Below are 60,948 nucleotides of genomic sequence, written 5' to 3'. Positions count from 1 at the left end.
ATTACAGTGCCACAGTATTCATTTTCAAATAAGTTTACATCATTTAAATGATATTGTAGTGATTTTATTTTAAGGGAAACTTGTAACATTACATACATTTTGAGAACACAAAACAGTGATTTAATGGCACAATATTGAAGAACACAAGTGATCATTGATGCTAAAACCAGCGATATTCTCAGTGAACTCAAGTGTTACCATTAACTGTTCTCATAATCGCAACACCAGCAGCACTATAAAGAGATTAAGAACAATCTACAGAAATGCCATACGTTGTTGTGATTCTAACAATTGTCTCAGAACACAATATCCTGTTCAGAACCACTGGTTTCCAATTTAGAAAGTAGCATTGTATATAAGTTATTACTGCTAAAGCAATTAACAGCAAACTAAACCAAAGCATAACAGAACATGTTAAAATGGTACCTTACATGAGATCTGGCAGTATTGATGTCAGTAATCAGAATTCCCTACAGTTGTTTCTCTTTACCACTATGTCATTCAAGAACCCTACACTAGTTATTCCAGGATAAAGTGGTGCATAGAAAAGCTAGTTCCTTCCAGTGTAATCAGTAAAAAACAACAACGCGTCAAAGTTGTGACACCCATACAAACAGTACTGTGGAAACATTCGTATAATGTACACACAAACTCACAACCCATGCGGTGCTGATAAATCAAGTAAACAACAACGCTTGTTCTCAAAGGATCCTACTTTAGGTCCTCCAGTCAGGAAAAGGTTTAACATTTTATTAACTATTGATCCAACTAATTGTCCTGAGGAGAGAAATCAAAGAGAACTAATTAATTGCCATGGTCGCCTAGACATATCCTAATGTAAAAGGAGACTTTGTCCTGAAATCTAGCAAAGCTGTCCACAATGTTCATTGTGGACAGCTGTCATTTATTTAATTGTTTTATTTAACCTTTATTTAACTAGGCAAGTCAGTTAAGGACAAATTCTTATTTACAATGACGGCCTAGCCCGGCCAAACCCTAACCCGGACGACGCTGGGCCAATTGTGCGCCGCCCTATGGGACTCCCAATCACAGCCAGTTGTGATACAGCCTGGAATCGAATCAGGGTCTGTAGTGATGCCTTAGACCGCTGCGCCACTCGGGAGCCCCCTCTCGCATGTGAGGGAGTGCTTTGCCAAGAGAGACCATTATAAGCTGTCATCTGTTAGGTGCCAGGTGTTGTATTCATCTCTGGTTTCCTGCTGGATTATCTAAAGTGATTGAAGAGAGAGACAATTACCAATTGTTTTAGTGAAAAATGAACACTAATCTGTTTCCATATCATTGTGAATACATACAGTAGCACAGGTGAGGGATCAGTGGATACCGCCGCTGCTTTACTCACTGTGATCGGTCAGGCACTATGGCACTACTTTTGGACTCTCCGTTCTGCTTGTCGTCTTTCTGGGAGAGTTGTGAGGTCACTGTGGAAGCCACAGCCTTGGAGCTGCGCTTGCGTTTCTGCACGTTCTGCTCCGGTTGGAAGATGATGACGTAGACCTTCGGGATGTACAACATGCCCAGGGACACCGTGGCACTCAGGCTCATGGACACCGTCAGGGTGGTGGTCTGGATGAACATCTAGAGCAGAGGGAAAGCAGGGTGAAGGTTAATAATAAATGCCTCAGTATACACCTAGACATTTTACAATAGGGTTTGGATTGCCTGGCTGAGGACTATATGAATTGTCTGTGTTGCGTTCACAATTCAAAATATTAGTTTTCCTGATTTTCCTTTCTATCCTATGCCTATCCTTCCATCTATTAATCTGATAATACCCCGAGAATGACAATATAGTATTTTGATAATATTCTGAGAACACAGTAAAACTGTACATTCAATAATTCACAATAATAATGTATGGAGGTTGTCTTACATAATATTTTCCATGGCAATCCCCATGACATACCTTTATAATACCTAATTATTGTATGAAGAATCAACAGGAGGTGAAATAGGAGGTACACAGTATGCAGATGTTGTTTCTTCATCTGAATGTTCAAGGAGACAGCTGTGTTTTTAGCCTGGGATGAATGATTTATATCCCAGTATAAGCACTGAGGAGTGGTGCTCTATTTATGGGCCTTCAGCATGTCTATTCACGTGTTGTTCCTCTGTTGTCAGGCTGGCAACAACAAGAACAGACTTGTGGTCTGAGTCCGATGCACTGACAATTCAAAAGCAGTACATCTCATGAATAAATGAAGAAATACATGGAATAAAAAAATAAATAAACAAAGACCTAAAGTGCATTTGGAAAGTATTCAGACCCCTTGACTTTTCCCCCATTTTGTTACGTTACAACCTTATTCAACAATTAATTGAATTGTGTTTTTTCTCTCATCAATCTACACACAATACCCCATAATGACAAAGCAAAAAGAAGCTTTTAGACGTTTTGGTAAATCTATAAAAATATCACACGTACATAAGTATTAAAACCCTTTACTCAGTACTTTGTTAAAGCACCTTTAGAGGCGATTACAGCCTCAAGTCTTCTTGGGTATGACGCTACAATCTTGGCACACCTGTATTTGGGGAGCGTCGTTACACAGGTTTTTTCAGGTCTTTCCAGAGATGTTCGATCGGGTTCAAGTCCAAGCTCTGGCTGGGCCGTTCAAAGACATTCAAAGACTTGTCCTGATGCCACTCTTGCGTCGTCTTGGCTGTGAGCTTAAGGTTGTTGTTCTGTTGGAAGGTGAACCTTCACCCCAGTCTGAGGTCCTGAGAGCTCTGGATAAGGTTTTCATCAAGGTTCTCTCTGCATTTTGCTCCGTTCATCTTTCCCTCAAACCTGACTAGTCTCCCAGTCCCTGCCGGTGAAAAAAATCCTCACAGCATGATGCTGCTAACATCATGCTAGACCGTAGGGATGGTGTCGTTTCCTCCAGACTTGAGGCTTGGCATTCAGGCCAAAGAGTTTAATCTTGGTTTCATCAGACCAGAGAATCTTGTTTCTCATGGTCTGAGAGTCTTTAGGTGCCTTTTGGCAAACTCTAAGTGGGCTGTCATGTGCCTTTTACTGAGGAGTGGCTTACATCTGGCCACTCTAACATAAAGGCCTAATTGGTGGAGTGCTGCAGAGATGGTTGTCCTTCTGTAAGGTTCTCCCATCTCCACAGAAGAACTCTGGAGTTCTGTCAGAGTGACCATTGGGTTCTTGGTTATTTCCCTGACCAAGGCCCTTCTCCCCCGATTGCTCATTTAAGAATGATGGAGGCCACTGTGTTCTTGGGGACCTTCAATCCTGCAGAAATATTTTGGTACCCTTCCCAGACACAATCCTGTCTAGGAGCTCTACGGACAATTCCTTCGACCTCATGGCTTGGTTTTTGCTCTGACGTGCACTGTCAACTGTGGGACCTTATATAGACAGGGGTGTTCCTTTACAAATCATATCCAATCAATTGGATTTACCACAGGTGGACTCCAATCAAGTTGTAGAAACATCTCAAGGATTGAGCTCAGGATGTACCTGAGCTCAATTTAGAGTCTCATAGGAAAGGGTCTGAATACTTATGTAAACAAGCTATTTCTGTTTTTGTATAAATTTGCTAAAAAAAATGAAAAAATGTTTTGTTTCGTCATTATGGGGTATTGTGTGTAGATTGATGAGGAATATTTTGATTGCATACGTTTTAGAAAAAGGCTGCAACATAACAAAATGTGAAACAAGTCAAGGGTCTGAATACTTTTCAAATGCACTGTAGCTATATAGCACAATATCCCTTATCTTCTCTGTCCTCGTCTTTGTCGTGTTTCTTATTGGCTCTCAATGTCCTGTCCAGCACTGATGTGGCAACGCATGGATGACCAGGGAGCACTGTTCATTACAGCCATTCATATGAAAGATAGACTCAGCGATATGGTGTAGATAACAAAGTGTGTCAATTTCCACAACAATTAAGAGAGTTAACGCGAGAGGCTCAACTTCTCCACTCTTTTGGTGCCCTGGCTACCACGCTGTAACAGCGTGAAGCGAACCTGTGCACAGGTGCAGATATTGTGTGTGAGACTGTGTGAGAGCAAAATCTTGCAACTCGCTCATCTCTATATCTGCGGTGCTGCAACTTCATTTTGAAGAGTTTACCATTAAAGACATTACTGACTCCAGGCTAGTGCTAAGTACAGTATATGTATGCCTCAGCCACTTCTGATCTTCTTTTTCCTTTAATTGGTCTTTTGACCAATCACATAAGGTCTTTACACAACAGATCTTTTTTAGAGCAGTTCTGATTGGTCAAAAGACCAATTAGTGAAAAAAGATCAGAATTGGGCTGTCTGTCTAAACGCAGCCAAAGTGGCATTGAAGTATGACAGACAACAGTTCTAATGAGACTTAGGCAATCCAGAACAGAAAGGGATCTTTTCTTGTCAGGTGCATCATCAAGCAAGTCAACCATCTGCACGAAAACAACACACATTTCTGCATCGCAGTGCTTGAGGCGTTCAATCATTACAGCCCCGGGTTCACTACAGCCCCGGGTTCAATCTCAGGCTGTGTCACAGCCTGAGCCATGACTGGGAGACCCATGAAGTGGTGCACAATTGGCAAGGTGTTGTCCGGGTTAGGGGAGGGTTTGGCCGGCCGGATTTCCTTGCCTCATCGCACTCTAGCAACTCCTTGTGGTGGGCCCGGGCGCCTGCAAGCTGACTTCGGTCACCAGTTGGACAGTGTTTCCTCCGACATATTAGTGTGGCTGGCTTCTGGGTTAAGCGAGCGGTGTGTCAAGAAGCAGTGTGGCTTGGCAGGGTTGTGTTGTCAAGAGCCATGAGGACCATGGCTCTTGACCTTCGCCTCTCCCAAGTCCGTAGGGGAGTTGCAGCGATGGGACAAGACTGTAACTACCAATTGGATATCACGAAATTGGGGAGAAAAAGGGGGTAAAGTAAAAAAAAACATATATATATATATATATATATATAATAATTCACACATTGAGGGAAAATGTAAGAAAAATAGCCAACCCCCCTAAGTTTGCCAACACCTTCCATTCACACTTCCCTATTGGTCAACTTGCAATTCTTTACACTTTTCTGAGTACCTCTCAAAGTCTAATGCATCAATACCCTTGCATCCTATCTAATAACACTCCTTCCCTGTTATTGTACTGTTTTAATACTGTCTGGTCAAAAATGTCAACTAATGCGATCTGACAACTAAATGTTATTGATGCTATATTTAGATGTTCTAAGCTGTAAGTGTGTAATTGAATAGCATGTAGTGGATATTTTTTTGTCTCTCAGAGACCCATTTTGCCACTGAGCTTGTCTGACCTCTTTTCTGACCTCTTTGATTCATTTAATTTCGATTTGCAGAGGTGAAAAGACTAAAGACTTAATTTAGGCTGACTGATTTAACAACACACTCTACTAGTCTGAACATACACTACATTGCCAAAAGTGTGTGGACACCTGCTTGTTGATCATCTCCTTCCAGAATCATGTGTCACGCCCTGACCAGGTGAACTCTGCTATTTTGGTCAGGGTGTGGCATTTCTATGCTTTATTTTCTATGTTTTGGTTATAGCCTTTGTGTTTTATTTCTATGTTGGGCTCGGGGGTGATTTCCCAATCAGACAGCTGTCGCTTGTGAAGTCTGATTGGGAATCACATTTAAGTTCCTTTTCCCCCACGATGTTTGTGGGTTGTTGTCTCGTTATTTGAGCACGTAACGTATTGGCAGTTTTTCCTTGATTTTGTGTACATGTTTAATTCTAGTGTGTTAAATAAACATGTATTCGCTCCCAGCTGCGTTTTGGTCCGCTTCCTCGTCTCCCGACGACAAACGTTACAGAACAACCCACCGAACCAGGACCAAGCAGCGGGAGGAAAAGGAGCGCGAGAGATGGGCTCGCGAGGGAAAGGAGTTCTGGACCTGGGAGGAGATCATGTCGGGGAAAGGACCCTGGCGGACGGACTCCCAGGTCGAGGAGGAAAAGCCAGCCGGTAGACGGAGTCGCAGGCGGCGGTCGAGGAGGCCCGGAAAACAGCCCCAAGAAAATTTTTGGGGGGGGCTAATGGGGTGGTCCGGAAGGGCAGAGGAAGAGCCCAGACCACTGCTCTCGTGGGGGATGACGGCGGAGGAAGAGAAGGAGATGAGGCGTTTGATTGAGGACCTGCAGAGGGAAGATCTGGAGGAGGAGCCATGGTATGCTGAGTTGCGCGCTGTGTCGCCAGTGCGCCCGCACAGCCCGGTGCGTCCGGTGGACATGCCCAGCACATGCCGTGCTAGGATGGGCATCCAGCCAGGACGAGTGGCTAAACCGGCTCCACGCTTCAGGTCACCAGTGCGTGTTCACAGTCCTGTCTGGCCCGTTCCTGTTCCCCGCACCAAGCCCACGGTGCGTGTCCCCAGTCCTGTCCGGCCCGTCCCTGCTCCCCGCACCAAGCCATGGTATGCAGAGTTGCGCGCTGTGTCGCCAGTGCGCCCGCACAGCCCAGTGCGTCCGGTGGACATGCCCAGCACATGCCGTGCTAGGATGGGCATCCAGCCAGGACGAGTGGCTAAACCGGCTCCACGCTTCAGGTCACCAGTACGTGTTCACAGTCCTGTCTGGCCCGTCCCTGCTCCCCGCACCAGGTTAGTGGTGCGTGTCCCCAGTCCTGTCTGGCCCGTCCCTGCTCCCCGCACCAGGTTAGTGGTGCGTGTCCCCAGTCCTGTCCGGCCCGTCCCTGCTCCCCGCACCAGGTTAGTGGTGCGTGTCCCCAGTCCTGTCTGGCCCGTCCCTGCTCCCCGCACCAAGTCAGTGGTGCGTGTCCCCAGTCCGGTCCGGCCCGTCCCTGCTCCCCGCACCAAGTCAGTGGTGCGTGTCCCCAGTCCTGTCCGGCCCGTCCCTGCTCCCCGCACCAGGTTAGTGGTGCGTGTCCCCAGTCCTGTCCGGCCCGTCCCTGCTCCCCGCACCAGGTTAGTGCTGCGTGTCCCCAGTCCGGCCCGGCCCGTCCCTGCTCCCCGCACCAGGTTAGTGGTGCGTGTCCCCAGTCCTGTCCGGCCCGTCCCTGCTCCCCGCACCAGGTTAGTGGTGCGTGTCCCCAGTCCTGTCCGGCCCATCCCTGTTCCCCGCACCAAGCCCACGGTGCGTGTCCACAGTCCTGTCCGGCCCGTCCCTGTTCCCCGCACCAAGCCCACGGTGCGTGTCCACAGTCCTGTCCGGCCCGTCCCTGTTCCCCGCACCAAGCCCACGGTGCGTGTCCACAGTCCTGTCCGGCCCGTTCCTGTTCCCCGCACCAAGCCCACGGTGCGTGTCCACAGTCCGGCACGGCCCGTGTCTGGTCCACCGGTGCCCAATCATGTTCCGGTCGACGGCTCCGCTCCGGAGCCTGAGCATGCCGCTCCACAGTGGTCCAGTCCGGGCCAGAGGGGTAGGGCTAGGGTGGAGGCAGGGGGAGAAACACGCCCGGGGCCAGAGCCTCCACCGAGGGTGAGGCGCCCACCCGGGTCCCCCCCCTAATAGACTTTAGTTTGGTGCGCCGGGAGTACGCACCGTTGGAGGGGGGGTACTGTCACGCCCTGACCAGGTGAACTCTGCTATTTTGGTCAGGGTGTGGCATTTCTATGCTTTATTTTCTATGTTTTGGTTATAGCCTTTGTGTTTTATTTCTATGTTGGGCTCGGGGGTGATTTCCCAATCAGACAGCTGTCGCTTGTGAAGTCTGATTGGGAATCACATTTAAGTTCCTTTTCCCCCACGATGTTTGTGGGTTGTTGTCTCGTTATTTGAGCACGTAACGTATTGGCAGTTTTTCCTTGATTTTGTGTACATGTTTAATTCTAGTGTGTTAAATAAACATGTATTCGCTCCCAGCTGCGTTTTGGTCCGCTTCCTCGTCTCCCGACGACAAACGTTACATCATGGGCATGAATATGGAGTTGGTCCCCCTTTGCTGCTATAACAGCCTCCACTAATCTGGGAAGGCTTTCCACTAGATGTTGGAACATTGCTGCGGGGACTTGCTTCCATTCATCCACAAGAATATTAGTGAGGTCGGGCACTAATGTTGGACGATTAGGCCTGGCTTGCAGTTGGTCTTCCAATTCATCCCAAAGGTGTACGATGGGGTTGAGGTCAGGGCTCTGTGCAGGCCAGTCAAGTTCTGCCACATTGATCTCAACAAACCACTTCTGTATGGACCTCGCTTTGTGCACGGGGGCATTGTCATGCTGAAACAGGAAACGGCCTTCCCCAAACTGTTGGTACAAAGTTGGAAGCACAGAAACATCTAGAATGTCATTGTATGCTGTAGTGTTAAGATTTCCCTTCACTGGAATTAAGGGGCCTAGCCAGACCATGAAAAACAGCCCCAGACCGTTATTCCCCCTCCACCAAACTTTACAGTTGGCACTATGCATTCGGACAGGTAGCGTTCTCCTGGCATCCGCCAAACCAAGATTTGGACTGCCAGATGGTGAAGCATGATTCAACACTCCAGAGAACGTGTTTTCACTGCTCCAGAGTCTAAAGGTGTAGAGCTTTACACCACTCCATGCGACGCTTGGCATTGCACATGGTGATCTTAGGCTTGTGTGTGGCTGCTCGGCCATGGAAACCCTTTTCATGAAGCTCCCGACGAACAATTATTGTGCTGACGTTGCTTCCAGAGGCAGTTTGGAAATCGGTAGTGAGTGTTGCAACTGAGGACAGACGATTTTTACTCGCTACGCACTTCAGCACTCGGCGGTTCCCTTCTGTGAGCTTGTGTGGCCTACCACTTCGCATCTGAGCTGTTGTTGCTCCTAGACGTTTCCACTTCACAATAACAGCACTTACAGTTGACCGGGGCAGCTCTAGCAGGGCAGAAATGTTACGAACTGACTTGTTGGAAAGATGACATCCTATGATGGTGCCACGTTGAAAGTCACTGAGCTCTTCAGTAAGGCCATTCTACTGCCAATGTTTGTCTATGGAGATTGCATGGCTGTGTGCTCAATTTTATAGACCTGTCAGAAAAGGGTGTGGATGAAATAGCCGAATCCACTCATTTAAAGGGGCGTCCACATACTTTTGTATATATAGTGTACTTCCTTCTTTTACATTCTGACCATTGTTCCGCTGTCAGACAATGAAGAGGATGCTGAACATACTGTGAGTGCCGCATGGAAAAAAATCTGATATTAAAGGTAACAAACTAGCATTTGATAACAGTCTAGAACCTATTCTAGAAAACATACTGTAGTTCTAGGGTTGCTTTTATAAGTATATACAAAATTGACTTTCTCTGCCAATGGATAAATACCAGCAAATATAGAAATATGATTGATTTTCAAACCTTCTCAGTAGACTGTGCTGTACCAAAGAAGATGGGCACAAAGGCCAGCCAGATGATACAGGTGGTGTACATGGTGAAGCCAATGGGCTTGGCCTCGTTGAAGGTCTCTGGCACCCCTCTGCTCTTGATGGCATACACAGTGCAGGTCACCATCAGCACGATACTGTAGCTCAAGCAGAGGACCAGGGCCAGGTCGGACATGTCACATTTCAGGACCCCACGTGCAAACTCTGGGTTGGGCGGCCGCTGCTCCTCATAGTCTATGATGGTGTGTGGGGGCACCACTCCGAACCAGATGAAAATGCCAAGTAACTGTGGAGATACAGAGAATGATCCAAAGAATGATGTGGCCCATGATTCAGCAGATCAATCTAATTCTCCTGTATACCATTCCAGATACCATTTCTTGTCTTTAACAAGCACTGTTGTATTACTGCCTTGTTTTCATCAAATGCAATAGGAGAGAGGCAGCAACTCACTCACCTGCACACCAATGAGTATAAAGGTGATGATCAGCTGAGAAGCAGGGCTGATGAACGGAGGTGGCGTGACTGCTTTCTTGCCCTGCTCAAAGATACGGTAAATGCGGTTGGTCTTGGTGAGCATAGCTGAGTAGGTAATACACATGCCCAGGCCCAGCAGCAGCCTGCGGAATGCACACACTGGGGCGCTGGGCTCTGCAATCATGAGGAAGGTGATCAGGTAGATGAGGAAGATGCCTGTCAGGAGAACGTAGCTGAGCTCCCGGCCGGAGGCTCGGACGATGGGGGTGTCGTTAAAGCGGATGAAGGTGATGATGCATCCGGAGGTGGCCAGGATGCCCAGGACAGCCAGGAACACAGGGATGATGGCCCAGGGGGAGCTCCACTCCAGTTTGATGATGGGTGTGGACCGGCAGCCCGTTCGGTTTGGCATGGGACGCATATCGAAGGGACACATGTCACAGTTTAGCTCATCCAGCTGATATTGATATCCGTCACACAGTTCGCAGTGCCAGCAACAGGGTACACCCTTCACCATCTTCTTTCTCTCTCCTAACTCACAGGGGAAACTGCACACAGAGTCAGGGACTGCACGGTCCCCACCCGACCACTGCATCTCCTCAGCCTTTAACAGAGACAGAGACAATGTTAAAGAACATCAAGTGAACTCCTGAAGTAGTCACATCATGTCATTACTGGGGAAAAGAGAATGAATGACTAAATGGAGCTAAATAAAAGTGCATGAATAACTGGAATGAGTTTGCTTAAATTGAAAGGTAGTTAACTCAAAACACAAACAGTACATTCCTCAATGCAATAGCAACACTGATAAAGTGCATCATTGAAAAATAAAATAGACCAAAACAAATGTTTACATTGAGTCGCAGATGGTTTGTCCACTGGCCAATACACCGGTAGCCAGGGTTGGTGGTGTTGGAAAGTTGGAACTGGAAGATGTCATAGCGACCAGGAGCATCTCCATTCTCATTGAACATGACCCCAGTCCCTGCACTGCCTGTTGGATAGAGGAGCAAGGATTTTTAACAGGGCTACACGCTAGTGGGCCGTGCGATGCTTTTACCTTTGAACAAAGAAAAATGAAACCTACGGTGAACCTAAATGTCTTGTGCAACCTGGGCAAAGCTGAGCATAAGATTCTTCCTGCTGAGGGTTCCTTTCCATACATGCTATTTTTTTCTGTACTCTCTGTTCCCTTCAAGCATTCAATCAGAGGGCTTCCATACAAGCAAAGGTCATCCACAAACAGGGAAAAGGAAATAGCTTTGCTTTTCACAGAAAGCTCCTTGGACTCCAAGAAAAATATTTTTCATGAAAGATGGAGATGAAAAGAGGAGTGTTTCTTGTGTATGAAGAAAGAAGAGAGGCTGCCCTGGGGAAGAATAGTGCATTGAAGAGGTTAACGCAGAGTGCAGTGACGTCTTCAGACTGACTTCCATCCACACGTTTTTGGAGTGACTGACCTCTCAGACTAACCTCTCCGATGGTATGTGATGGGAACCAGTGGAAAAGGCTTCATGAAACCAGGATATTTCCTCTGTTTGGGCTTTAATTAAAAATATATATAATTTCAATTATCAAGAGTATTATCTGATTTGACAGCCACAACAAAAAGAAAAGTCAGGATAGAAGATTCATTTTCAAACTCAATCCAAACAAAGTTTATTGAACGTTCTCAGACCTGATTAACTGCTGCTCCAACGGAATTGCTCAAGACCATTTTTAACAACCCCTGGTCTGTACATTTCCAACTCACCATTAAAGTTGACTGAGCGAATGTAATGGAGCAGCTGACTCCCTTCCACTGGGTCCATCTTCTCACAGATGCCCATGGAGCCCGGACAGAGATCCAGGTGCATGCTGTGTAAGGCATGGGCCATGGCATACACCGCGTCTATCACAAACTGTACTTTCCCTTCCTGCTCGTACTGAGATTCCTGTGCGATTCTCTCTTCCCCTGAAGAAGGGAGGAAGGGTGACATACAATGGATAAACCTGTGTAGCCTGTAAGTAAATCTGCTTATTTGAGATAAACCTTTGAAATATGTCAGAAATAATCTCTTCTCCTACCTGTACATTTTCTTCTACCAAGATCGTACTTGATACCTGGTCGAGTGAGTTTACATTTGAAGTCGTCCTCCCAGTATTCTGCAAACCAGATGTTCCTTCTGTTGTTTTTCAGAGATCTCGAGGTGAAGTAGTTGTCAAACCCTGGGCAAAGGACCAACAGAGCATCACTATCACCTTATGTTTAAGACTTTCCCAGACTTTCCCATCCCCCACTAAAGTTAAATTCATATTGAATAACAAAATACAATGTATCTCTGCAATATCTTTTTCATGTGTTTGCCTTACCATCGATGGAGGCCCTCTTGGGGAGGATGGTGACAGCCCCCTCAGCCACATCCTCCTGGTCCAGGATGGGGGAGCTCTTGGCCCCCCAGCTGTCAGAGCCCACAAACAGGAAGTGACCCGTCAGGTTGGCCCTCTTTGCTGCCTCCAAGACACGTCTGTGATAAGTGGTGATAATGGATTAGCACACTGGACCTTCATTAGCTCTAGAGTCTATAGGAACTTGACAATGTGGAGCTTAGAGAACAAGTAGCATGGTGGTTATGTGACAACAGTCCTAGGGAAAGGAACTAGTTTGCCACTAACCTGATGTCGTCCTCATTGGCAAAGATGATGACCCCACGAGCATTAGAGGTCTCCATTAGTCTCTTGATGATCTTATCAAACCCACCTGGTTTCGGCTCTCGAGGGATTTTGATGGATTGGCCGATGCATAGACCTCCTGAATGAAGGGAGAAGAAAGACAAGACCCAAACCAAGGCTGCTCCTCCATTGGACGTCATGTCCTCCCCATATAGTACCATCAGTTCTAACACTATGTTGGCCATGGTTAAGCTACACCAGAACATTTTAATTCACCCCTAAATTCGGAACAAACCTGCCTCTCGAGAAATCTGGAGGAAGGCATCGACGCCGCTCTCACCGTAGTTTCCTTCTGAGGCCAGTGTAGATACATAGTTCCACCCCATAGCCTTGACGATGTCCACCATGGCCTGGGCCTGGTAGGAGTCAGGAGGGACCACGCGGGAGAAGAACTCATAACGACTTTTGTCACTCAGCTCTGGAGCCGTGGACGCATAACTAATCTGGGGGATCTGAAAGATACAGACGTTACATGATGTTAACGGCTGCATGGTTTTAAGAAGAGACCGGAGACAGTCATTAGATTCAAAAGGAGGGTTAATGGATGTTGGACAGCTACTGAACCAGACACCATGTGTTATTATCAAATCAATCTTCGTCGGGACAAATCAGACACAGTTGGTAACCCACTAGGACATGGCGACATTCATCCACTGTAATATTTCTAGAGCTTTACTACTGGTCTATGTCGGCAATAAAAAACCAACGTCATGGTGAAATACAGATGGTAAATTTCACTGCTGTAAAAGCATTTGTTTGAAAAAAATTAATGGATGAGAGGATTAATTTACTGGTGTGCTACTTCCTTAATGACACAGTTTATGTGAGTGGGCTTGACTCTGATCCCACTAATGCCCGCCCATGGCTTGATGAGAGGTTCTTTAGAGGGAGTAGAGAAAGGTAGACACACAAAGGGTTGTGAAGGGAGAAGAAGAGAAGAGGGAGAGAACCATTTCACAGATTATCTGGAAGGATTATATGGGTTTTAGTCAAATTACATTGAACACAGAGGGACAGAGACAGAGATCAAGAGACAAGGTCTCAGCTGTATCTCAGCTGTAAGCCATACAATATATTTAATTCTGATGGTCACGTGCAACTTAAATTTGCTGCTTTACTTTAACTCTTTCTCTCTAGTGGGAACATTCATCTATTACTGTGATATGTATGGCTCCTACTAGTTTATAATCTTCTGTCTGGGAGGGTGAAATTCTATTGACCAAACATTGATGTGATCAATGATAACATCATCTTCAAATATTTACATTCCAACACTAATTCCTAAAGCAACATGAAGCCTCCTTTAATCCAAAATACAAGGATGCCATAATTTATCTTCAAAATCAATTAATTATGGCTGTCAGACAGTCCATCAAAAAAATAAATACATCTGTAGACTGTTATGCTATGTTGCAACCCTAACTGATTCTTTGGCCCTCCCATGTACATTTCAGTGCCATGCGTGTTGAGTTCAATGACATATCCAGGGATCTCTGACCTCAACCCCATAGACAAACCTAACCTTTTTCTGACAGGAACATTTAGAGCATAATTATCTAGATTTCCATTCAAATGTAGTTGTAATCCTTATCATTGGCATAAAACACTCATAACTGAACTGACTTAGATTAGCTGACATGTTATGTCAAGGTGCACATTCTTCTGTGTAACCCATTTTCATTCAGAATATACTGAAATTCCTGACGGCAAAGCATCAGTAGGCTAAGTATTGTTTAGTAGATGCGCTAGCACTCTCCATTTATAGAATCCTGCTCTATAATTGCACTGTCCCTGGACCCTGCCTTGTCTTACCTCCAGCCCTTTCCCATAGCTCTTACAATTCAATCTCAATGTTTGTGTAGTCACAATTCAAATGTTTGTGCTGAAATTAAATAAAATACCACAAAGAACATGTAGTTCAGATGTCATGTTAGAATATTATGTAATGTGATTAAAGAGAACAATCATTCAAATATCTGATATGGGCAGAAAGCTTAAATTCTTTTAATCTAACTGCACTGTCCAATTTACAGTAGCTATTACAGTGAAATAATACCATGCTATTGTTTGAGGAGAGTGCACAATTATGAACTTGAAAATGTATATAATAAACCAATTAGGCACAGTTGGGCAGATTTGAGGCAACATTTTGAACAGATATACAATGGTTCATTGGATCAGTTTAAATGTTGCACATACACTGCTGCCATCTAGTGGCCAAATTCTAAATTGCGCCTGGGCCTTTCTCTTGCATTTCAAAGATGATGGTGCAAAAAAAGCATGTTCATTTCTTTGTATTATCTTTTACCAGATTGAATGTGTTATATTCTCCTACATTAATTTGCACAAACATTTCCACACACTTCAAAGTGTTTCCTTTCAAATGGTATCAAGAATATGCATATCTTTGCTTCAGGTCCTGAGCTACAAGCAGTTAGATTTGGGTATGTAATTTTAGACGAAACTTGAAAAAAAGGGTCAGATCTTAACTGAGTAACTGTGCATACTCTAAAAAAGTGCATACTGGGAAATGGCAAAATAAAGGAATCACTGGAGTAAATGAGGGATAGAAAGTATATTGAAACCACAGGTGTTTCCACACAAGTGTGGTTTCTGAGTTAATTCAGCAATGAATTCCATCATGTTTAGGGTAATGTAAAATAATAGAGTTAGCTATAACTCTGAGTTGGATGGGGACAGACTATATAGAGCACCTAGATGGACAGTATAGCAAGCAACTGGACGGCCCCACCAGGAGGAACCGTTGAATGGATGTTGAACTGGATGCAGTTCCGCATCCAGTTCAACATCCGCTCGTGGACTGCCCCTGGCCGGGGCTGTCCAAGTGCACTATACATTCCGTCTTGGAGCCCACGAGTGGATGTTGCGCGGGATGCAAGGACATCTCAGTCAGAGAGAGCCACTGCTCAACTGGACGTGGAAGTGTAACCAGATCTGGACGGATTCTGCAGTGATTTGCATTTTGCCTGTACATTTCATAATATATGTTTTTTTTATAGGCTTATATGTTGTTTTGGACTATTGTTTAAGACATTCTTTCAGATCAAATTCGATTGTTATTGTTTCAAACATTTGTTTTGGTTGTAGCAGTTGGGCTAGCTAGCATGCTAGCTAACAATCATACTGGTTTGGTTAGCTAGCTAGCTAGTACACACTATCTATCTAGCTAGCACAATACAGCACTAGCTAGTTGGGTTTGTCTAGCTAGCACAATACAACACTTGCTAGATAAGTTAGGTTTGGTTAACTAGCTAGTACACACTAGCTTGCTGGCTAGTACACTAGCTAGCACAATACAACACTTGATATCTAGCTAGTACAACACTCACTAGTACACATATGTGCTTGAGCCAGACCCTACTGAACCCAACTCTCACTTGGCACTACTTGGTGGGCACGGTGTGTAGTTGATCGTCACTACACATTGTGACCCACATGCCGTGCACCCCTGTCTGCGGTCCGCAGATAGACCCTACTCATCTAGCCTAGTTATTTGTATTCCAGTCTGTCCATGTAGCCAGTTGGCTCTTTGCTATGTTAAAATATGTTATTTGTTCTAATGTCTCCAATTCATAAATGTTCAATGTCAAAACATAATTTGATAAACCACCGACAAGGCAAGGCAGTTTACCATTCAGTTCAGCATGTATTTTTCCAATATTAGGGTACGAGATAACTTTACAGTGATCACAACTTTAGTTGGGTGATTCTGCAACTACGGACACTTCTATGTCCTCGGGGTAAATGTTGAGGATTGACACACCTACTCATTCAAGGATTTTTCTTTATTTTTACTATTTTCTACATTGTAGAATAATTGTGAAGACATCAAAACCATGAAATGACACATATGGAATCATGTAGTAACCAAAAAAGTGTTAAATAAGTCAATATATATTTTAGATTGTTCAAAGTAGCCACCCTTTGCCTTGATGACAGCTTTGCACACTCTTGGCATTCTCTCAACCAGCTTGAAGGAGTTCCCACATATGCTGAGGACAAATAACTAATGAATAAACTTTTTTCAAGAGAATGTTACCATGGAAACTTAATGTGACACTGAAGCACATGGCTGCAGCGGACATTTGTTCCAGATGTGATGTCCAGACGTTTGCTTGTGTAGAGAATATTCTTCTTGTCAGACATTTCCAAACAGGCTATAATTTCTTTAATTTGTGGTAGAATTTTGTATATTTTATGTATTTATTGTAAACTATATGCTAGTTGTAATACTAGCCAAAACATGTTAAACAACCCTGTCATTTTTCTGCAAAAACTATACGAAGCATAATTTTGACCACAGTCAATTCCACCACAAACTTAACTGTGGTGGAAATGACAGAACGTGGTGCAAATGATCCATTATGTTATTTACTTTAGGCTTATTTAATCAAGTTTTAAATTAATTAAAAGATGCCACATAAAACACCACAGCACAGACATAGAAACAAAATAAAAAAGGATCCTATACGATACCAGGAACATCTGCAAAAAGACAGGGAGAGATACTGGAAGAAAAAAGAGAAGGGAGAAGTGAAATCTATCTCTGAGCTTACAAAGCGAGAACAAAGAAGCAAGCGAAGAAAATGGAAATGCAACCAACGGAATAGAAGACAGACTTTAAAGATAAAAGTTGCAATGGAGACCTACCTATCAGGCAACACACCACTTCAGTCACCAGATGACTTGCAGCCAGAGGCCAACATACCTGCCCCTAACTTACCTACCCCTTCCTCATTGTCTGCAAGAGGAATGAAAAGTCGAATACTCGCAGGAAGGAAAAAGGTTGGAAGAGGTCGCTCAAAAACATACAGAGATCTTTGCATTACAAATGTCAAACTTGATAATGCTTTACGGAAAGCTGAGAAATACAAAAAAAGGTATTCCCCAAAGACAAAGTCAAAACAGCAAATGAAGGGAACTCTGAATAACTTGAGAAGGATTTAATTGTTTAAAGATTCCATCATTGCAGAGTTAAAGCAAAAGTATCAGAACATGTTCAGGGCCAAGGACAAACAAGTGGCTTCAAAAATGCTCAGAGGCTACGCCCTGAGAAAGTATGGCCTGGTCAAAGCCACAAACAGAGAATGAGGGAAAAGGGAAACAGGCCAACAAGTCTTCAATACTGCATTAAAAAGCAGTGTAACAGAATTATCACAGCCACAGAAGACAAAATCAGTAGATTCTATGAACGTGATGACAACAGAGCAACAACCGGGAAAAAGGACACACTAACGAGGAGCTAGAACAAAAAGAAGAAGCGCTTCTTGAATGGTACAATTCAGAACCTTTATCAGAAGTTTAAGAGGGAATATTCAGAGATTAAAATGTCCTACTATGAATTCTTCAAAAGAAGAATTTGGGTTGTCAAGCCAACAGTCCAGGATAGGAACACATGCCTCTGCAAAATCCACGCCAACCTCCAGTTCATGGTGGACAAACGACAGTATCACAAAGTGATCAGCTGCAACAACATTGAGAACCTTATTGAATCTTTCTGCTGTGAGGACCTAAAGAAAGAGTGCATGTACACAGTGTTCCCTTTGCCAAGCAAAAGAGCTTAAACATCTGACTTTGATGCTGGTGAGCAGACATGCTGGTTTAGGTGGAAAAACAAAGCTGAAGAGAGAAGACAAAGAGGGAAACATGGAGAAGTTCATTGTACATTTGACAGTAAAATAAAATGTGTGTGGCACACTACAGACTCTACTGGAGGACTTCTCCAAAGGAATGAAAGAGAACTTGGGGAAACACGTGTACAATATTCGACACCAATAAAGAGGAGATCATTGTGCATATTGACTTTGCAGAGAACCACTTGTGTAAATACACCAGTGAAATCCAGGCAGTTCACGTTGGTGATTCTCACAAGCAGGTGACCCTCCACACCTGTTTTGGATATACTACAAATTATACAGTTTCACTTTGCTCACTGAGCTCTTCTATGCGGCATGACCCCTCAGCTTTCTGGGCCCATCACTCAAAAACACTGGCCTACTTCCTTGAGCTTTGCCCATCGGCTTCTTTTGGAATCTTACTTTGTCTTATATTAATTAAATGTTTAACAATGGTTGTTGTTCAAAATGTTTGCAATAAAATATTGTTTTCATACGATTTGTTTTAACATACTGTAGATGTCATTTCCACCACACCCATATTTTCTGGGTAAATTAGTATAGTATGTATAATTTACATTGATTGGTTTGTTTTAGATAGGTGGTTGATATCATAATCTCACAAAAAGGTTGGGTGGAAATATTTTATTTTTCATGATAAATAAACATTTTCAGCTGTCACAAAGGCAAGTTTATACATTCAGGGGTCGTGTTGAATTATTAATATTAGGAAAACCTTAAAAATCACAATAATATTCAATACAAGTTAATGTACAAATGTATAAGAAATATGTCTAAATAAATTGTATGATATTTATTTTTCAACTAAAATGGATGTTTAATGACGTGATGGAATTGACATTTGTCCATGGCTGTCTGGGAAAAATTACAAAAATATATAAATTCCTGAATAGTATGATCGCAGCCATTATCAAATATTGTTTCTAGACAAATCAAAGACAATTATAATACTGGTAAAATGGTGTTTCAATAAGTTTTAATTTCTGAAATCTTGCAGGGCCAAAGTGCCCGAAGTTGCAGAATCACCCATTTACCATGTTGCCAACTTTTAGGTAGACCCACAACTTTTGTTTAGTCTGGAAAATATTGCAAAACATGTTGATGCTCTCATTATCACTGTGTTGACACATACTGCTTTTTTTTGTTACTATTTTGCATGGGTGAGCCTGGTGGATGCCACACCCCTAACTCAAGCTGATCTGAAAGAGGTGGCTGCAGCTTTGGTCCATGTTGTGTCTAGAACTGTCTCCACACTGACAGGAAAACACACTCACTGCTGTGAAGAAGCTTGCCAGACCCAAATGCTTCAAATGACACAATTACATAAGAGGCTGTCTGTTTGACAAGGTGTTTATCAAAAGGAAACCACCAGAACAATCCCTCACAAGGTCGACTAAAAACTGTGAAAAAGTACGTTTATTGAAACTGTTTTATCATTAACTAATGATTCATTAATTACATGTTGCCTACATGTTGTGTTACCCTTTCCTGATGTAATTTAATAAATCCTGACTGCTGTCTCTAGGTTAGTATTATATGGCACTTGTAGCTGAATGTATTGCTAATACCGCCCTGAAAACATTGCCATTCCCATGCTGTTTCAATCTGTGTATCTCATTAATCATTTACATAAACATCTGTGTGTGCTATGTTGTGTTGTTTTTCCTGTGTTGACAGTTGGTCAAAATGACAAGAATTACAAATATATTTATACATTTTCTTTCATTGATTTTGATCTAGGTGCCAGTTCCAACATCATAAATTGTGTACTCTGCCAGGTCTGAACTACATGTTCTCTGTGGTATTTTATTGAATTTGGCCAGTTCATTAAGTACACCACCTCATTCACAAAAATGGTTCGCTCCTACAGACAGACAGAGTCACGTGGCTGTCACTTGCTATATAAAGCAGGCAGACAGACATCGATGCATTCCATTACTGTTCGATTGAATGGGCAAAACGAGTGACCTAAGAGACTTTGAGCATGATATGATCGTTGGTGCCAGGCGTGCTGGTTCCAGTATCTCAGAAACGGACGGCCTCCTGGGCTTTTCAAGCACGACAGTGTCTAGGGTTTACCAAGAATGTTGCGACAAACAAAAAACATCCAGTCAGCGGCAGTCCTTTGGGCGAAAACAGCTTGCGGGTGAGAGAGGTCGAAGTAGAATGGCAAGAATCGTGCAAGCTAACAGGCGGACCACAAACAGGCAAATAACGTTGCAGTACAACAGTGGTGTGCAGAACGGCATTTCGGAAAGCACAACTTGTCGGTCCTTGTCATGGTTGGGCTATTGCAGCAGAAGACCACACCGGGTTCCACTCCTATGAGCTAAAAACAAGAATAAGTGGCTCCAATGGGCACGTGATCACCAACACTGGACAATTGAGGAGTGGAAAAACATTCTCTGGTCCAACGAATCCTGGTTCCTGTTGCGTCATGCTGATGGTAGACAGGATTTGGCGTAAGCAGCATGAGTCCATGGCCTCATCCTGCCTGGTGTCAACAGTACAGGCTGGTGGCAGTAGTGAAATGGTGTGGGGAATGTTTCCTGGCATGCGTAGGTCCCTTGATACCAGTTGAGCAACATTTGAATGCCACACCTTGTAGAATCCATTCCCCGAAGAATTCAGGCTGTTCTGGAGGCAAAGGCAGGTCCGACCCGCTACTAGATGGGTGTGACCAATAAACTGTCAACTGAGTGTATATATTAAGCTGTAGAGGGATAAGTGTGTTGACTACCGATGCCACCCCAGGTTTAAACGAGAGCATGTAGAGTTCTGCCTAGGAAAAGAAGGAAGGAAGACCCAGAGTTACCTCTGCTGCAGAGGATACGTTCATTAGAGTTGCAGCCCAAATAGATGCTTCACAGAGTTCAAGTAACTCTCTGGTATGCAATCTGGTTTCCGCTCAGGTTATGGATGTGTCACTGCAACCTTAAAGGTCCTCAATGATGTCACCATTGCCCTTGATTCTAGGCAATGTTGTGCTCGTTTTTTATTGACTTGGACAAAGCTTTTGATACGGTAGACCATTCCATTCTTGTGGGCCGGATAAGGAGTATTGGTGTCTCTGAGGGGTCTTTGGCCTGGTTTGCTAACTACCTCTCTCAAAGAGTGCAGTGTTTGAAGTCAGAAGATCTGCTGTCTCAGCCACTGTCTCAGCCACTGCCTGTCACCAAGGGTGTATCCCAAGGCTCGATCCCAGGCCCCACGCACTTCTCAATTTACATCAACAACATAGCTCAGGCAGTAGGAAGCTCTCTCATCCATTTATATGCAGATACAGTCTTATACTCAGCTGGCCCTTCCCTGGATTTTGTGTTAAACGCTCTACAACAAAGCTTTCTTAGTTTCCAACAAGCTTTCTCTACCCTTAACCTTGTTCTGAACACCTCCAAAACAAAGCTCATGTGGTCTGGTAAGAAGAATGCCCCTCTCCCCACAGGTGTGACAACTATATCTGAGGGTTTAGAGCTTGAGGTAGTCACCTCATACAAGTATTTGGGAGTATGGCTAGATGGTACACTGTCCTTCTCTCAACACATATCAAACTGAAGGCTAAAGTTAAATCTAGACTTGGTATCCTCTATCGTAATTGCTCCTCTTTCACCCCAGCTGCCAAACTAACCCTGATTCAGATGACCATTCTGCCCATGCTAGATTACGGAGATGTAATTTATAGATCAGCAGGTAAGGGTGCTCTCGAGCGGCTAGATGTTCTTTACCACGGCCATCAGATTTGCCACCAATGCTACTTATAGGACACATCACTGCACTCAATACTCCTCTGTAAACTGGTCATCTCTGTATACCTGTCGGAAGACCACCTCTTAGGCCTCACTCCCCCCATCTGAGATATCTACTGCAGCCGTCATCCTTCACATACAACACCTGTTCTGCCAGTCATATTCTGTTAAAGGTCCCCAAAGCACACACATCCTTGGGTCGCTTGTCTTTTCAGTTCGCTGCAGCTAGTGACTGGAACGAGCTGCAAAAAACACTCAAACTGGAATGTTTTATCTCAATCTCTTCATTCAAAGACTCAATCGTGGACACTCTTATTGACAGTTGTGGCTGCTTTGAATGATGTATTGTTGTCTCTACCTTCTTGCCCTTTGTGCTGTTGTCTGTGCCCAATAATGTTTGTACCATGTTTTGTGCTGCTACCATGTTGTGCTGCTGCCATGTTGTGTTGCTACATTGTTGTTGACATGTTGTGTTGCTACCATGCTGTGTTGTCATGTGTTGCTGCCATGCTATGTTGTTGTCTTAGGTCTCTCTTTATGTCGTGTTGTGTTGTCTCTCTTGTCGTGAAGTGTGTTTTGTCATATTTTAATTTAATATATTTTTTCTTTTTAATCCCAGCCCACGTACCCACAGGAGTCCTTTTGCCTTTTGGTAGGCCGTCATTGTAAATAAGAATTTGTTCTTAACTGACTTGCCTAGTTAAATCAAGGTTAAATAAAAATTAAAAATAAACAGACATCTCAACATCAACTGTTCAGAGGAGACCAGGACGTCCAGACTAGTCAAGGATCATATCACCTCTACCTTACCTGCCACCCTTTACCCACTTCAATTTGCTTACTGCCCCAATAGATCCACAGACTATGCAATCGCCATCACTCTGCACACTGCCCTATCCCACCTGGACAAGAGGAATACCTACGTAAGAATGCTGTTTATTGACTATAGCTCAGTGTTCAACACCACAGTACCCTCCAAGCTCATCATTAAGAGGCCCTGGGTCTGAACCCCATCTTGTGCAACTGGGTCCTGGAGTTCCTGACGGTCCGCCGACAGGCGGTGAAGGTAGGAAACATCACCTCCACTGATCCTCAACACTGGGGCCCCACAAGAGTGCGTGCTTAGCCCCCTCCTGTACTCCCTGTTCACCCATGACTGCGTGGCCAAGCACGCCTCCATCTCAATCATCAAGTGTGCAGATGACACACCAGTAGTAGGCTTAATTACCAACGATGACAAGACAGCCTACAGGGAGGAGGTGAGGGCTCTTGGAGTGTGGTGCCTGGAAAACAACCTCTCACTCAATGTCAACAAAACAAAGGAGATGATCGTGGACTTCAGGAAACAGCAGAGGGTGCAACCCCCTATCTACATCTATGGGACCGCAGTGGAGAAGGTGAAAAGCTTCAAGTTCGTTGGCATACATCTCACTGACAAACTGAAATGGACCACCTGTACTGGTGAGGTCAGTACAGGTGCATCAAAGCTGGGACCGAGAGACTGAAAAACAGCTTCTATCTCAAGGCCATCAGACTGTTAAACAGCCATCACTAGCACATTAGAGGCTGTTGCCTATAGGCATAGACTAGGAATCACTGGCCACTTTAAGTTATGGAACACTAGTCACTTTAATAATGTTTATATACACTGTATTCTATACTATTCTACAATATCTTAGTCCGTTCCGCTCAGACATCGCTCGTCCATATGTATATAGTCTTAATTCATTCCTACATAGATTTGTGTGTATTGGGTATATATTGTGTAATTTGTTAGATATTACTTGTTATATATTACTGCACTGTCGGAGCTAGAAGCACAAGCATTTCGCTACACCCGCAATAACATCTGCTAACCACGTGTATGTGACCAATAAAATTTGATTTGATGATTCGATCTTAGTCCTGTATTGACACATTGCCTGTTTGATGGTTCGTCAGAGGGCATAGCGGGATTTCTTATAAGCTTCCATGTTAGAGTCCCGCTCCTTGAAAGCGGCAGCTCTACCCTTTAGCTCAGTGCCGATGTTACCTGTGATCCATGGCTTCTGGTTGGGGTATGTACGTAAAGTCACTGTGGGGACGACGTCATCGATGAACTTATTGATGAAGCCAGTGACTGATGTGATGTACTCCTCAATGCCATTGGAAGAATCCCGGAACATATTCTAGTCTGTGCTAGCAAAACAGTCCTGTAGCTTAGCATCTGCTTTATCTGACCCCTTTTTAATTGACCGAGTCACTGGTGCTTCCTGCTTTAATTTTTGCTTGTAAGCAGGAATCAGGAGAATAGAATTATGGTCAGATTTGCCAAATGGAGGGCGAGGGAGAGCTTTGTACACATCTCTGTGTGTGGAGTAAAGGTGGTCTAGAGTTTTTTTCCTTCCGGTTGCACATTTAACATGCTGATAGAAATGAGGTAAAACAGATTAAAGTTTCCCTGCATTAAAGTCCCCGGCCACTAGGAACGCCGCCTCTGGATGAGTGTTTTCCTGTTTGGTTATGGCGGTATACAGCTCATTGAGTGCGGTCTTAGTGACAGCATCGGTCTGTGGTGGTATGTAGACAGCTACGAAAAATACAGATAGTGTGGTCTACAGCTTATCATGAGATACTCTACCTCAGGTGAGCAAAACCTTGAGACTTCCTTAGATATCGTGCACCAGCTGTTGTTTACAAATATACATAGACCGCACCCCTTGTCTTACCAGAGGCTGCTGTTCTATCCTGCCAATGCAGTGTGTAACCAACCAGCTGTATGTTAATCATGTCATTGTTCAGCCATGACTCGGTGAAACATAAGATATTACAGTTTTTTATGTCCCGTTGGTAGGATATACGTGCTTTTAGCTCATCCAATTTATTATCCAGCGATTGTGTGTTGGCCAGTAGTACGGATGGCAAGGGCAGATTAGCCACTCGTTGGCGGATCCTCACAAGGCACCCCGATCTCTTTCCACAATATCTTTTCCATCTCTTTCTCCTGCGAAAAACGGGGATGAGGGCCTGTTCGAGTGTCTAGAGTAAATCCCTCTCGTTCGACTCATTAAAGATAAATTATTTGTCCAGTTCAAAGTGAGTAATCGCTGTTCTGATTTCCAGAAGCTCTTTTTGGTCATAAGAGACGGTAGCAGCAACATTATGTACACAATAAGTTACAAAAAATGTGAAGAAACTAACAAAATTGCACGGTTGGTTAAGAGCCCATGAAACAGCAGCCATCCTCTCCGGCTCCATCTTACTTGCGCCAATTGTGTACAGATCCTTGCGACATGGGGCCGTACATTATCATGCTGAAACATGAGGTGATGGCGGCACGACAATGGGTCTCAGGACCTCGTCACAGTATATCTGTGCATTCAAATTGCCATCGATAAAATGCAATTGTGATTGTTGTCCGTAGCTTATGCCTGCCCATACCACAACCCAATCGACCACCATGGGGCACTCTGTTCACAATGTTGACATCAGCAAACCTCTCGCCCACACAACGCCATACACGCTGTCTGCCATCTGCCCAGTACAGTTGAAACTGGGATTCATCCGAGAAGAGCCTACTTCTGCAGTGTGCCAGTGGGCATCGAAGGTGAGCATTTGCCCACTGAAGTTGGTTATGATACCGAACTGCAGTCAGGTAAAGACCCTGGTGACAATGACAAGCACGCAGATGAGATTTCCTGAAATGGTTTCTGATAGTTTGTGCAGAAATTCTTTGGTTGTGCAAACCCACAGTTTCTTCAGCTGTCCAGGTGGCTCGTCTCAGATGATCCCGCAAGTGAAGAAGCTGAATGTGGAGGTCCTGGGCTGGCATAGTTACATGTGGTCTGCTGTTGTGAGGCCGGTTGGACGTACTGCCAAATCCTCTAAAACGACGTTGGAGGCGGCTTATGATAGAGAAATGAACATGCAATTATCTGGCAACTGCTATGGTTGACAGTCAGTATGCCAATTGCACACTCCCTCAAAACTTGAGACATCTGTGGCATTGTTGTGTGACAAAATTGCACTTAATAGAGCGGCTTTTATTGTCCCCAGCTCAAGGTGCACTTGTGTAATGATTATGCTTCAGCTTCTTGATATGCCATACCTGTCAGGTGGATGGATTATCTTGGTAAAGGAGAAATGCTCACTAACAGGGATGTAAACAAATGTGGGTACAACGTTTTAAAGAAATAAGCTTTTTGTGTTTGAAAAATGTCTTGGATCTTTTATTTCAGATCATTAAACATGGGACCAACACTTTACATGTTGCGTTTACATTTTTGTTCAGTGTATTTGAAAATATGTGAAAGTGTTTGCTATTGGACTGAATGTAAATATATACTTTTACATAATCTATACAGCTAAAAACAACAATGGCATTGACATTGAGGTTAAGAACGTATACTATATCAATTTACCTAATTTTGCTAACTGTTACTTTGGACAAAAACATCAGTATTGTGTAATGCTTTTTATATAAAAACGAAATCTTAAAATTACAGCGCAATGAGCAAACTCTGAATTTTCAATTAATCTTAATTAATCACAGCAAATCATACGATTAACGTGATTACATGTGAAAATCCATGTGGAACTTCACATGTCCTAAAACCACGTGTCTGACTCATGTGAAAGAAATATGAATATATATTGTGTTTTTTTACTTGTCATTTGTCACTTGTGTCCGAAAGCCACATATTTTTTCCACAATATTTTTTTAGCACATTTGGTTCTTTGGAAGTTATGGGAACATATGTTTTCGGTTTCACATTGGTTGGGGGAATGAAATCCTACGTTTCCTGCAAACTCATTTCTTTTTTATTGTGAAAGAGCATAATTGAGATTCAAACTTATAATCTTCTGGTCTCTATCTGTGGAATTAGTCCACTGCGCCACCAGAATAGAGCTACCATGCCATGTTTTCTTACGCATGCAAAGCTGTTTATTTTAGTTTATTCAAATAAGAGGATAGACAGAGTTTTGTTGATGCTGAGAAAGGAATGTATGTTTTTATATAACATTCTTAGAACGTTCTCTGAACGTTATTAAAGTTTTCTTGTGTTTTTTTATGGATAGTTTTTTTAATGTTCTCTGAACAATTTGAGAACATGACTTTAAAATAGAACAATGAAGAAACCTATAGGAAACGTTATGCTGAAGTACTGAAATTCCCACAGAAGAACATTATTTCTTAACATTCTTGGAACAATGAGAACATGACTTTAAATAGAACCATGAGGAAACGTTATGCTGAAGTACTGAAATTCTGAAGTACTGTTGTTTCTTAATGTTGTTTCTAAATGTTCTCTAAACTACAGGACCAGTCAAAAGTTTGGACACCCCTACTCATTCAAGTGTTTTTCTTTATTTTTACTATTTTCTACATTGAATAGTAGTGAAGACATAAAAACTATGAAATAACACATATGGAATCATGTAGTAACGAAAAAAGTTTTAAACAATTCAAAATATATTTTATGTTTGAGATTCTTCAAAGTAGCCACCCTTTGCCTTGATGACAGCTTTGAGGTGCAGTTAATTGCCGATTTCTGAGGTTGGTAAATCTAATGAACTTATCCTCTGCAGCAGAGGTAACTCTGGGTCTTCCTTTCCTGTGGCAGTCCTCATGAGAGGCAGTTTTATCATAGAGCTTGATGGTTTATGCGACTACACTTGAAGAAACTTTCAAAGTTCTTGACATTTTCCAGATTGACTGACATTCATGCCTTAAAGCAGGGGTGGGCAATTCCAGTCCTCGAGGGCCTGAATGGTGTCACAGTTTTGCTCCAGCTAACACACCTGACTCCAATAATCACCTAATGATGATCTTCAGTTTAGAATGCAATTTGATTAATCAGCTGTGTTTGCTCGGGATGGAGAAAAAGTGTGACACCGATCAGGCCCTCGAGAACTGGAGTTGCCCACCCCTGCCTTAAAGTAATGATGGACTGTCATTTCTCTTTGCTTATTTGAGCTGTTCTTGCCATAATTCGGACTTGGTCTTTTACCCTGACATGTCTATATTCTGTATAGTACCCCTACCTTGTCACAGCACAACTGATTGGTTCAAATGCATGAAGGAAAGAAATTCCACAAATAAACTTTTAACAAGGCACTCCTGTTAATTGAAATTCATTACAGGCGACTACCTCATGAAGCTGACTGACAGAATGCTAAGAGTGTGCAAAGCTGTCTTCAAGGCAAAGGGTGGCTATTTTGAAGAAACTAAAATCTAAAATATATTTTAATTTGTTTAACACTTTTTTGGTTACTACATGACTCCTTATGTGTTATTTCATAGTTTTGGTGTCTTAACTATTATTCTACAATGTAGAAAATATAAAAATAAAGAAAAACCCTTGAATGAGTAGGCATGTGCAAACGTTTGATTGGTACTGTAGGTCTATAACCTCTCACATAGTTTTAATATTAACTCATGCAAAAATCAGTGGCGGTGCATGGGTAAAATCACTGTGGAATGATGATGACACACACACTGTCATTTCACTCTGAAAACTCTCAAAGGGAAACGCTGTCATAATACCTTTCATGACAGGTCTCTGGAAGAATCACAATACTATAGTAACAATGGTGAACTTTTAACTTTTAAGGCACAGCTGTTAATTGAAATGCATTCCAGGTAACTACCTCATGAAGCTGGTTGAGAGAATGCCAAGAGTGTGCAAAGCTTTCATCAAGGCAAAGGGTGGCTACTTTGAAAAATCTGAAATATATTTTGATTATCTGTTTAACACTTTTTTGGTTACTACGTAGTTTTGATGTCTTCACTACTATTTTAGAGTAGAAAATAGTAAAAAATTAAGAAAAACCCTTGAATGAGTAGGTGTGTCCAAACTTTTGACTGGTACTGTATATTAACTCTGATGAAGAAAATGTAAGTGTGTGAGGATGAGATTATCTTGGCAAAGGAGAAATTCTCACTAACAGGGATAAACAAATTTGGGCACAACAGTTCAGCATGGGATTATAATATAGGGAGGGCTAAAAATGCACAGCACAGGAAGGAGTCTCACCGCAAAGAGTCTCAGCACGTTGGCCACCATGATGGACACAGAGCTGCCTGATGCCCCGATTACTCCCACCACCCTCTCTGGTTTGCGAATAATGGGTGGCTCATTGTTGGAGCAGCGTACGTCTGAGTTATCCTTCTGGATGAGGGCCTGGACGAAGGTGAGTGACTGCTCCAGAGCGTAGGTGTCTCTGGAGCAGGTGTCCAGGACCATGGCCCCCAGGGTGATGTTAGGCAGGAGGTCAGGGTCACTGTTGATCTGATCCAGCGCATACAGCATGGCCTCCATACGGTGGATCCCCTTCTCCCTCTTGATCTCCCCACAGGGCACACCGGCCGGCCCACGGGAGTGCACTGGAAACAGGCCACCCAGGGTGATGTCTCCCTTGATCTTGATGGAGTGTGGTTGTGTGCCCTGCTGAGCCCATGACTCTGGACTTAGACCCAGAAACAGCATCCACAGTAACCTGAGCAATGTTGTTACATGGCATCCAAACAGTGGACCAAACCGACAGCAGAACTGTGATGTGTGGCACTGTGATATCATGATTCTGGCCACCAAAGGTTCCTGCATCCAGTGTTAAAGTACCAGGCTTCTCCCTCTACATTTGATACCTGTGAACAGTAATGAGGACATGTTGGTCTTTGGTTTAAGTTCAGTTATAGCTTTTGTTACATCAATTTTAGACTAATTCTGAGTGAACAAAATAACTTTTAATCATGCAAATTGATCTGCAAGCGCTCTTACCATGACATCAGAAATTGCTATACAGTATGTCTTGGCATCAAAGGCATATTACCAAACATTATCATTCAAGCAGACAATATAGGACATGACACTTCAGTTCTTCACCACAATCTCAAAATGGGTATAAAAATATGTGTCTGTGTCCGAGAAGATCTACTGCTTCTAGACTTAAACATAGTCACACTCAACCCCCACAGCAAAGAGTTTTCTAAGTAAAAGGTATCTGCATGGAAAAGGTTGGACAAGTAAAACACAGCCAAGGGAGTAGCAAAGAGCATAGTGATAACATCTCATAAATATTGCACAAAAGCTAACATGGACAGATATTTGTTTTATGAATGTTTTTCATGTTCTGTAAAACTATTTAGGTTTAATGAAACATAAGGGAAACATAGGGGTGAGAAATATAATTAAGGGGCATGTTCAAGGTACAAATATGTGTTACGCAAAGAACAAGTCTTATCCTGATTAATTTCATCCTGATATGAAGCTAAGAATATAAATATATACTGAAATATTTATAGCTCAGTTTGACTGCCTAGCCAGCTTACTTTCCTTCCAATTTCACTGTGTCATCCAATTAAGTTATAACGGTATTGAAAATTGGTATATGATGTAAAAGATTTGGTTTAAGAAAAATCCGACTAAAGATATTGAAATTACAAGTAAGTTTAATTAAAGTTGTATCTGTTCATGTTTTTTTTGCAAAACAGAGTTTTATCTTAGTTGTATGATTATCATCCAACCAAACATCATATTCTATCATTTGATGCAACATATCAATATTGTGCAAACAATGAAAAAACTGTGTGGGATACTGGCCTGAAGTTTACACAAATGATGCAATGCATTGAAATAGAGATATGCCTCACAGAGATTAAATGTTCAATACACAGTACGGGTAGCAAGCTTAACATGTATATGACACCTAATAAAAGAGTCAAATGTGACCTAGGTTCTTGAAATCTGAAAAGAGGTTTATGGGTGTAATAAATATAAGAATTGACTGCTTACCTGAACATTCCATTTGGACCAGTCTCGATTTCATCCATCACGCCAACACTCCCAAACAGGTCTATTCCCATGTTAAATATGTGATGATGTTCATGTGCCAGATTCTTCATTGTTTTCGCAAAAAGTAAATCCATTAACATCTCAGATATTATATGTATTTTCTAAAAATAACTGGAATGGACTCAAATCCTTCAATAACATAACATTTGTTTTAGTTAGCAAAAAAGTATCGAACATTTTGGCTTTCGAGGCTTAGTGTATAGCATCGTCTGAATCACGGAAAAGTACAAAAAGCACAATATTATGCCACTGAGATTCTACAAATCACTGCCAAATCCCGTAAAAGTTCTCTACCACTTGCTCTCTGTTTATGTCACTGCCTCGTTCTCTCTGTTGAACCCTCTTCTCTCTCAGTGCACTAATGGGCACAGATTGAGATTATCATGTGGCTGTCTGTGAAGAAAGCCCTTGGTGGACTAGCCTTTATATTTGTATGCAGCTGTACTATATGTAGTAACCTCCCCCTTTTATGATGGAACTCCATCCCTTTGCAGGGGAGATTAGAAAGGCAGTGACATGAGAATACATTCTCATACACACCTGTAGAGTATCATGTTCTAACAACTGAAACATGTTCAACTAAAACAATAGTGATTCACAATCACATGCAAATTATAAAGATGCATCTGTTTCTCCGCTGTATAGACAAAATAATTTTCTATAGCATCTCCAGGATCAGTCACATTAATCAGTACTGTTAATACCCGGCTTAAGTTGATATTTTAGTGATCTGTTTGATACCCATTGGATTTGATCAAATCAAAGATTTTGGTGCAAAAGACCTTTCTCACAGAATCTTTAATAACTAAATGTCGACCTGATACAGATTCATAACAAAACATAAATAATTATTTACAGTTGCTAGATACGGTGTAAGATTTTAGTCCGTTTTCTGTCTGCCTATACCGGAAAGAAGACTATACATGCTATGAAGTTATGATGGGGCCACTTTGCAAGCTGCTTTTCAGTTGTTTGATTGGAATCTCTAAAAAGGCACACTACTGCCACCTACTGTATTAGATCCATGTTTGACATCACACTACCGTCATCCGGCAGCGGTAAAACTGACAGCACTAAATGTAACTGTTAAGACCTGACATTTTAACAATTTGCATAGCTAGATAGCATTGTGACAAAGTCAAAACACACAGAAATACTTTTCAAAGACATATTGGTTTACTCTAGATAAATCATACAGGGAAAGAAATGCTTTGCACAGTAAGTTACAGTATGTCATAACTCAGATATAAGGCAGCGCTTAAAATTGAAACAAAACAAAAAAATACATTACCAAGAGAGTTACAGTGTTTTAAAACAAGAGGTTCAATGTTTGGCTAGTACCCTAAGAACACAGACTTCTCCAAGCCGTCCTCTGCTTTGGTGTACTCCAGGTGGGATCTGTAGTAGTGGCTGTTGTAGCGAGGGCTGTTGCGGACGTACTCCAGATAGTCAGGGGTTCCTGGGCAGATTACATTGTCTGCAAGCAGCACTGTGCCTTTTTGTATGAGACCACACTCCTAGAGAGAGAGGGATATAGGAAGAGATATAGTTGGAAGAATGGGAGAAAGAGGGAGAAAAGAGAGAATGAGATGTGTTTTGTGTTTTGATTATTCACATCGGTGTAGGAGTGTAGGACTATCAATGCTTCCCTATAATCACAGGATGATCAGACTAGTTACAGTGGGGGAAAAAAGTATTTGATCCCCTGCTGATTTTGTAAGTTTGCCCACTTACAAAGAAATGATCAGTCTATAATTTTAATAGCAGGTTTATTTGAACAGTGAGAGACAGAATAACAACAACAAAATCCAGAAAAACGCATGTCAAAAATGTTATAAAATGATTTGCATTTTAATGAGGGAAATAAGTATTTGACCCCTCTGCAAAATATGACTTAGTACTTGGTGGCAAAACCCTTGTTGGCAATCACAGAGGTCAGACGTTTCTTGTAGTTGGCCACCAGGTTTGCACACATCTCAGGAGGGATTTTGTCCCACTCGTCTTTGCAGATCTTCTCCAAGTCATTAAGGTTTCGAAGCTGACATTTGGCAACTCGAACCTTCAGCTCCCTCCACAGATTTTCTATGGGATTAAGGTCTGGAGACTGGCTAGGCCACTCCAGGACCTTAATGTGCTTCTTCTTGAGCCACTCCTTTGTTGTCTTGGCCGTGTGTTTTGGGTCATTGTCATGCTGGAATACCCATCCACGACCCATTTTCAATGCCCTGGCTGAGGGAAGGAGGTTCTCACCCAAGATTTGACGGTACATGGCCCCGTCCATCGTCCCTTTGATGCGGTAAAGTTGTCCTGTCCCCTTATCAGAAAAACACTCCAAAAGCATAATGTTTCCACCTCCATGTTTGACGGTGGAGATGGTTTTCTTGGGGTCAAAGGCAGCATTCCTCCTCCTCCAAACAAGTCGAGTTGAGTTGATGTCAAAGAGCTCCATTTTGGTCTCATCTGACCACAACACTTTCACCAGTTGTCCTCTGAGTCATTCAGATGTTCATTGGTAAACTTCAGACGGGCATGTATATGTATTCTTGAGCAGGGGGACCTTGCGGGCGCTGCAGGATTTCAGTCCTTCACGGCGTAATGTGTTACCAATTGTTTTCTTGGTGACTATGGTCCCAGCTGCCTTGAGATCATTGACAAGATCCTCCCGTGTAGTTCTGGGCTGATTCCTCACCGTTCTCATGATCATTGCAACTCCACGAGGTGAGATCTTACATGGAGCCCCAGGCCGAGGGAGATTGACAGTTCTTTTGTGTTTCTTCCATTTGCGAATAATCGCACCAAATGTTGTCACCTTCTCACCAAGCTGCTTGGCGATGGTCTTGTAGCCCATTCCAGCCTTGTGTAGGTCTACAATCTTGACCCTGACATCCTTGGAGAGCTCTTTGGTCTTGGCCATGGTGGAGAGTTTGGAATCTGATTGATTGATTGCTTCTGTGGACAGGTGTCTTTTTTACAGGTAACAAGCTGAGATTAGGAGCACTCCCTTTAAGAGTGTGCTCCTAATCTCAGCTCGTTACCTGTATAAAAGACACCTGGGAGCCAGAAATCTTTCTGATTGAGAGGGGGTCAAATACTTATTTCCCTCATTAAAATGCAAATCAATTTATAACATTTTTGTTGTTATTCTGTCTCTCACTGTTCAAATAAACCTACCATTAAAATTATAGACTAATCCTTTCTTTGTCAGTGGGCAAACGTACAAAATCAGCAGGGGATCAAATACTTTTCCCCCCCACTGTATCTTACTTACCTCCAGCAGTTTTGTGTCAGGAAGGTAGCGCTCTTTCCAGTGGTCCAGAAAAACTAAGTCAAACGCCTGGACCCCGAAATGCTCCTTCATCCAAGGGATCCAGTCTCCTGATGCTCCCTCCACTAGCTGCACCTGGACATCAGTAATGAGATCTCATCTAAGCTTCTGAGTTACAACTGACCCGTATCTTTTAACATCTACTACCCACCCATATTTACATGAATGTACATCACGTTCATCATCAGATGTAATTATATTAATCCATCCTAATCTCTTTTTACCTTATCTTCCAGTCCTGACCATTTGATGACTTGACGAGCAATGGCAGCATAATCTGGGTTGAACTCCAAGGTAATGACACAGGCTCCAGGGGGTAATAGGCGGGCTATGCGTACTGTTGAGTAGCCACAGTAAGTGCCTAACTCCAAGACAGTGACTGGACTCACTTCACTGACCACCGAGTCCAGAATGGAGCCTGTAATAAACACACATTATATAGACACACACACACACAAAGATGTGGACACAGTCAAGACCAAGCAGACATGTGGCCTGGGGTGGTCTAGAGGTCTAAGAACACATCCTGTATATACGGTTGCAACATGGGTTAATTCAATTCGACTGCTCTTTCAGCACTCTCCCCAACCTTTCACCTCTATCTATCCAATAAACATACAAAATATTTACTATATACTGTGTTTGTGTATATATATATTATTTTAGGTTTTAAATACCAGGTGGACTGATGATAGGATAAAGATCAATTCAATAATTGTATTGACTTCTCATTTAGCTGGTTATCTGAGGCCACACGAATATAAAATGTATGCACACATGACTAAGTCGCTTTGGATAAAAGCGTCTGCTAAATGGCATTTATTATTATTCTTAATAACCCATTCAAAGCACATGTAGAGTACCTTTCTCATCCCCCACATTCATGGCCCATTCTCTATGCCTGCAGAAGTGGTCGATGGCTGTGATCACACTCTGGGGGTCTCCTACAGTGGCTTTCCTTTGCACTGCCTTCAGAATACGCTAGATATTTCAAAGGAAAGAATTACAGATGGTATTGTACCTATGATGATACCTACGTTAAATGTAGTATTTACTATTTTATTAGGATCCAAATTACCTGCTGCCAAGGCAGCTGCTTCTCTTCCTGGCGCCCAAACAACAATAAAACGACACATCACAACAAAACGATAGTCTACTCTACATCATACATAAAACAACACATCACACAATACATTGTGCACTATACACATTTACACTGGTCCACCATAACAAATGTACAATATAACATGTACAACATTACAACAATACAATATCACAAATACAATTTGTGGGTGTGTGTGCGTGCATGCATGGCAATGGGTGTGTGCACGTGTCTCTTCACAGTCGGCTATGTTTAAACTTTATTTTTAAATCTGATTTTACTGCTAGCTTCAGTAACCTGATGTGGAAGAGAGTGCCATGTAATTATGGCTCTATAATGCTGTACGTTTCCCAGCCTCTGTTCTGGACTTAGGGACTGTGAAGAGACCCCAGGTGGCATGTCTTATGGGGCATGTATGGGTGTCTAAGCTGTTTGTTAGATATTTGAACAGACAGTTGGGTGCTTTCAACACGTCAATACTTCTGACAAAGACAAGTAGTGATGCAGTCAATCTCCCCTCTACTTTGAGCCAGGAGAGATTGACATGCATGTTCTTGATATCAGCCCTCCATGTACATTTAAGGGCCAGCTGTGCTGCTCTGTTCTGGGCCAACTGTAATTTGCCTATGTCCTTCTTTGTGGCACTTGACCATATATATATATATATATATATATATATGTATATATATATATATATATATATACACAGTACCAGTCAAAAGTTCAGACACACCTGCTCATTCAACCATGAAGGCCTGTTGATGTTGAGATGTATCTGTTACTTGAACTCTGTAAAGCATTTATTGGACTGCAATCTGAGGTGCCGTTAACTCTAATCAACTTATCCTCTGCAGCAGAGGTAACTCTGGGTCTTCCTTTCCTGTGGTGGTCCTCATGAGAGCCAGTTTCCTTATAGCACCTGATGGTTTTTGCGACTGCACTTGAAGAAATGTTCAAAGTTCTTGAAATTTTCTGTATTGACTGACCTTCATGTCTTAAAGTAATGATGGACTGTTGTTTCTCTTTGCATATTTGAGCTGTTCTTGCCATAATACGGACTTGGTCTTTTGGTCAGGAACAAAATTCCACAAATTAACAAGGCACAATTCATTCCAGGTGACTACCTGAGTGTGCAAAGCTGTCTTCAAGGCAAAGGGTGGCTACTTTGAAGAAACTCAAATCTAAAATATATTTTAATTTGCTTAACACTTTTTTGGTTACTACATGATTCCATATGTGTTATTTCATAGTTTTGGTGTCTTCACTATTATTCTATAATGTAGAAAATAGTAAAAATAAAGAAAAACCCTTGAATGAGTAGGTGTGTCCAAACGTTTGACTGGTACTGTAGTTCTATAACCTCTCACATAGTTTTAATATTAACTCATGCAAAAATCAGTAGCGGTGCATGGGTAAAATCACTGTGGAAGCCAAGCCCCCCCCTAAAAAAAAAAACTTATTACAACTTATATGTTGTGATAATTGTGTTGTTTGCATTAAAGGGATGACACACACACTGTCATTTCACTCTGAAAACTCTCAAAGGGAAACGCTGTCGTAATACCTTTCATGACAGGTCTCTGGAAGAATCACAATACTATAGTAACAATGGTGAACACCAAAGACTGAACTATACATCTGTTTAGAGAGCTCACTTGAGGACGTGAAGTCCGGGTCAAGGTGTCCAGTGCACGCTCCACGATGATATCATGCCACAGTAGCGCCAGCCCTCCATGATACTGCACAGCCGTGGGGATCACCCAGCGGTAAAGAACAAAGAGGACAGCCGCTCCCATGATCAAACCAGAAAGAAGGCTCAGCAACATCCTAGGACACACAAAGATGGCTGTCATGAAAATGAATTCACTGTAATATAAACGAATTCTAATTTAGTTATGAAGACGGATAAACCAATAAATAACCATAGACACACTGTACCCATTTTAAAAGATGTTGCAACACAGTATGTTCTCTTATAAACAACAAGAAATCTGTGTGATCATAATGAAATGAATACTTATGGAAATCAATGCCCACGTCCATCAGCTCTTGTATCTCTCCTTTCATTCCTCCTTTTGTACTAGGCTAATGAAATGGGTATTTACTATGCAGCAGATGACACTCAAACGTATCCTCCTCTCATTATCATTGAACCACTGTTGTCATATCCACTCATTACTCTCCATCACTCTCACCATCTCTCATCAAGGGGAAATGTATTTCATGATTGGCACTTTATATTCATATTATCAACAAATACATTCATGTGTCCATGTGTTCTAAAATAATACTAACTAAATCACACTGGACTAAGTAACAACAAATACAACAAGTGTCTATTCATGAAGGAAAGACAGTCAACAACCTAGCGCTCATATTGAAAATCCAAAACACCTCTGAAGCATGGTGGTTGAGTTGAGAAAAGTGCAAAAAGGGATAAGAACTAAGCCTAAATCCACTACAAAACAAATGATTTGCTGTTTTCTAGGAAAACAGAAAGCATGCATGGAGGCGGGGGGTGGGGGGGGCGGACTCTTGAACCTTTCATAGAGAATGCAACTCATGTCTATAAGCCCAAGAGAGACTGAACGGAGGTAATGCCTCGAGATGGGCTTTGCGTTGCATAGCAACGGGCAGAACAGGTCAAGCTGTGAGACAAAACCCATGGCACTTGGGCTGAGACCATGTTTACTTAGGCTTTCTTACACATGTATTGTAGCTACATAGATAAAAGCTTCTGGAAATTCAGTCAGGCGCTTTGAGAGAGTGCCTTAATTTGATGGCAAATATACTGTAAATTGTTTGATGAAGCGGATTAACTGTACCATATTCCAGTGGGCATTACACCCTCAAGGTGCTTGAGATGTATAAAGACAAAATAAAATGTATAAAGACAAAATATTAACATCCGCTTATACTAAGTAATTATGAACTGCAGTGTACAGAGATAGAGCTCAATAAAACAACTCTGAAGATCGTTCCAGGACATCATGAGGTGAAGAATGGCATGCGAATCAGATGATAGAAAATGCATGCCACACATATTTAACCCAATCCCCTCTGATGTAATTATGGAATCTAAACAGTTCCACTGAAATCTACACAATTCAGTCAGTCAAACTTCAGAATGCTCTGCAACATATTAAGCTTTTTAAAGGGAGAAGACAATTTACTGCACTGTTGTCATAAACCCACAGTTGAAACCAACAATGTAAGCATGCAAAAAGTAGCAGCTATTTACTATACTACTTCAGCATGCAAAGATAGATTAAAGACATGTCAATGGCATAATAACATGGCTATACTTACATCTGAAGCTTGTCAGTCTCCAATCAGGATGGAGATATTCTTCCTTTTCTTCACTTACACTTCTCCTTCCTGATGCCACCTCTCTCGCCATAAAACTGTTTCACACCTTCCAGCACAGTTCGTCTCACACACCAGCGCACGCACATTTCCACGCGACTAACCCCTCCCTACTTGCCAACCCTCCCCCTCTCTTTCCGCTGCTGAATTATAGCTAACCCTTAGTGTGAACAGAGAGGAATCCCACTGGGCACAGACGTCAATTTAACACCTGGTCCACGTTGGTTTGACATCATTTCATTGAAATGTGGAAACAACGTTGAATCAACCAGTGTGTGCCCAGTGGGATGTGGAGGTCTCACTAGAGAAAGCCCACTTTCAGTCATCAACACACTCACAGCCCACTCACACATCAGTTAGATCATGAGGGACAACACAGAAGGAAGCAATGAAAAGAGGGGAGGTAGGGCTTACCTTGCACGGACTGGGTGACCTGGCTGCAGTTTTGACCCCTACTCATCAGTATCCTAATTCCCTTTGAAGCCACTCCTTCTCTGTCATTCCATGAGGTCTCACAACAGGAGTCAGGTGAATCAGAGTATTATGAATTCATGCACGAATTGGCTAAATTAACACAATGTCTAATTCTAACCCGATTTCTATGAATTATTTGAAGAAACGTGGTAGATAATGAAAGCCTTGTATAAACCAATAACATTTATTCAATGAAAGACAAAAACAAAAGTAATGTTCCCAGTGTCCTTTTGAAAAGGCAGTATTCCAGTAAGTCTTGCCTTCTTTATGATTTTGGTCATTGATATGCTTAAATTTGAATAATCTGAACACAGGCCATCACATCAGAAATAATGTGGAATATCAAATTAATATCTAAAGAGAGCTGTAAAATTAAACCGTGACAGTTTTACATAAACTGGATTTGTTTCGTCATCATGTCATCTCTCCATATCAAAAGTTATTTTCTCCACATCAAACGCTTCAAATCACCAGACAAAATATAGTGATAATTGATTGCTCTCCCAGAGCAAACAGAAAAATAGCACATGCAGAAAATCAGCTGAAAAAAATAACACTTGCTGAATATCGTACGTGACCCACAAAACCGCCCTCCCCCACTTAAATGGCAATTCTGCCACTTTTCAACCTCATAATTATCACGAGCACCAAACCAGTGTCTACATACGGTATGTGAAAACAGCACGTTTCTATGATCTGTGGTTAAACAGATAAGGTCCTAAAAAAAACTCTCTGTGACATCACAGGGTAGGATTAAAAGTAAGAGAAACTGATTTTCTAAACCTGCAACAAGCTTCTAGTCAGAGGGAGGGTATTTTCTTGCTCCCCACATCGCCGCATATCTCACAGTGTTAGAAAATCACATTTAAAAAAAATATTTTAACTTTTGATGTTGTCATAGGGTTTAACTTTTTCAATTTATATTTTGTTCTACAAAAAGTAGAATTACACAAATTTCACATATGTAGACACTGGTATTGTGCTAGAGATAATGACATGAGGTTTAAAATTGGTGGAATTGCCCTTGAAATCATCATCATATTAAGGGACTTCACCTGTGTAACCTCTGTGGCCTCGGTGAGACGGCTGTGTCTATGATGTAATCCAGGGTGGTTCAGACACTGGGCAGTGGTGGCGACTCTGTGTCCATGAGGGGATCCAGAGGGGTTCAGACACTAGGTAACAGTATGATGTCTATGAGGAGATCCAGGGATGTTTTAGACACTGGCCAGCGGTGGCTCTCTTCTCTGGGAGGGGCTCCAGCATGGTGAGGAGGAAGGCACTGAACTGGACTGCCTGCTCCCGTGGCCACTCGTATTTATCCAGCAGGATCTCACACAAACTCCACGGCTTCAGCCTTGAGATGCGCCGCAGATGCCCTGTTAGCAAACAAGGGAAAGAGTCTTACATAATTACACTAGGTATTGACTGAACAGGATATGTAAAAGGAATTTGATAGTCATTGTGTGGGTGAAATTAAAATAAGGGTGCTCTTTCACATAAATATGAATCATATGCTACAAGAAACCATTTGTGTATACAACAGTTCACAAGTCATTGTGAATAGATATACCTTTGTGATTGAAATATCGCCCGGAGTTTCTCCCTGAGAGGGCAAACTGGGATGGAAGGGGTCCCAGCAACTCAATTATGTGAGCAATGTGATCTGAAAGGAGACATTGGACTATGCTGGTTAAATAAATATTATAGCATTTATTTTCTTAATTTTTTTATGAGCAAGGCCAATCACCAGGAAAAACACAGGACAGAGAGGAGAAAGAACAAGGCTTACCTTCCTCTCGAGAGAAGTTGTCCCCTGAATGGGGTTCAAACAGATATTCCCCAGTGGCCAGCTCAAATGCCTATACGGACATGTTAGAGTTCTTAGCAATAGATATTAAGGCTAATCTAAAGACGGTGCTGGCTAAAGCTAAAACTGGCGAGTGTAGAGAGTATAGAGATATTGTTATCCACGTCGGCACCAACGATGTTAGGATGAAACAGTCAGAGGTCACCAAGCGCAATATAGCTTCAGCGTGTAAATCAGCTAGAAAGATGTGTCGGCATCGAGTAATTGTCTCTGGCCCCCTCCCAGTTAGGGGGAGTGATGAGCTCTACAGCAGAGTCTCACAACTCAATCGCTGGATGAAAACTGTTTTCTGCCCCTCCCAAAAGATAGAATTTGTAGATAACTGGCCCTCTTTCTGGGATTCACCCACAAACAGGACCAAGCCTGGCCTGCTGAGGAGTGACGGACTCCATCCTAGCTGGAGGGGTGCTCTCATCTTATCTACGAACATAGACAGGGCTCTAACTCCTCTAGCTCCACAATGAAATAGGGTGCAGGCCAGGCAACAGGCTGTTAGCCAGCCTGCCAGCTTAGTGGAGTCTGCCACTAGCACAGTTAGCGTAGTCAGCTCAGCTTTCCCCATTGAGACCGTGTCTGTGCCTCGATCTTGGTTGGGCAAAATTAAAAATGGCGGTGTTCGCTTCAGTAATCTTACTAGTATAAAGACCTCCTCCATTCCTGCCATTATTGAAAGAGATTGTGATACTTCACATCTCAAAATTGGGTTACTTAATGTTAGATCCCTCACTTCCAAGGCAGTTATAGTCAATGAACTAATCACTGATCATAATCTTGATGTGATTGGCCTGACTGAAACATGGCTTAAGCCTGATGAATTTACTGTGTTAAATGAGGCCTCACCCCCTGGTTACACTAGTGACCAAACCCCCCGTGCATCCGGCAAAGGCGGAGGTGTTGCTAACATTTACGATAGCAAATTTCAATTTACAAAAAAAAAAACAATGCCGTTTTCGTCTTTTGAGCTTCTAGTCATGAAATCTATGCAGCCTACTCAATCACTTTTTATAGCTACTGTTTACAGGCCTCCTGGGCCATATGCAGTGTTCCTTACTGAGTTCCCTGAATTCCTATCGGATCTTGTAGTCATAGCAGATAATATTCTAATTTTTGGTGACTTTAACATTCACATGGAAAAGTCCACAGACCCACTCCAAAAGGCTTTCGGAGCCATCATCGACTCAGTGGGTTTTGTCCAACATGTTTCTGGACCTACTCACTGCCACAGTCATACTCTGGACCTAGTTTTGTCCCATGGAATAAATGTTGTGGATCTTAATGTTTTTCCTCATAATCCTGGATTATCGGACCACCATTTTATTGCGTTTACAATTGCAACAAATAATCTGCTCAGACCCCAACCAAGGAAGATTAAAAGTCGTGCTATAAATTCTCAGACAACCCAAAGATTCCTTGATGCCCTTCCAGACTCCCTCTGCCTACCCAAGGACGTCAGAGGACAAGAATCAGTTAACCACCTAACCGAGGAACTCAATTCAACCTTGCGCAATACCCTAGATGCAGTTGCACCCCTAAAAATTAAAAACATCTGTCATAAGAAACTAGCTCCCTGGTATACAGAAAATACACGAGCTCTGAAGCAAGCTTCCAGAAAATTGGAACGGAAATGGCGCCACACTAAACTGGAAGTCTTCCGACTAGCTTGGAAAGACAGTACCGTGCAGTATCGAAGAGCCCTCACTGCTGCACGATCATCCTATTTTTCCAACTTAATTGAGGAAAATAAGAACAATCCGAAATTTCTTTTTGACACTGTCGCAAAGCTAACTAAAAAGCAGCATTCGCAAATGGAGGATGGCTTTCACTTCAGCAGTAATAAATTTATGAACTTTTTTGAGGAAAAGATCATGATCATTAGAAAGCAAATTACGGACTCCTCTTTAAATCTGGGTATTCCTCCAGGGCTTCATTGTCCAGAGTCTGCACAACTCTGCCAGGACCTTGGCTCAAGGGAGATACTAAAGTGTTTTAGTACTATATCTCTTGACACAATGATGAAAATAATCATGGCCTCCAAACCCTCAAGCTGCATACTGGACCCTATTCCAACTAAACTACTGAAAGAGCTGCTTCCTGTGCTTGGCCCTCCTATGTTGAACATAATAAACGGCTCTCTATCCACCGGATGTGTACCAAGCTCACTAAAAGTGGCAGTAATAAAGCCTCTCTTGAAAAAGCCGAATCTTGACCCAGAAATTATAAAAAACTATCGGCCTATATCGAATCTTCCATTCCTCTCAAAAATTTTAGAAAAAGTTGTTGCGCAGCAACTCACTGCCTTCCTGAAGACAAACAATGTATACGAAACGCTTCAGTCTGGTTTTAGACCCCATCATAGCACTGAGACTGCACTTGTGAAGGTGGTAAATGACCTTTTAATGACGTCAGACCGAGGCTCTGCATCTGTCCTCATGCTCCTAGATCTTAGTGCCGCTTTTGATACCATCGATCACCACATTCTTTTGGAGAGATTGGAAACCCAAATTGGTCTACATGGACAAGTTCTGGCCTGGTTTAGATCTTATCTGTCGGAAAGATATCAGTTTGTCTCTGTGAATGGTTCGTCCTCTGACAAATCAATTGTAAATTTCGGTGTTCCTCAAGGTTCCGTTCTAGGACCACTATTGTTTTCACTATATATTTTACCTCTTGGGGATGTCATTCGAAAACATAATGTTAAATTTCACTGCTATGCGGACGACACACAGCTGTACATTTCAATGAAACATGGTGAAGCCCCAAAATTGCTCTCGCTAGAAGCCTGTGTTTCAGACATAAGGAAGTGGATGGCTGCAAATTTTCTACTTTTAAACTCGGACAAAACAGAGATGCTTGTCCTAGGTCCCAAGAAACAAAGAGATCTTCTGTTGAATCTGACAATTAATCTGGATGGTTGTACAGTCGTCTCAAATAAAACTGTGAAGGACCTCGGCGTTACTCTGGACCCTGATCTCTCTTTTGAAGAACATATCAAGACTGCTTCAAGGACAGCTTTTTTCCATCTACGAAACATTGCAAAAATCAGAAACTTTCTGTCCAAAAATGACGCAGAAAAATTAATCCATGCTTTTGTTACTTCTAGGCTCGACTACTGCAATGCTCTACTTTCCGGCTACCCGGATAAAGCACTAAACAAACTTCAGTTAGTGCTAAATACGGCTGCTAGAATCCTGACTAGAACCAAAAAATTTGATCATATTACTCCAGTGCTAGCTTCCCTACACTGGCTTCCTGTTAAGGCAAGGGCTGATTTCAAGGTTTTACTGCTAACCTACAAAGCATTACATGGGCTTGCTCCTACCTATCTTTCCGATTTGGTCCTGCCGTACATACCTACACGTACGCTACGGTCACAAGACGCAGGCCTCCTAATTGTCCCTAGAATTTCTAAGCAAACGGCTGGAGGTAGGGCTTTCTCCTATAGAGCTCCATTTTTATGGAATGGTCTGCCTACCCATGTGAGAGACGCAGACTCAGTCTCAACCTTTAAGTCTTTACTGAAGACTTATCTCTTCAGTAGGTCCTATGATTAAGTATAGTCTGGCCCAGGAGTGTGAAGATGAACGGAAAGGCTGGAGCAACGAACCGCCCTTGCTGTCTCTGCCTTGTCGGTTCCCCTCTTCCCACTGGGATTCTCTGCCTCTAACCCTTTTACAGGGGCTGAGTCACTGACTTACTGGTGTTCTTCCATGCCGTCCATGGGAGGGGTGCGTCACTTGAGTAGGTTGAGCCACTGACGTGGTCTTCCTGTCTGGGTTGGCGCCCCCCCTTGGGTTGTGCCGTGGCGGACATCTTTGTGGGCTATACTCGGCCTTGTCTTCGGACGGTAAGTTGGTGGTTGTAGATATCCCTCTAGTGGTGTGGGGGGCTGTGCTTTGGCAAAGTGGGTGGGGTTATATCCTGCCTGTTTGGCCCTGTCCGGGGGTATCATCGGATGGGGCCACAGTGTCTTCTGATCCCTCCTGTCTCAGCCTCCAGTATTTATGCTGCAGTAGTTTATGTGTCGGGGGGCTAGGGTCAGTCTGTTACATCTGGAGTATTCTCTTGTCTTATCCGGTGTCCTGTGTGAATGTAAATATGCTCTCTCTAATTCTCTCTTTCTTTCTTTCTTTCTTTCTTTCTCTCGGAGGACCTGAGCCCTAGGACTACCTGGCATGATGACTCCTTGCTGTCCCCAGTCCACCTGGCCATGCTGCTGCTCCAGTTTCAACTGTTCTGCCTGCGGCTACGGAACCCTGACCTGTTCACCGGACGTGCTTGTTGCACCCTCGACAATTACTATGATTATTATTATTTGACCATGCTGGTCATTTACGAACATTTTAACATCTTGACTATGTTCTGTTATAATATCCACCCGGCACAGCCAGAAGAGGACTGGCCACCCCTCATAGCCTGGTTCCTCTCTAGGTTTCTTCCTAGGTTTTTGGCCTTTCTCAGGAGTTTTTCCTAGGGAGTTTTTCCCAGCCACCATGCTTCTTTCACATGCATTGCTTGCTGTTTGGGGTTTTAGGCTGGGTTTCTGTACAGCACTTTGAGATTTCAGCTGATGTACGAAGGGCTATATAAATAAATTTGATTTGATTTGATTTGATATTATGGACAGCCATAAGGGTGGATGTGGTGCTCCTGGGTTCTCACCATGCAGGCTGTGCTCCAGATGTCTGCAGGAGTGCCATAGTCAGCCCCAATCAGGACCTCCACAGAACGGTACTGACAGGTCTGGATGTCCTCTGTGAAGTGTTTGTACTGGAGAGCAGACATGAAGAATTAGTCCTCCATACTATGAGCAATTACTTGATATTAGCCTGTTGAATGTTGTATTAATGCATTTTGTCATCTAAGGTACCATATTTAATACCTATACAGTACCAGTCCAAAGTTTGGACACACCTTCTCATTCAAGGGTTTTTCTTTATTTTCACTATTTTCTACATTGTAGAATAATAGTGAAGACATCACAACTATGAAATAACACATATGGAATCATATACTAAGCAGAAAAGTGTTAAACAAATATATTTTATATTTGAGAATCTTCAAAGTAGCCACCCTTTGCCTTGATGACAGCTTTGCACACTCTTGGCATTCTGTCAACCAGCTTCATGACGTAGTCACCTGGAATGCATTTCAATTAACAGGTGTGCCTTAAAAGTTAAAAGTTCATTTGTGGAATTTCTTTCCTTCTTAATGCGTTTGAGCCAATCAGTGGTGTGACAAGGTAGGGTTGGTATATAGAAGATATCCCTATTTGGTAAAAGACCAAGTCCATTTTATGGCAAGAACAGCTCAAATAAGCAAAGAGAAATGATGGTCCATCATTACTTTAAGGCATGAAGGTCAGTCAATTTGGAAACTGTCAAGAACTTTGAAAGTTTCTTCAAGTGCAGTCGCAAAAACCATCAAGCGCTATGATGAAACTGGCTCTCATGAAGACCTCCACAAGAGGATATCATAAGGTGAATGCACCAATTTGTAAGTCGCTCTGGATAAGAGCGTCTGCTAAATGACGTAAATGTAAATGTAAAAACAAGAAAGGAAGACCCAAAGTTACCTCTGCTGCAGAGGATAAGTTCATTAGATTTAGAGTTAGCATTCTCAGAAATTGCAGCCCAAATAAATGCTTCACAGAGTTCAAGTAACACACATCTCAACATCAACTGTTCAGAGGAGACTGCGTGAATCAGGCCTTCGTGGTGGTATTACTGTAAAGAAACCACTACTAAAGCACACCAATAACAATAAGAGACTTGCTTGGGCCAAGAAAAATTAGTAACGGACATTAGACCAGTGGAAATCTGTCCTTTGGTCTGATGAGTCCAAATTGGAGATTTTTGGTTCCAGTCTTTGTGAGACACAGAGTAGGTGAACGGATGATCTCCGCATGTGTGGTTCCCACCGTAAAGCATGGAGGAGGAGGTGTTATGGTGTGGGGTTGCTTTGCTGGTGACACTGTCAGTGATTTATTGTGATGGTGTGGGGGTGCTTTGCTGGTGACACTGTCTGTGATTTATTTTGAATTCAAGGCACACTTAACTAGCATGGCTACCACTGTAATGGTCCTGTGTGGAGCTGGTGTAGATAGTCAGGCGCAGGACAGCAGATATGAGAAATCAAAATTTTTTACTCAAAAAGACAAATATACAACGTAACATAACAAGCCCACAAAGACGGACCGAATTGCAATAAACAATCACTCACAAACACAACAGAGGGTTAAATAATAAACAAGTAATTGGTTGAGTGAAGCCAGGTGTAAAGACAAAGACAGAACAAATGGAAAATGAAAAGTGGATCGGCGGTGGCTAGAAAGCCGGTGACGTCAACCGCCGAACGCCGCCCGAACAAGGAGAGGAACCGACTTCGGCGGAAGTCATGACAACCACAGCATTCTGCAGCAATACGCCATCCCATCTGGTTTGCGCTTCGTGGGACTATCATTTGTTTTTCAACAGGACAATGACCCAACACACCTCCAGGCTGTGTAAGGGCTATTTGACCAAGAAGGAGAGTGATGGAGTGCTGCATCAGATGACCTGGCCTCCACAATCACCCGACCTCAACCCAATTGAGATGGTTTGGGATGAGTTGGACCGCAGAGTGAATGAAAAGCAGCCAACAAGTGCTCAGCATATGTGGGAACTCCTTCAAGACTGTTGGAAAAGCATTCCAGGTGAAGCTGGTTGAGATAATGCCAAGAGTGTGCAAAGCTGTCATCAAGGCAAAGGGTGGCTACTTTGAAGAATCTCAAATATAAAATATATTTTGATTTTTAATTATTTAACACTTTTTTGGTTAATACATGATTCCATATGTGTTATTTCATAGTTTTGATGTCTTCACTATTATTCTACAATGTAGAAAATAGTACAAAAAATTAGGAAAAACCCTGGAATGAGTAGGTTTGTCCAAACTTTTGACTGGTACTGTATTCATTCATATACATAATGGCTGTCAGATAGTAACTCACCACCCAGCAGGCGTTGCCCAGATCTGCAATCTTGATGCTGATTTCATCAGCATTCTGTGGCTTCAGAAGATTCACCAACATATCTGTTTCACTGAACCCTGAAACAAATTACGAGACAGATGGCGCAGATAGATATTATGGATGATGGATGCGCCGTGAGTGCTCTGGTGTAAAATGGATGCTATGTATGATGTATTACAACATAAATATCATTAATATACACTGAGCATACAAAACATTAGGAACACCTGCTCTTTCCATGACATAGATAGACTGACCAGGTGAATCCATGTGAAAGCTATGATCCCTTATTAATGTCACCTGTGAAATCTACTTCAATCAGTGTAGATGAAGGCGAGGACAGAGGTTAAAGAAAGATGTATAATCCTTGAGACAATTGAGACATGGATTGTGTTTGTGTGCCATTCAGTGGGTGAATGGGCAAAAACGTGCTCAAGTTTCCCTGTGTGTATCAAGAATGGTCCACCACCCAAAGGACAGTCAGCCAACTTGACACAACTGTGGGAAGCATTGGAGTCAACATGGGCCATCATCCCTGTGGAATGCTTGACACCTTGTAGAGTCCATGCCCCAACAAATTAACGCTGTTATGAGGGCAAAAGGCGTTGCAACTCAATATTAGGAAGGTGTTCCTAATGTTTTGTACACTTAGTGTAATTAAACTTAATCATCAGCATATGCATGAAATACTATAATGCAAATCACGAAAGTTCAATTGAAACACTGGACAGGTATTCTGACATATACTACACGGAAATATGCTGTGACAATATACTCTATACAGCCGGCTCCAGATCAAGACTGACCATGTGATGGTGATGAGGGCTGGTTGTCTCTCTGGGTAGAGTGATGCAACACTGTAGATTGTCTAGAGCAGTGAGACATTGTAGTCAATGATTGTGCATCTTCTATCGGTGACGAGACTGACTCCTTGCTGTCAGAGCCCATTGCTTCTTCATGCAGCAGGTTCCGTCTCCAAGTAGTACGCACAGGACCTGAAGGCTTAGGGGGAGAGGTGGAACTGGGAGTACTACAGGGTGTGGTGATATTGGAGAATGACACATGAGGTTTTGCCCTCTTCTGACGGTCAACTAAAGTGTCCTCGCCCTGCTGCGGCTGTTGATGTTTGTTCTCCTTTCTCGACAACCTGGCCCTCGGGATCCTGGAAACCTTCCCGGTCTATGAGCACAGTCACAGGACTTTGATGGTAAACTTAAAATGAGACGTCTCTCATTTTGCAGCATGCAACAGTTTTAAAAATATTTTAAACCAATCTCTGCAAATAAGGTACATTTCTTTAGTACCACAAATCCCTTTTTCATGCAGTGCATGCTAATTTTCAATGAATTGATCAAGGTGAACAATTTCACTACAAACGCAAAGGTATAGTTATACATACTGAATGAATACAAATAGCAATTAGTAAACTGTGCATCTTCATTCAGAAATGCTGTTCATGTGCAAGTTAATGATGAATACACATTTGTTATAACACACACACCACTGCTGTTTTAATGGTTGAATGAGTAGAATGAGTAGAAAACCTGAAACAATACTGTAACTATTGACAACAGCCAGATTCACAGATCAATGCTTTCCTCCAGAAGAACCTTCCTAGGGCCAAGATGCAGTGACTCAGCACACACTCACAATGCCAAGTCCATCTTACCCAAACCCCAAGAGTCTGGAAAGCCACAGTCAACTTCCCCAACAAGTTTGACACAATCTAATACCCAAATTATGATAGGAGGGGTCAGAGAGACATAGGTGACAGATGAGGTCATCAAAAGATTACCAGAAACTATGTTTCCCCCTTTGTAGCAATATGGTTGGTTCATGATTTGAGACAAGACAAAGAGTTGATGCCCATACCTGCTTCTCTCTTAGACTGGTATTTTCTGGCATCAGTAGTAGATGAAGAGATCAGCAAGGCACAAGAGAGCATGAAATCAAATCATAGAGAACAAAAATAATAACATTAGGTAATATTAAACTTCGACTCCTAATATTCAGCATTGTTATTGCATCTCTATCTCTCTGTAACAAATCTGTTCCATTTCCCTCCATCTAAAAATAAAATAAGTTTAAAAAAGACAGGGAATTGTACTTAATGACACATGTATGCCAACTTGGATTAGAGAGCAATCCTAACCTGAACAGCTTGTGGGAGCAGGAGAAACTGGAAGCTCCTGTAGGTTGGTGTCGGCTGCCAGCTCCTGGACGTAAAGATCATCCACTCTCAAAAGGATGTTCTCTGGCTTGATGTCTGTGTGGATAATCTTGCATTTAGTGTGCAAGTAATCTAAGCCCTGGAGAACCTGTGATATGAAACCATAATGGTGATATACTGTGGCTACATGACACCAGGGAACACACAAAGGAGATCATCCTTTCACAAAAGCTGCTCTGGATGATAAAATGGTAGAGACAGGATGTGGAGATCACAGGGAAAAGACACCACCTGTCTGAGGATGCTCTTAACGCAGGGCAGGGGAAGCCCAGTGTAGTTGGATTTGATGATCCACTTCAGCAGTTGGTGACCCAGCACTTCAAGAACCATACATACATCTGACACATAGCTGAATTAAGGAGAAACCCTTTCACTCAAATGTGCAAGTTAACATACGACACATGCTGTATGAGAAATAGATCATGGGTAAAATGATAACACGTGGATGACTTTTAAAAGGATACGCTCCCCATTGACTCCAGAGACCTTGAAGTCATCGATAAGTTGCACAACAGTGTCTCGTTTAGGGTCAGATGGGTCACTGTCCCTTACCTAAATGCAATTGATAACAGGACATAACTTGGGAGTAAACATGTGACTTTTCATTATCACCATTGTGCAACTAATAAAAGGCAATATGTCCTAATAAGCTTGGCTCTGGTTGATGAACAAGAAAGGTATTAGACTGATTAAGCCTATATAGCAGAGAATAAAAGGTTGAACATGGGTATACAATACTAACACATTTCAGAAGCTCGATCTCATCCAAACCAGTCTCTGTGAAGGTTGGAGCACTCTTTACCACCTTCAGAGCGACAAAACGCCTCTTCCTGCTCATACAAATAAAAAATGTGAATCACTTGCTTTAGCTGTCATAATCACAATATGAAACCGAAGGTCTATCAATAACAAAAACAATGTTATCAGTATACTGTAACTATTATACTTACTCAATGTCCCAGCCTAGCCACACAGTGGAGAAGTGGCCCCATCCCAGCTTCTTCACCACCTGGTAACGGTCAATGAATATTGCTCCAATTTCCACCGGGTAGTAGCCACCTACAACGAACATTGAAACCTCTTTCCGATCAACAATAAACTGTATAAAAACTCCTACCACACATTATTGTATTGTTGTTTGGTGATATTTGGCACGCTGGTGAAGTACCTATACAGTAATCAGATGGATTCTCCTGTTCCTCGTCATCTGATCCGAAAATCTCAGGTGAAGGGGGATATGATGATAGTTTGATGGTAAGGGGTGGTTTGGGGGTAGGGGCAACTAGTGGTTTAGGGGTCAGGGATTTGGGGGTAAGGGATGGTTTGGGGGTAAGTGGTGGGTTGGGGTTAACAGCAGGTAAACTGAGGGAAAGGGCTGATATTGCAGCAGCATATCTAGATGAAGGCACATTGGACATTGTCAAAGGACACACAATAGAACAGGGAGCCGACGCCTTCTAGCCTAGACAGCACAGGTCATGCAAGTGTAGGACTGAAGAAAATGGAGATGAAGATGGTACACGCAGAAGGCCTAGGGCAAAAAGAAAAACAGACAAACTGTTCATTAAACACTTTCACACTATTGACATCCTAAGCATTCATACATAGGATATATGAGGTTAAATCAGGCAACACAACATGGCCAACATACAGGTAACTGCCAAAATAAAGGAAACACCAACATAAAGTGTCTTAATAGGGTGTTGGGCCACCACAAACCCCTCTTTTAAAGTCGTGAGATCTCTTCTAGCCATGGTAGTCAAAACAATGGGCAAATGGGCATTTTCATACATGACCCTAAGCCTACAAGCCACTGATGCAGACCTTTGGAACATCTACCTTTTAAAAAGTATAATAAATCCATGTAATATAGCCTACACCTTCACAATAAATCCATTATTTATTTTAGACGGGTCTAAAGAAACATGATATGAAGAAAATGTAGTTTATTTCAGAAGAATGAATAGCATACTCTGAGTTATCCTTAATTAGTTCCTGATCTGGCTATGCCAAATGGCTGTGGGCTACACTAGTTCATTTAACAGACAAGACTTGCTTAGAATTCCGTGGCATTATTTAATATTATTTTACAGTATGAAGAATACAATTGAACAAAGCTGAATAAAATAGACAGGATATTTTCTCCAAATGATTTGAGGGTGTGCTGTCACGGTCTTGGAAATGAGCGGACCAAGGCGCAGCGTGAGTATAGTTCCACATATTTATTTAAGTGAAACTAACAAAACAAAATAACAAAACTTACAAAGACCGTGAGGACATAGTGCCCAAACACACTAACAATCAATCAATATCCCACAAAACACAGATGGGGAAATAGCTACCTAAATATGATCCCCAATCAGAGGCAACAATAAACAGCTGCCTCTAATTGGGAACCATATTAGCACCAACATAGAAATAGACATACTAGATCACCCCTTAGTCACGCCCTGACCTACTACACCATAGAGAACTAAGGGCTCTCTATGGTCAGGGCGTGACAAGTGCACACGTAGCTATTCTGTGTTGAGCGGTTAACAAATAAATATGTACTCCTATATGCTTATTTATAGTTATTAATGTAACTTTAGTTGTTCTACAAACGTTGGGCTATATGTTTGGATTTTTAATACATTGTAAGGCTGCATGATGCGACTCCAATGATGATTTTTAAAAAGTTGCTTGAAAGGCATGAGCTCTGCTTTGTTTTTTGCGGTCTGTACACTCTTCGTCAGTCTCTAAATTACAATTTGAGAAGCACTTGATAATGCCTCGAATTTCCCGGCGGCCTCCCCTTTGTGTGGCGATAACGCACCCTAAAATCAGAAGCACCTGGGACGCAACTATCCCCCATAGTACAAATTCTATTCTGTGGGATAAATACATATTCCGAACATATTCTGGGACAGTTGTAAGATGCGATAGATCCCAAATTATTATAACCACTAGCTTCAAAAAACATTACGCAATATGGCTGACGCAACAGATCAGAACATTTAGCTTAAAATGTTGATAAACTATTCGGCTATTTCTTCCCATTATAAATTCAGTAATGCGTACACAGCAGTAGGTTATAAGTGCAAATGTTCCATTAGCCGGAAAACACCATTATCAAAAGTGACCGTAAATGTGATTATGCATGTAATGCTTTTATTATAAAGGTGCATTTTTATGGTGAAAATTATCTTCTCCAAACTTGAAACTCAATCGCTGCATACAGTATGTACGCCCGTTAGGCTCTACACCCCTTGTAAAGAGGATTAATGTGCTTCATTTTAAGAAGTTATTTGGCCACTTCAGTTGTGATACAAACCTTATCAAAACATATAGGCCTATGAGTTAGGCTACATGAGGTGTCCGACTCTGATAAGAAACAGTCACACAAAAATCTTGTCTTGACATATTTTAAATAATATATGTGTGAAATTCGCTTTGATTTAGAATGGCAGTAAGCAAGTTTGGTAGGCTACTAATGACCATCAGCAGCATCAGAGTTTGGAGAAGCCTAATAACAGTGACTGAAAGGTCACGTGGAATTTGACTGCCTTCATGACTGGTGGCAGCTGGTGTGGCGGCAATATGGTCACCACAACAGCCCTAGGTGTGAATACTTATGTAAATTAGATATTTCCTTTTGATTTTCAATAAATCTGCAAAAAAGTCTAAAAACATGTTTTCACTTTTTAATTACGGGGTATTGTGGGTGATATTTTTATTTTATTCATTTTGAATTCTGGTTGTAGCACAACACAATGTGTGGTAAGTCAAGGGGTATGAATACTTTCTGAAAGCACTGTACTTCGTATTCCTCATTTACTGAAGTATTTCCTTTATTTTGGCACTTACCTGTATCTACAAAAGAGTAAAGCCTATTCAAATTCTACATTTAGTAAATCTTATCATTCTAGATACTGTCTGCAATTACATTTTCATGGTCCAGTGAATGTGCAAGAGACAGTTTATTTTTAGCTGGGTTTCGATGAATGGCTTGTCAACTTAAATAGCTCTTCAAAGCTGGCCTGTAAGTATTGACTGGGTGCATGCTCTCTAGCTGAGTCCTTTTTGTAAACATGTCACAACTATAGCTAGATAGGGCCGTCTGTCAAGTCATTCTCTCAGTCAAGTCATGAAGGTGTCAAACACAACCTCCAGTTTGAGTTGTTTGGTAAGACTTCAGCAGTGCCAAGTACAGCAAACCTGTCCTCTAAATATATATATTTTTTAAATATGTAACAGATGATTTACATTTGTGTAACTGATTTATAAAAGTAACTATCTAAGGCAAAACGGAAATTAGCGTGCTAATAATAGTCGTTAGGTAGCCTGGGTCTGTTCTCGACAAAAGTTGTTTATTTGTTGCAGTTTGTCATTGCTTTGAAGCTGATATCAGCGTCCAACTTCAAGTTCATGCAGTTATTACAAGGTGACATATTAAATAAATAACTTTATTACACCCCGAAACTGAAATTATTGTTTAATATTTACCCAAATACTTACATATAATAGTGAAAAACAGTGTCCTCCGATTTCTCTGGCAGCTGAGGGACTGTTCTTTCCTCGTCAATGTTTGCTCTGCGTGCCTGCCTGCCTGCCCATAAGCACAGCACATGTTCTGAAAATGACATGAGCTGAGCTGTGCTTGTGGCTGGCAGGACACTGGTTTCCACTTTCCACTAGAATCAGTGGTATTCAACTGGGTCTCCGCGGCCCGCTGTAGGGGCAGTGGCGGTTCTAGACCATTTCAACTGAGGGGGCCATGCTGGGGCCAGTTGTACTGTTAGAGGGGCCAGTTACATTAGACGTTATTGTTGTCATATCATTTTCTTCACTGCATTGCAGGCATTAGCAGGCAAAATACCATGTTCATAATCATCATCGTTGCCACTGTCTAATAACGGATGTAAAAAAGGAATTACAAACCTACAAGTGCATGTGTCGCTGCCTGCTGGTAAGCTTTCTTAACTTGGGCATACATTTTTGCCAACACATGGCTAACCTTTGTTTAACCAGCTAAACAGCTGCTCTTAGTGAAAATGTGTTTGGAGTTACCTTTCTAGCTAATAGGCTATGTTGGAGTGTACACCTCCGCTTCCAATTATAATGTGGGATGGTTAAAATAATGAAAAACTGTCTACCAAATCTATTCATTTTAAAATGTTGATTATTTCTCCATCCCATTATCATTCACCTGATGAGAAAACTTATGATAGGGTCACTGGTTTGCCTGGGAGGGGGTCCCTGGGCAAGAAAAATATTTTTTTAAGACCCCTGCACTAGAAAACACAGGCACAAAGTCAAAATTGGCTATATTATAAAGATTCATGCTTTTTGGTCTTAATTTAAGCTTAGGGTTAGGCGTAAGGTTAACAGTGTTTTAAAAGTTAGGGTTAAGGTTAGGTTTAACATTTTAACTCACTCACAGCGCTCTTTCCCTCACTCACAAACTCCCTCCAGGAGTGGAAAGAGTACTGAAATATCCTACTCAAATATTGTTACATTAATAACATTTTACTCAAGTAGAAGTAAAATTACTCAGAAAAGCTATTCAATTTTAGTAACAGGAGAATTTGCAATTAGTTACTTTGCACCTCTGGAAAAAAGTAATCTGTCAAATTGTGTCATTCTTCAAGCAAAGCCAAAGCCATTCGAATTAGGCTAATAAGGATGAACTGATTAAATGTCCTATGATACATATTTTATTTAACTGAGGCAAATCACTCACAATCAACACTGTAAATACATGAAAATCAATATACTGTAGTTTCTTTTGAATGACTCCATTTCAACCTGTTGAATTAACCATGATTACACTTTATTAAAAAAAGATCTATGAATGCACCCCATCCTCCTCACACAGAAAATGTACAGTATGTCTCACCCCTTTGAAATATGGTCATAGCGTAATGGGATGAAAAAAAAGATGTCTCAAATCATTCCAGTCAATCAATATAACTCATTTGAGGCATTACTCCAAACATCGAAAACAAATACATTTGTAAATGTCAGTTAACACCACACGTATCTTGCTGGTGCTGAGAATTGTATGGGCTTTATGACAGAAGTGTATTTCACAAAAAGATACAAAATATTATAAGTTCATAAATATACAATATATATTCTGGATAAATTTGCTTTGAGCTAAGTGTATATTCATTTATGTTTTACAGACATAAGTTACATCACCTGAAAAATAAATGTACGACCCCCAATGCACAGCAGTTTGGTCATCAGTTTCAGGTTTAGACTAGCTGGAAGAATTTCACACACTAACTATTGAATGGAAAAACAGCAACATTTAAAACCATATAACATTCCACTAAAGGTACTTGAGAATAAAGGAGTATTTTCAGCTGTAAAACATGTCAATAGATGAAAAGCCATGGCATTCATGAGTCTATTATCCTCAGTAAAAATGATAGGTCATTATTAGCTACGTACATACTTTTTTGTTTTCAGATGACAGTTTGCACCATAATGATCAATAAAGAAATACACTTACAATATTATTCCAGAGGTATTCCTTTCCTACCATTAATTTTGTTAATGATGCCCTTTTATAATGGTATAATCATGAACCTAAGATACACAAGAACAGACAAGCACATACACTATAAATACAAAAGTATGTGGACACCCCTTCAAATTAGTGGATTCTGCTATTTCAGCCACAAGCATTACTGACAGGTGTATAAAATCGAGCACACAGTCATGCAATCTCCATTGACAAACATTGGCAGTAGAATGGCCTTACTGAAGAGCTCAGTGACTTTTAACGAGGCATCTTCATAGGATGCCACCTTTCCAACAAGTCAGTTAATCAAATTTCTGCCCTGCTAGAGCTGCCCCGGTCAACTGTTATTGAGTGCTGTTATTGTGAAGTGGAAATGTCTTGGAGCAAAAACGGCTCAGCAGCGAAGTGGTAGGCCACAAACGCTCACAGAACGGGACCACTGAGTGCTAAAGCGTGTAGCGTGTAAAAATCGGCTGTTCTTGGTTGCAACACTCACTACCGCGTTCCAAACTGCCACTGGAAGCAACGTCAGCATAGTAAGTGTTAGTCTGGAGCTTCATGAAATGGGTTTCCATGGCCGAGCAGCCGCACAGAAGCCTAAGATCACCACGCGCAATGCCAAGCTTCGGCTAGGGCGGTGTAAAGCTTGCCACCATTGGACTCTGGAGCAGTGGAAACGCGTTCTCTGGAGTGATGAATGACGCTTCACCATCTGGCAGTCCGACGGACGAATCTGGATTTTAGAGGACGCCAGGAGAACGCTACCTGCCCAAATGCATAGTGCCAACTGTAAAGTTGGTGGAGGAGGAATAATGGTCTGGAGCTGTTTGTCACGGTTTGGGCTAGGCCCCTTAGTTCCAGTGAAGGGAAGTCTTACCGCTACAGCATACAATGACATTCTAGACGATTCTGTGCATCCAATTTTGTGGCAACAGTTTGGGGAAGGCCCTTTCCTGTTTCAGCATGACAATGCCCACGTGCACAAAGCGAGGTCCATACAGAAGTGGTTTGTCGAGATTGGTGTGGAAGAACTTCACTGGCCTGTAGAGGCCTGACCTCAACCCCATCGATCACCTTTGGGATGAATTGGAACGCCAACTGCGAGCCAGGTCTAACTGCCCAACGTCAGTGCCCGATCTCACTAACGCACTTGTGGCTGAATGGGAGAAAGTCCCAGTAGCAATGTTCCAACATCTATTGGAAGGGCTTCACAGAAGAGTGGAGGCTGTTATAGCAACAAAGGGGGGACCAACTCCATATTAATCCACATAGTGTCCACATAGTTTTGGTCACGTAGCGTATCATGGGAAGCTTATAAAAGGGTCGTTCTTGAATTGTGGTGGCATTAATGAATTAAAATATTTTTCACCATTATGATAACATTGTGCCAACACTATGCACCTGGTATGACAACATGATACATTGGAAATGGAATCTCCAACTAGCACAGTTCTGACACACTTTTCTTATTTGCTCAAACTTGATACCCTGTCAACCATTTTCTGGTTTTCAAGTGTTCTCTCTTGGGGGAAATGTCCCATCCCACTGTTCTACTTGCTTTTGAGGGGTTAAGGCTTTTTGACATTCATAAAGTGCTCTGAAGGAAAACATGCTACGCAACTGAATGAATAGAAATGACTAGAAAGTTCATTAAACGACTGTCCTAGACCACTAAAAGCCCCCAGGTGTTTATCTGAACTTTACTATTATGACATTTCAGCAGCTGGACTCAGAAAATGCAGAAAAATTTGATTGCATGAAACAACTCAATTTGGCAACAACAGGCATTACTTTCATTTGTTGATTGAAGACCAAGCTTTGAAAGGATTTGTGTTAGCATTGCAGATTATTAGAAAGCACTAATGTTTTTACAAAAGGTAGGGTTCTGTATTAAACACAGAGCCACAGCTCCTGTTCATCAGTCTACAATATTGCAATGTAAGTCCCCATTCGTTTAACAAAACATTTGAAATAGCAAGCCAATACATGTTTGATGGACAGATGAAAAGACAGATGTAATATATTCATCTTTACAAACATGTACATTTACACATTCACTGGTGTCTAAATACTTTTTAGATCATATGAGTTCATTACATATTTTTGTAAATCACAAGACTAATGAGCAATAAATGACCTCTTCTATATCTATTCTTTATATCTCATAAGATACAAAATAGTAATTTAGAATACATATACTATATTCTGTAAAAAATGATATCTTGGGAGATTTGTTAGGTTAAACAAGGAGGATGTTTGTTACATGTGGCTTGGGTCTGACCAACGATAGAATACAATACAGTATACGGTAGCTACAGAATAACAGGGCATCAGAACGGCTTTACAGTCTTTTTCTGCTGGGGTTGTAATGTGTTTTTTTTTTTAGCTTGTGAGGTCACCTTATATCAGCTCCTTTTGCATTGTTCGGATCTGTGTGTGTGTGTGCGTGAGTGTGTGCAAGTATGTGTTTTAAAAAAATGATTCGGCTACATTAGACCAACGTGCCAGGATCAGCACTGGGCTCCTTCGGAGTCATGTCTTGCATCTGAGGATGAACGGGCTCTTGATAGAGTGAGAACTCCATTGACCTGCCATAGAGAGGGCACAAATCATCCCAGCACTCAAAAGTACCGTAATCTGCACCTGTGTGAATGTTACCAACAATCATTACAAAGTACAGAAATACTCACCTTCCATGCAGTGGGTGGCCATGGAAGCTGGCTGACTGAGACATCTGGGACCTATGGAGGGGATCACCTTGTATAGACTGAGCCTGGTGCACCAAAGGGTGGGGGTGTGAGAGGCGGGAGACCCCTGCATCATGCCCCTTTGACGTGGTAGTAGGGTAGCCGAGGGCGTTCCTCAGGTACCAGTCTCTGAGACCCTCCAGTGCCAGGGCTTTATGTAGACTCCTCGTCGAGTCCTCAGGGGTTGGGCGAGAGAACTGGGGAGGCCTGTGATTGAATGAGGGGCCGGACAGCTCAGTCTGGTAGGGGTGCAGGTTGGGAATGGAGGAGGTAGTGGAGCTTGGGGCAGGGTGGGGAGACTCATAGGCAGAGAGCAGGATGGTGTCATGCTGCAGGGGGATGAAGGGTCCACAGGACTTGGTCCGCGTGACTTTGACTCTGTGAGGCTCAGCCTGGGAGCCACGGATCACCATGGGGCTGTAGGGTGGGGCAGCACTGGGAAGATGCACCTGGGATAGGGAGAAGCCGTTGGCTTGAGGAGGCACTGCAGCAGTGGACGATCGAGGAGAGGAAATGTCCTGCCAGATTCTACCCGTTGATTGGTACAGCTCGTGTTGCACTTGAATCCTCTGTTGCTTCCCCCAGATGTAATCCATTAGGAGCTCGTTGTAACCCCCTCCCCCTGCTTCTCCTCTCCCACCCACGGACAGTCGCATGTTGCCCTGCTCCACAGAGTCGTCCAGGTGTCTCTCAGGACTGCCCAGGTGGATGTGCCTCAGCTTGCCATCAGTGAGGGTCTCAGAGCTTTTGTAAGGCCCTCCTTTGGGGGGCATCCCGTTCCTGGGGCCTGGGTCCTCGGGGAGACTGGAGCGGTCAAGCAAGGCCTCAGAACTGTTGCTCCGCCGGGCACGGGAGCTGTAAGGGCAGCCTCTGCGCTCCGAGGAGGAGCCTTCCTGGGTTAAGGGCACCATATGAGGTACATCCATGCTGCCAGACCACTGCTTTAGTGCAATCCCACCAGAGCCATCCGATCTGAAGGAGAGAAAGAGAGCAAGGAGCAGCATTTGATGAGCTTATTGTAATAGGTTAGTCCTAATGTAAACACAGTATCTTTACAATTCATATTCCATTGATTGAATGTGTTATATCAAAGGGAACATGATATAAGTATCTATGGCACTAAGCATCTGACTTCTCACAAAATAAATAATCTTGAGAGCTTTGATGATAAAATGTTGATGCAATGTTTACCATGGCTGGCATGTTCTGTAGTTTAATTACTTGCTACACTCATCTGTTATTCTGTCAGCCTCTCTGTCATCATAGTGGGTGGGTAGCAGTGGATGTGCTGCATTAAGCAGAAGCACTGGACCAGAGGAGGAATATTACCTGACATGAACACTGATTGGGGCAGTCCGGGCGATGAGGGGGGTAGCAGGAACACTTCTGCCTTCAACATTAGATGTACTCCTTGGTAGAGAATGACTAGGGCTAGGAAAAAAACATGAGTTCATAGCATTAGACAGAAGAAGGAGTGCGTTACATGTGTACACACACACACACACACACACACACACACACACAATACCTGATGGAGCTGGTCACAGAGTTACGGCGCGTCCTCATTTCATAGTATA

The 60,948-nt window shown here is 42.4% G+C and overlaps 4 protein-coding genes across 7 annotated transcripts in view; all 4 read right to left on the bottom strand.

Moving 5' to 3' along the window:
• Window positions 1-1,075: 1,075 nt before the first annotated feature.
• Window positions 1,076-31,427, bottom strand: LOC115150852 (metabotropic glutamate receptor 6). The gene is made up of 12 exons (XM_029694592.1): window positions 30,678-31,427; window positions 28,920-29,530; window positions 12,736-12,952; window positions 12,444-12,579; window positions 12,141-12,295; window positions 11,856-11,996; window positions 11,542-11,742; window positions 10,643-10,782; window positions 9,769-10,392; window positions 9,286-9,597; window positions 1,364-1,599; window positions 1,076-1,229 (listed from the first exon to the last, which is right to left on the bottom strand). Exons 2-12 carry the CDS (start codon window positions 29,487-29,489, stop codon window positions 1,226-1,228), a joined length of 2,736 nt encoding a protein of 911 aa, XP_029550452.1. The 5' UTR covers window positions 29,490-29,530; window positions 30,678-31,427; the 3' UTR covers window positions 1,076-1,225.
• Window positions 31,428-31,891: 464 nt separating this feature from the next.
• Window positions 31,892-39,577, bottom strand: comtb (catechol-O-methyltransferase b). Of its 4 annotated transcripts, none has more exons than XM_029694591.1 (7): window positions 38,945-39,577; window positions 36,820-36,991; window positions 35,141-35,167; window positions 34,926-35,043; window positions 34,287-34,480; window positions 34,006-34,137; window positions 31,892-32,254 (listed from the first exon to the last, which is right to left on the bottom strand). In XM_029694591.1, the coding sequence occupies exons 2-7, from the start codon at window positions 36,988-36,990 to the stop codon at window positions 32,072-32,074; spliced, it is 825 nt and encodes a 274-aa protein (XP_029550451.1). In that variant the 5' UTR covers window position 36,991; window positions 38,945-39,577; the 3' UTR covers window positions 31,892-32,071. The 4 variants fall into 4 exon arrangements, with proteins under 4 accessions (XP_029550451.1, XP_029550449.1, XP_029550447.1 ...); XM_029694589.1 differs by lacking the exon at window positions 38,945-39,577 and adding an exon at window positions 38,474-38,630; XM_029694587.1 differs by lacking the exon at window positions 38,945-39,577 and having other exon boundaries at window positions 36,820-38,476.
• LOC115149823 (SRSF protein kinase 3) lies at window positions 38,526-51,396 on the bottom strand (the record flags this gene model as incomplete). The annotated part of the gene is made up of 14 exons (XM_029692645.1): window positions 38,526-40,383; window positions 40,578-40,670; window positions 40,797-40,866; window positions 45,534-45,641; window positions 47,863-47,960; window positions 48,690-49,062; window positions 49,553-49,609; window positions 49,756-49,781; window positions 50,036-50,201; window positions 50,345-50,451; window positions 50,578-50,665; window positions 50,856-50,943; window positions 51,064-51,172; window positions 51,282-51,396. Coding segments are annotated over 14 exons (1,683 nt in total), but the record flags the coding sequence as incomplete, so codon positions are not given.
• A 7,599-nt stretch (window positions 51,397-58,995) lies between these two features.
• The window catches only part of LOC115150849 (coiled-coil domain-containing protein 120), a 6,843-nt gene continuing 4,890 nt past the window's right edge, over window positions 58,996-60,948 (bottom strand). The window contains exons 7-10 of the mRNA XM_029694583.1: window positions 60,900-60,948; window positions 60,701-60,802; window positions 59,315-60,343; window positions 58,996-59,212 (exon numbers count right to left, since the gene is read on the bottom strand). The exon at window positions 60,900-60,948 is cut by the window's right edge and continues 108 nt beyond it. Coding sequence (XP_029550443.1) covers window positions 59,116-59,212; window positions 59,315-60,343; window positions 60,701-60,802; window positions 60,900-60,948 — 1,277 coding nt within the window. The 3' untranslated portion in view covers window positions 58,996-59,115. The remainder of the gene's footprint in view (window positions 59,213-59,314; window positions 60,344-60,700; window positions 60,803-60,899) is intronic.

The sequence above is a fragment of the Salmo trutta genome, chromosome 16 (assembly GCF_901001165.1).
Source record: "Salmo trutta chromosome 16, fSalTru1.1, whole genome shotgun sequence".
Taxonomy (NCBI): Eukaryota; Metazoa; Chordata; class Actinopteri; order Salmoniformes; family Salmonidae; genus Salmo; species Salmo trutta.
Note: the sequence above shows the minus strand (reverse complement) of the source record. Positions and strands in the feature narration are given on the sequence as shown.

Coding starts and splice junctions, on each gene's coding strand:
- LOC115150852 (XM_029694592.1), bottom strand. CDS start 29,489: ATGCAGGAACCTTTGGTGGCCAGAATCATGATATCACAGTGCCACACA. Junction 12,580..12,735: donor CCAGATTTCTCGAGAGGCAG/GTTTGTTCCGAA, acceptor CCCTTCATTCAG/GAGGTCTATGCATCGGCCAA. Junction 12,296..12,443: donor GCCAATGAGGACGACATCAG/GTTAGTGGCAAA, acceptor CACTTATCACAG/ACGTGTCTTGGAGGCAGCAA.
- comtb (XM_029694587.1), bottom strand. CDS start 37,017: ATGACAGCCATCTTTGTGTGTCCTAGGATGTTGCTGAGCCTTCTTTCT. Junction 35,168..36,819: donor CCCGGACTTCACGTCCTCAA/GTGAGCTCTCTA, acceptor TTTGGGCGCCAG/GAAGAGAAGCAGCTGCCTTG. Junction 34,481..34,925: donor GAATGTGGGGGATGAGAAAG/GTACTCTACATG, acceptor TGTTTATTACAG/GCTCCATTCTGGACTCGGTG.